Genomic DNA, 72,089 nt, shown 5'->3' on the forward strand with positions numbered 1-72,089 from the left:
ACCTTACTCCTATGGAGAAAAGCCCGCATGGTGCTTATTGTGTTCAATGCCGATGCAATTTTTGTGATTCATCAACACTCTGAAGGTCCACAGCATACAGAATGCATCCACATGTGCTTAAGAAACTACTACTAGTCTTCCACTGAACGATCAAAACGTCGATTGTTTAAGACATTACTCCCATGGAGAAAAGTAGGCATTGTGCTTATTGTGTTCAATGCCGATGCAATTTCTGTGTTTCATCAACACTCTGAAGGTCCACAGATTAGAGAATGCCTCCAGATGTGTTTCGGAAACTACTACTGGTCTTCCAGTGAACGATCAAAGCGTAGACAGTTTAAGACATTTCTCCCATTGAAAAAAGTCCGCATGGTGCTTATTGTGTTCAATAACGATGCAAAATTCTGTGTTTCATCAACACTCTGAAGGTCCACAGATTACAGAATGCCTCCAGATATGCTTCGGAAACTACTACTAGTCTTCCAGTGTACGATCAAAGCGTAGACAGTTTAAGACATTACTCCCATGGAGAAAAGTCCGCATGGCGCTTATTGTGTTCAATGCCGATGCAATTTTTGTGTTTCATCAAACCTCTAAAGGTCCACAGATTACAGAATGCCTCCAGATGTGCTTCGGAAACTACTACTAGTCTTCCAGGGAACGATCAAAGCATAGACAGTTTAAGACATTACTACCATGGAGAAAAGTCCGCATGGTGCTTATTGTGTTCAATGCCGATGCAAATTTTTGTGTTTCATCAACACTCTGAAAGTCAACAGATTACAGAATGAAACCAGAAGTGCTTCGGAAATACTACTAGTCTTACAGTGTACGATCAAATCGTAGACAGTTCAAGACATTACTCCCACGTAGAAAAGTCCGCATGGTGCTTATTGTGTTAAATGCCGATGCAATTTTTGTGTTTCATCAACACTCTGAAGGTCCACAGATTACAGAATGCATCCAGATGTGCTTCGGAAACAACTATTAGTCTTCCAGTGTACGATCAAAGCGTAGACAGTTTAAGACATACCTCCCATGGAGAAAAGTCCGCATGGTGCTTATTGTGTTCAATGCCGATGCAATTTTTGTGTTTCATGAACACTACGAAGTTCCACAGATTACAGAATGCCTCAAGATGTGCTTCGGAAACTACTACTAGTCTTCCAGTGTACGATCAAAGCGTAGACAGTTTAAGACACTATTCACATGATGAAAAGTCCGCATGGTGCTTATTGTGTTCAATGCCGATGCAATTTTTGTGTTTCATCAACACTCTGAAGGTCCACAGATTACAGAATGCATCCAGATGTGTTTCGGAAACTACTACTAGTCTTCCAGTGTACGATCAAAGCGTAGACAGTTTAAGACATTACTCCCATGGAGAAAAGTCCACATGGTGCTTATTGGGTTCAATGCCGATGTAATTTTTGTGTTTTATCAACATTTTGAAGCTCCACAGATTACAGAATACCTCCAGATGTGCTTCGGAATCTACTACTTGTCTTCCAGTGTACGATCAAAGCATAGACAGTTGAAGACATTACTCCCATGGAGAAAAGTCCGCATGGTGCTTATTGTGTTCAATGCCGATGCATATTTTGTGTTTCATCAACACTTTGAAGGTCCACAGATTACAGAGTGCATCCAGATATGCTTCGGAAGCTACTAATAGTCTTTCAGTGAACGATCAAAGCGTAGACAGTTCAATACATTACTCCCATGGAGAAAAGTCCACATGGTGCTTATTGTGTTCAATGCCGAGTCAATTTCTGTGTTTCATCAACACTCTGAAGGTCCACAGGTTATAGAATGCCTCCAGATGTGCTTCGGAAACTACTACTAGTCTTCCAGTGTACGATCAAAGCGTAGACAGTATAAGACATTTCTCTTATGGAGAAATGTCCGCATGGTGCTTATTGTGTTCAATGCCGATGCAATTTCTGTGTTTCATCAACACTCCGAAGGTCCATAGATTACAGAATGCCTCCAGATGTACTTCGGAAACTACTACTAGTCTTCCAGTGAACGATCAAAGCGTAGACAGTTTAAGATATTACTCCCATGGAGAAAAGTCCACATGGTGCTTATTGTGTTCAATGTCGATGCAATTTCTATGTTTCATCAACACTCTGAAGGTGCACAGATTACAGAATGCATTCAGATGTGCTTTGGAATGTACTAGTAGTCTTCCAGGGAACGATCAAAGTGTAGACAGTTTAAGACATTACTCCCATGGAGAAGAGTCCGCATGGTGCTTATTGTTTTCAATGCCGATGCAATTTTTGTGATTCATCAACACTCTGAAGGTCCACAGCATACAGAATGCATCCACATGTGCTTCGGAAACTACTACTATTCTTCCACTGAACGATCAAAGCGTCGACTGATTAAGACATTACTCCCATGGGGAAAAGTACGCATGGTGCTTATTGTATTCAATGCCGATGCAATTTCTGTGTTTCATCAACACTCTGAAGGTCCACAGATTAGAGAATGCCTCCAGATGTGCTTCGGAAACTACTACTAGTCTTCCAGTGAACGAACAAAGCGTAGACAGTTTAAGACATTACTCCCATGGAGAAAAGTACGTATGGTGCTTATTGTGTTCATGCCGATGCAATTTCTGTGTTTCATCAACACTCTGAAGGTCCACAGATTAGAGAATGCCTCCAGATGTGCTTCGGAAACTACTACTTGTCTTCCAGTGAACGATCAAAGCGTAGACAGTTTAAGACATTTCTCCCATGGAGAAAAGTCCGCATGGTGCTTATTGTGTTCAATGCCGATGCAAAATTCTGTGTTTCATCAACACTCTGAAGGTCCACAGATTACAGAATGCCTCCAGATGTGCTTCGGAAACTACTACTAGTCTTCCAGTGTACGATCAAAGCGTAGACAGTTTAAGACATTACTCCCATGGAGAAAAGTCCGCATGGTGCTTATTGTGTTCAATGCCGATGCAATTTTTGTGTTTCATCAACCCTCTGAATGTCCACAGATTACAGAATGCCTCCAGATGTGCTTCGGAAACTACTACTAGTCTTCCAGGGAACGATCACAGCATAGACAGTTTAAGACATTACTCCCATGGAGAAAAGTCCGCATGGTGCTTATTGTGTTCAATGCCGATGCAATTTTTGTGTTTCATCAACACTCTGAAGGTCCACAGATTACAGAATGCATCCAGATGTGCTTCGGAAACAACTACTAGTCTTCCAGGGAGCGATCAAATCGAAGACAGTTTAAGACATTACTCCCATGGAGAAAAGTACGCATGGTGCTTATTGTGTTCAATGCCGATGCAATTTCTGTGTTTCATCAACACTCTGAAGGTCCACAGAATACAGAATGCATCCAGATGTGCTTCGGAAACTACTACTAGTCTTCCAGGGAACGATCAAAGCGTAGACCGTTTAAGACATTACTCCCATGGAGAAAAGTCCGCATGGTGCTTATTGTGTTCAATGCCGATGCAATTTTTGTGTTTCATCAACACTCTGAAGGTCCACAGATTAGAGAATGCCTCCAGATGTGCTTCGGAAACTACTACTAGTCTTCCAGTGTACGATCAAAGCGTAGACAGTATAAGACATTACTCTTATGGAGAAATGTCCGCGTGGTGCTTATTGTGTTCAATGCCGATGCCAATTCTGTGTTTCATCAACACTCTGAAGGTCCACAGATTACAGAATGCCTCCAGATGTACTTCGGAAACTACTACTAGTCTTCCAGTGAACGATCAAAGCGTAGACAGTTAAAGATATTACTCCCATGGAGAAAAGTCCACATGGTGCTTATTGTGTTTAATGTCGATGCAATTTCTGTGTTTCATCAACACTCTGAAGTTCCACAGATTACATAATTCCTCCAGATGTGCTTCGGAAACTACTACTAGTCTTCCAGGGAACGATCAAACATAGACAGTTTAAGACATTACTCCCATGGAGAAAAGTCCGCGTGGTGCTTATTGCGTTCAATGCCGATGCAATTTCTTTGTTTCATCAACACTCTGAAGTTCCACAGATAACATAATGCCTCCAGATGTGCTTCGGAAACTACTACTAGTCTTCCAGGGAACGATCAAACATAGACAGTTTAAGACATTACTCCCATGGAGAAAAGTCTGCGTGGTGTTTATTGCGTTCAATGCCGATGCAATTTCTTTGTTTCATCAACACTCTGAAGTTCCACAGATTACATAATGCCTCCAGATGTGCTTCGGAAACTACTACTAGTCTTCCAGGAAACGATCAAACATAGACAGTTTAAGACATTACTCCCATGGAGAAAAGTCTGCGTGGTGCTTATTGCGTTCAATGCCGATGCAATTTCTTTGTTTCATCAACACTCTGAAGTTCCACAGATTACATAATGCCTCCAGATGTGCTTCGGAAACTACTACTAGTCTTCCAGAGAACGATCAAAGCGTATCTCAGTTTAAGACCTTACTCCCATGGAGAAAAGTCCGCAAGGTGCTTATTGTGTTCAATGCCGATGCAATTTTTGTGATTCATCAACACTCTGAAGGTCCACAGCATACAGAATGCATCCACATGTGCTTAAGAAACTACTACTAGTCTTATACTGAACGATCAAAGCGTCGATTGTTAATACATTACTCCCATGCAGAAAAGTACGCATGGTGCTTATTGTGTTCAATGCCGATGCAATTTCTGTGTTTCATCAACACTCTGAAGGTCCACAGATTAGAGAATGCCTCCAGATGTGCTTCGGAAACTACTACTAGTCTTCCAGTGTACGATCAAAGCGTAGACAGTATAAGACATTTCTCTTATGGAGAAATGTCCGCATGGTGCTTATTGTGTTCAATGCCGAAGCAATTTCTGTGTTTCATCAACACTCCGAAGGTCCACAGATTACAGAATGCCTCCAGATGTACTTCGGAAACTACTACTAGTCTTCCAGTGAACGATCAAAGCGTAGACAGTTTAAGATATTACTCCCATGGAGAAAAGTCCACATGGTGCTTATTGTGTTCAATGTCGATGCAATTTCTGTGTTTCATCAACACTCTGAAGGTGCACAGATTACAGAATGCATCCAGATGTGCTTTGGAATGTACTACTAGTCTTCCAGGGAACGATCAAAGTGTAGACAGTTTAAGACATTACTCCCATGGAGAAAAGTCCGCATGGTGCTTATTGTTTTCAATGCCGATGCAATTTTTGTGATTCATCAACACTCTGAAGGTCCACAGCATACAGAATGCATCCACATGTGCTTCGGAAACTGCTACTAGTCTTCCACTGAACGATCAAAGCGTCGACTGATTAAGACATTACTCCCATGGGGAAAAGTACGCATGGTGTTTATTGTATTCAATGCCGATGCAATTTCTGTGTTCCATCAACACTCTGAAGGTCCACAGATTAGAGAATGCCTCCAGATGTGCTTCGGAAACTACTACTAGTCTTCCAGTGAACGATCAAAGCGTAGACAGTTTAAGACATTACTCCCATGGAGAAAAGTACGCATGGTGCTTATTGTGTTCATGCCGATGCAATTTCTGTGTTTCATCAACACTCTGAAGGTCCACAGATTAGAGAAACTACTTCGGAAACTACTACTTGTCTTCCAGTGAACGATCAAAGCGTAGACAGTTTAAGACATTTCTCCCATGGAGAAAAGTCCGCATGGTGCTTATTGTGTTCAATGCCGATGCAAAATTCTGTGTTTCATCAACACTCTGAAGGTCCACAGATTACAGAATGCCTCCAGATGTGCTTCGGAAACTACTACTAGTCTTCCAGTGTACGATCAAAGCGTAGACAGTTTAAGACATTACTCCCATGGAGAAAAGTCCGCATGGTGCTTATTGTGTTCAATGCCGATGCAATTTTTGTGTTTCATCAACCCTCTGAATGTCCACAGATTACAGAATGCCTCCAGATGTGCTTCGGAAACTACTACTAGTCTTCCAGGGAACGATCACAGCATAGACAGTTTAAGACATTACTCCCATGGAGAAAAGTCCACATGGTGCTTATTGTGTTCAATGCCGATGCAATTTCTGTGTTTCATCAACACTCTGAAGGTCCACAGAGTACAGAATGCATCCAGATGTGCTTCGGAAACTACTACTAGTCTTCCAGGGAACGATCAAAGCGTAGACCGTTTAAGACATTACTCCCATGGAGAAAAGTCCGCATTGTGCATATTGTGTTCAATGCCGATGCAATTTCTTTGTTTCATCAACACTCTGATGGTCTACTGATGCAGAATGCATCCAGATGTGCTTCGGAAACTAATACTAGTCTTCCAGTGAACGATCAAAGCGTAGACAGTTTAAGACATTACTCTCATAGAGAAAAGTCCGCATTTTGCTTATTGTGTTCAATGCCGATTCAATTTGTGTGTTTCATCAACACTCTGAAGGTCCACAGATTACAGAATGCCTCCAGATGTGCTTCGGAAACTACTACAAGTCTTCCAGTGAACGATCAAAACGTAGACAGTTTAAGACATTACTCCCATGGAGAAAAGTCCGCATGGTGCTTATTGTGTTCAATACCGATGCAATTTTTGTGTTTCATCAACCCTCTGAAGGTCCACAGATTACAGAATGCCTTCAGATGTGCTTCAGAAACTACTACTAGTCTTCGGGGAACGATCAACTCGTAGACAGTTTAAGACATTACTCCCATGGAGAAAAGTCCACACGGTGCTTATTGTGTTCAATGTCGATTCAATTTCTGTGTTTCATCAACACTCTGAAGTTCCACAGATTACATAATGCCTCCAGATGTGCTTCGGAAACTGCTACTAGTCTTCCAGGGAACGATCAACGCATAGACAGCTTAAGACATTACTCCCATGGAGAAAAGTCCGCATGGTGCATATTGTGTTCAATGCCGATGCAATTTTTGTGTTTCATCAACACTCTGAAGGTCCACTTACTACAGAATGCATCCAGATGTGCTTCGGAAACAACTACTAGTCTTCCAGGGAGCGATCAAATCGTAGACAGTTTAAGACATTACTCCCATGGAGAAAAGTACGCATGGTGCTTATTGTGTTCAATGCCGATGCAATTTCTGAGTTTCATCAACACTCTGAAGGTCCACAGAGTACAGAATGCATCCAGATGTGCTTCGGAAACTACTACTAGTCTTCCAGGGAACGATCAAAGCGTAGACCGTTTAAGACATTACTCCCATGGAGAAAAGTCCGCATGGTGCATATTGTGTTCAATGCCGATGCAATTTCTTTGTTTCATCAACACTCTGATGGTCTACTGATGCAGAATGCATCCAGATGTGCTTCGGAAACTAATACTAGTCTTCCAGTGAACGATCAAAGCGTAGACAGTTTAAGACATTACTCTCATAGAGAAAAGTCCGCATTTTGCTTATTGTGTTCAATGCCGATTCAATTTCTGTGTTTCATCAACACTCTGAAGGTCCACAGATTACAGAATGCCTCCTGATGTGCTTCGGAAACTACTACTAGTCTTCCAGTGAACGATCAAAACGTAGACAGTTTAAGACATTACTCCCATGGAGAAAAGTCCGCATGGTGCTTATTGTGTTCAATACCGATGCAATTTTTGTATTTCATCAACCCTCTGAAGGTCCACAGATTACAGAATGCCTTCAGATGTGCTTCGGAAACTACTACTAGTCTTCGGGGAACGATCAACTCGTAGACAGTTTAAGACATTACTCCCATGGAGAAAAGTCCACATGGTGCTTATTGTGTTCAATGTCGATTCAATTTCTGTGTTTCATCAACACCCTGAAGTTCCACAGATTACATAATGCCTCCAGATGTGCTTCGGAAACTGCTACTAGTCTTCCAGGGAACGATCAAAGCGTAGACAGTTTAAGACATTACTCCCATTTAAAAAAGTCCGCATGGTGCTTATTGTGTTCAATGCCGATGCAATCTCTGTGTTTCATCAACACTCTGAAGGTCCACAGAGTACAGAATGCCTCCAGATGTGCTTCGGAAACTACTACTAGTCTTCCAGGGAACGATCAAAGCATACACAGTTTAAGACATTACTCCCATGGAGAAAAGTCCGCATGGTGCTTATTGTGTTCAATGCCGATGCAATTTTTGTGTTTCATCAACACTCTGAAGGTCCACAGATTACAGAAAGCATCCAGATGTGCTTCGGAACAACTACTAGTCTTCCAGGGAGCGATCAAATCGTAGACAGTTTAAGACATTCCTCCCATGGAGAAAAGTCAGCAGGGTGCTTATTGTCTTCAGTACTGATGCAATTTTAGTGTTTCATCAACACTCTGAAGGTCCACAGATTACAGAATGCATCCAGATGTGCTTCGGAAACTACTACTAGTCTTCGGGGATCGATCAAAGCGTAGACAGTTTGAGACATTCCTCCCATGGAGAAAAGTCCGCATGATGCTTATTGTGTTCAATGCCGATGCAATTTTTGTGTTTCATTAACACTATGAAGGTCCACAGATTACAGAATGCATCCAGATGTGCTTCGGAAACTACTACTAGTCATCCACGGAGCGAACAAATCGTAGACAGTTTAAGACATTACTCCCATGGAGAAAAGTACGCATGTTGCTTATTGTGTTCAATTCCGATGCAATTTCTGTGTTTCATCAACACTCTGAAGGTCCACAGATTACAGAATGCCTCCAGATGTGCTTCGGAAACTACTACTAGTCTTCCAGTGTACGATCAAAGCGTAGACAGTTTAAGACATTACTCCCATGGAGAAAAGTACGCATGGCGCTTATTCTGTTCAATGCCGATGAAATTTTTGTGTTTCATCAACACTCTGAAGGTCCACAGATTACAGAATGCCTCCAGATGTGCTTCGGAAACTATTACTAGTCTTCCAGTGTACGATCAAAGCGTTGACAGTTTAAGACATTACTCCCATTTAAAAAAGTCCGCATGGTGCTTATTGTGTTCAATGCCGATGCAATCTCTGTGTTTCATCAACACTCTGAAGGACCACAGAATACAGAATGCCTCAAGATGTGCTTCGGAAACTACTACTAGTCTTCCAGGGAACGATCAAAGCATAGACAGTTTCAGACATTACTCCCATGGAGAAAAGTCCGCATGGTGCTTATTGTGTTCAATGCCGATGCAATTTTTGTGTTTCATCATCACTCTGAAGGTCCACAGAATACAGAAAGCATCCAGATATGCTTAGCGTAGACAGTTTAAGACTTTTCTCCCATGGAGAAAAGTACGCATGGCGCTTATTCTGTTCAATGCCGATGCAATTTTTGTGTTTCATCAACACTCTGAAGGTCCACAGATTACAGAATGCCTCCAGATGTGCTTCGGAAACTATTACTAGTCTTCCAGTGTACGATCAAAGCGTTGACAGTTTAAGACATTACTCCCATTTAAAAAAGTCCGCATGGTGCTTATTGTGTTCAATGCCGATGCAATCTCTGTGTTTCATCAACACTCTGAAGGTCCACAGAGTACAGAATGCCTCCAGATGTGCTTCGGAAACTACTACTAGTCTTCCAGGGAACGATCAAAGCATAGACAGTTTCAGACATTACTCCCATGGAGAAAAGTCCGCATGGTGCTTATTGTGTTCAATGCCGATGCAATTTTTGTGTTTCATCATCACTCTGAAGGTCCACTGAATACAGAAAGCATCCAGATTTGCTTCGGAAACAACTACTAGTCTTCCAGGGAGCGATCAAATCGTAGACAGTTTAAGACATTACTCCCATGGAGAAAAGTTCGCATGGTGCTTATTGGGTTCAATGCCGATGCAATTTCTGTGCTTCATCAACACTCTGAAGGTCCACAGATTACAGAATTCCTCCAGATGTGCTTCGGAAACTACTACTAGTCTTCCAGGGAACGATCAAAGCGTAGACACTTTAAGACACTACTCCCATGGAGAAAGGTCCGCATGGTGCTTATTGTATTCAATGCAGATTCAATTTCTGTGTTTCATCAACACTCTGAAGTTCCACAGATTACATAATGCCTCCAGATGTGCTTCGGAAACTACTACTAGTCTTCCAAGGAACGATCAAACATAGACAGTTTAAGACATTACTCCCATGGAGAAAAGTCGGCATGGTGCTTATTGTATTCAATGCCGATTCAATTTCTGTGTTTTATCAACACTCTGAAGGTCCACAGATAACAGAATGCCTCCAGATGTGCTTCGGAAACTATTACTAGTCTTCCAGTGTACGATCAAAGCGTTGACAGTTTAAGACATTACTCCCATAGAGAAAAGTCCGCATGGTGCTTATTGTGTTCAATGCCGATGCAATCTCTGTGTTTCATCAACACTCTGAAGGTCCACAGAGTACAGAATGCCTCCAGATGTGCTTCGGAAACTACTACTAGTCTTCCAGGGAACGATCAAAGCATAGACAGTTTGAGACATTCCTCCCATGGAGAAAAGTCCGCATGATGCTTTTTGTGTTCAATGCCGATGCAATTTTTGTGTTTCATTAACACTCTGAAGGTCCACAGATTACAGAATGCATCCAGATGTGCTTCGGAAACAACTACTAGTCTTCCAGGGAGCGATCAAATCGTAGACAGTTTAAGACATTACTCCCATGGAGAAAAGTACGCATGGTGCTTATTGTGTTCAATGCCGATGCAATTTCTGTGTTTCATCAACACTCTGAAGGTCCACATATTACAGAATGCCTCCGGATGTGCTTCGGAAACTACTACTTGTCTTCCAGTGAACGATCAAAGCGTCGACAGTTTAAGACATTACTCTCATGGAGAAAAGTCCGCATTTTACTTATTGTATTCAATGCCGATACAATTTCTGTGTTTCATCAGCACTCTGAAGGTCCACAGATTACAGATGCCTCCAGATGTGCTTCGGAAACTACTACTAGTCTTCCAGTGTACGATCAAAGCGTAGACAGTTTAAGACATTACTCCCATGGAGAAAAGTACGCATGGCGCTTATTCTGTTCAATGCCGATGCAATTTTTGTGTTTCATCAACACTCTGAAGGTCCACAGATTACAGAATGCCTCCAGATGTGCTTCGGAAGCTATTACTAGTCTTCCAGTGTACGATCAAAGCGTAGACAGTTTAAGACATTACTCCCATTTAAAAAAGTCCGCATGGTGCTTATTGTATTCAATGCCGATTCAATTTCTGTGTTTCATCATCACTCTGAAGGTCCACAGTTTACGGATTACTTCCTGATGTGTTTCGGAAACTACTACTAGTCTTCCAGTGTACGATCAAAGCGTAGACACTTTAAGACATTCCTACCATGGAGAGAAGTCCGCAGGGTGCTTATTGTCTTCAATACTGATGCAATTTTTGTGTTTCATCAACACTCTGAAGGTCCACAGATTACAGAATGCATCCAGATGTGCTTCGGAAACTACTACTAGTCTTCGGGGAACGATCAAAGCGTAGACAGATTGAGACATTCCTCCCATGGAGAAAAGTCCGCATGATGCTTATTGTGTTCAATGCCGATGCAATTTTAGTGTTTCATTAACACTCTGGAGGTCCACAGATTACAGAATGCATCCAGATGTGCTTCGGAAACAACTACTAGTCTTCCAGGGAGCGATCAAATCGTAGACAGTTTAAGACATTACTCCCATGGAGAAAAGTTCGCATGGTGCTTATTGGGTTAAATGCCGATGCAATTTCTGTGTTTCATCAACACTCTGAAGGTCCACAGATTACAGAATGCCTCCAGATGTGCTTCGGAAACTACTACTAGTCTTCCAGTGAACGATCAAAGCGTACACAGTTTAAGACATTACTCTCATTTAGAGAAGTCCGCATGGTGCTTATTGGGTTATATGCCGATTCAATTTCTGTGTTTCATCAACACTCTGAAGGTCCACAGATTACAGAATGCCTCCAGATGTGCTTCGGAAACTACTACTAGTCTTCCAGTGAACGATCAAAGCGTCGACAGTTGGAGACATTACTCTCATGGAGAAAAGTCCGTATGGTGCTTATTGTATTCAATGCCGATTCAATTTCTGTGTTACATCAACACTCTGAAGGTCGACAGATTACAGAATGCCTCCAGATGTGCTTCGGAAACTACTACTAGTCTTCCAGTGTACGATCAAATCGTAGACAGTTTAAGACATTACTCCCATGGAGAAAAGTCCACATGGTGCTTATTGTGTTCAATGTCGATGCAATTTCTGTGTTTCATCAACACTCTGAAGTTCCACAGATTACATAATGCCTCCAGATGTGCTTCGGAAACTACTACTAGTCTTCCAGGGAACGATCAAACATAGACAGTTTAAGACATTACTCCCATGGAGAAAAGTCCGCGTGGTGTTTATTGCGTTCAATGCCGATGCAATTTCTTTGTTTCATCAACACTCTGAAGTTCCACAGATTACATATTGCCTCCAGATGTGTTTCGGAAACTACTACTAGTCTTCCAGGGAATGATCAAACATAGACAGTTTAAGACATTACTCCCATGGAGAAAAGTCCGCATGGTGCTTATTGTATTCAATGACGATTCAATTTCTGTGTTTCATCAACACTCTGAAGGTCCACAGATTACAGAATGCATCCAGATGTGCTTTAGAAACTACTACTAGTCTTCCTGTTATCGATCAAAGCGTAGACAGTTGGAGACATTACTCTCATGGAGAAAAGTCCGCATGGTGCTTATTGTGTTCAATGCCGATTCAATTTCTGTGTTTCATCAACACTCTGAAGGTCCACAGATTACAGAATGCATCCAGATGTGCTTCGAAAACTACTACTAGTCTTCCAGTGATCGATCAAAGCGTAGACAGTTTAAGACACTACTCCCATGTAGAAAAGTCCGCATGGTGCTTATTGTGTTCAAAGCCGATGCAATTTTTGTGTTTCATCAACCCTCTGAAGGTCCACAGATTACAGAATGCCTTCAGATGTGCTTCGGAAACTACTACTAGTCTTCCAGTGATCGATCAAAGCGTAGACAGTTTAAGACATTACTCCAATGGAGAAAAGTCCGCATGGAGCTTAATGTGTTCAATGCCGATTCAATTTCTGTATTTCATCAACACCCTGAGGGTCCACAGATTACAAAATGAATCCTGATGTGCTTCGAAAACCACTACTAGTCTTCCAGGGAACGATCAAAGCGTAGTCAGTTTAAGACCTTACTCCCATGGAGAAAAGTACGCATGGTGCTTATTGTGAACAATGCCGATGCAATTTCTGTGTTTCATCAACACTCTGAAGGTCCACAGATTAGAGAATGCCTTCAGATGTGCTTCGGAAACTACTACTAGTCTTCCAGTGAACGATCAAGACGTAGACAGTTTAAGACATTACTCCCATGTAGAAATGTCCGCATTGTGCTTATTGTGTTCAAAGCCGATGCAATTTTTGTGTTTCATCAACCCTCTGAAGGTCCACAGATTACAGAATGCCTTCAGATGTGCTTCGGAAACTACTACTAGTCTTCGGGGAACGATCAACTCGTAGTCAGTTTAAGACATTACTCCCATTGAGAAAAGTCCACAAGGTGCTTATTGTGTTCAATGTCGATTCAATTTCTATGTGTTACATCAACACTCTGAAGGTCCACAGTTTACAGATTGCTTCCTGATGTGTTTCGGAAACTACTACTAGTCTTCCAGTGTACGATCAAAGCGTAGACACTTTAAGTCATTCCTACCATGGAGAAAAGTCCGCAGGGTGCTTATTGTCTACAATACCGATGCAATTTTTGTGTTTCATCAACACTCTGAAGGTCCACAGATTACAGAATGCATCCAGATGTGCTTCGGAAACTACTACTAGTCTTCGAGGACGATCAAAGCGTAGACAGTTTGAGACATTCCTCCCATGGAGAAAAGTCCGCACGATGCTTATTGTGTTCAATGCCGATGCAGTTTTTGTGTTTCATTAACACTCTGAAGGTCCACAGATTACAGAATGCATCCAGATGTGCTTCGGAAACAACTACTAGTCTTCCAGAGAGCGATCAAATCGTAGACAGTTTAAGACATTACTCCCATGGAGAAAAGTACGCATGGTGCTTATTGTGTTCAATGCCGATGCAATTTCTGTGTTTCATCAACACTCTGAAGGTCCACAGATTACATAATGCCTCCAGATGTGCTTCGGAAACTACTACTAGTCTTCCAGGGAACGATCAAACATGGACAGTTTAAGACACTACTCCCATGGAGAAAAGTCCGCATGGTGCTTATTGTATTCAATGCAGATTCAATTTCTGTATTTCATCAACACTCTGAAGTTCCACAGATTACATAATGCCACCAGATGTGTTTCGGAAACTACTACTAGTCTTCCAGGGTGCGATCAAAGCGTAGACACTTTAAGGCATTCCTACCATGGAGAAAAGTCCGCAGGGTGCTTATTGTCTTCAATGCCGATTCAATTTCTGTGTTTCATCAACACTCTGAAGGTCCACAGAGTAAAGAATGCCTCCAGATGGGCTTCGGAAACTACTACTAGTCTTCCAGGGAACGATCAAAGCATAGACAGTTTAAGACATTACTCCCATGGAGAAAAGTTCGCATGGTGCTTATTGGGTTCAATGCCGATGCAATTTCTGTGTTTCATCAACACTCTGAAGGTCCACAGATTGCAGAATGCCTCCAGATGTGCTTCAGAAACTACTACTAGTCTTCCAGTGAACGATCAAATCGTACACAGTTTAAGACATTACTCTCATGGAGAAAAGTCCGCATGGTGCTTATTGTGTTATATGCCGATTCAATTTCTGTGTTTCATCAACACTCTGAAGGTCTACAGATTACAGAATGCCTCCAGATGTGCTTCGGAAACTACTACTAGTCTTCCAGTGTACGATCAAAGCGTAGACAGTATAAGACATTACTCTTATGGAGAAATGTCCGCATGGTGCTTATTGTGTTCAATGCCGATGCAATTTCTGTGTTTCATCAACACTCTGAAGGTCCACAGATTACAGAATGCCTCCAGATGTACTTCGGAAACTACTACTAGTCTTCCAGTGAACGATCAAAGCGTAGACAGTTTAAGATATTACTCCAATGGAGAGAAGTCCGCATGGAGCTTAATGTGTTCAATGCCGATTCAATTTCTGTATTTCATCAACACCCTGAGGGTCCACAGATTACAGAATGAATCCTGATGTGCTTCGAAAACCACTACTAGTCTTCCAGGGAACGATCAAAGCGTAGTCAATTTAAGACCTTACTCCCATGGAGAAAAGTACGCATGGTGCTTATTGTGAACAATGCCGATGCAATTTCTGTGTTTCATCAACACTCTGAAGGTCCACAGATTAGAGAATGCCTTCAGATGTGCTTCGGAAACTACTACTAGTCTTCCAGTGAACGATCAAGACGTAGACAGTTTAAGACATTACTCCCATGTAGAAAAGTCCGCATGGTGCTTATTGTGTTCAAAGCCGATGCAATTTTTGTGTTTCATCAACCCTCTGAAGGTCCACAGATTACAGATTGCCATCAGATGTGCTTCGGAAACTACTACTAGTCTTCGGGGAACGATCAACTCGTAGTCAGTTTAAGACATTACTCCCATTGAGAAAACTCCGCAAGGTGCTTATTGTGTTCAATGTTGATTCAATTTCTGTGTTTCATCAACACTCTAAAGTTCCACAGATTACATAATGAATCCAGATGTGCTTCGGAAACTACTACTAGTCTTCCAGGGAACGATCAAACATAGACAGTTTAAGACATTACTCCCATGGAGAAAAGTCGGCATGGTGCTTATTGTATTCAATGCCGATTCAATTTCTGTGTTTCATCAACACTCTGAAGGTCCACAGTTTACAGATTGCCTCCTGATGTGTTTCGGAAACTACTACTAGTCTTCCAGTGTACGATCAAAGCGTAGACACTTTAAGTCATTCCTACCATGGAGAAAAGTCCGCAGGGTGCTTATTGTCTTCAATACCGATGCAATTTTTGTGTTTCATCAACACTCTGAAGGTCCACAGATTACAGAATGCATCCAGATGTACTTCGGAAACTACTACTTGTCTTCGAGGACGATCAAAGCGTAGACAGTTTGAGACATTCCTCCCATGGAGAAAAGTCCGCACGATGCTTATTGTGTTCAATGCCGATGCAGTTTTTGTGTTTCATTAACACTCTGAAGGTCCACAGATTACAGAATGCATCCAGATGTGCTTCGGAAACAACTACTAGTCTTCCAGGGAGCGATCAAATCGTAGACAGTTTAAGACATTACTCCCATGGAGAAAAGTTCGCATGGTGCTTATTGGGTTAAATGCCGATGCAATTTCTGTGTTTCATCAACACTCTGAAGGTCCACAGATTACAGAATGCCTCCAGATGTGCTTCGGAAACTACTACTAGTCTTCCAGTGAACGATCAAAGCGTACACAGTTTAAGACATTACTCTCATTTAGAGAAGTCCGCATGGTGCTTATTGGGTTATATGCCGATTCAATTTCTGTGTTTCATCAACACTCTGAAGGTCCACAGATTACAGAATGCCTCCAGATGTGCTTCGGAAACTACTACTAGTCTTCCAGTGAACGATCAAAGCGTCGACAGTTGGAGACATTACTCTCATGGAGAAACGTCCGTATGGTGCTTATTGTATTCAATGCCGATTCAATTTCTGTGTTACATCAACACTCTGAAGGTCCACAGATTACAGAATGCCTCCAGATTTGCTTCGGAAACTACTACTAGTCTTCCAGTGTACGATCAAATCGTAGACAGTTTAAGACAATACTCCCATGAAGAAAAGTCCACATGGTGATTATTGTGTTCAATGTCGATGCAATTTCTGTGTTTCATCAACAATCTGAAGTTCCACAGATTACATAATGCCTCCAGATGTGCTTCGGAAACTACTACTAGTCTTCCAGGGAACGATCAAACATAGACAGTTTAAGACATTACTCCCATGGAGAAAAGTCCGCGTGGTGTTTATTGCGTTCAATGCCGATGCAATTTCTTTGTTTCATCAACACTCTGAAGTTCCACAGATTACATATTGCCTCCAGATGTGTTTCGGAAACTACTACTAGTCTTCCAGGGAACGATCAAACATAGACAGTTTAAGACATTACTCCCATGGAGAAAAGTCCGCATGGTGCTTATTGTATTCAATGACGATTCAATTTCTGTGTTTCATCAACACTCTGAAGGTCCACAGATTACAGAATGCATCCAGATGTGCTTTAGAAACTACTACTAGTCTTCCTGTTATCGATCAAAGCGTAGACAGTTGGAGACATTACTCTCATGGAGAAAAGTCCGCATGGTGCTTATTGTGTTCAATGCCGATTCAATTTCTGTGTTTCATCAACACTCTGAAGGTCCACAGATTACAGAATGCATCCAGATGTGCTTCGAAAACTACTACTAGTCTTCCAGTGATCGATCAAAGCGTAGACAGTTTAAGACACTACTCCCATGTAGAAAAGTCCGCATGGTGCTTATTGTGTTCAAAGCCGATGCAATTTTTGTGTTTCATCAACCCTCTGAAGGTCCACAGATTACAGAATGAATCCTGATGTGCTTCGAAAACCACTACTAGTCTTCCAGGGAACGATCAAAGCGTAGTCAATTTAAGACCTTACTCCCATGGAGAAAAGTACGCATGGTGCTTATTGTGAACAATGCCGATGCAATTTCTGTGTTTCATCAACACTCTGAAGGTCCACAGATTAGAGAATGCCTTCAGATGTGCTTCGGAAACTACTACTAGTCTTCCAGTGAACGATCAAGACGTAGACAGTTTAAGACATTACTCCCATGTAGAAAAGTCCGCATGGTGCTTATTGTGTTCAAAGCCGATGCAATTTTTGTGTTTCATCAACCCTCTGAAGGTCCACAGATTACAGATTGCCATCAGATGTGCTTCGGAAACTACTACTAGTCTTCGGGGAACGATCAACTCGTAGTCAGTTTAAGACATTACTCCCATTGAGAAAACTCCGCAAGGTGCTTATTGTGTTCAATGTTGATTCAATTTCTGTGTTTCATCAACACTCTAAAGTTCCACAGATTACATAATGAATCCAGATGTGCTTCGGAAACTACTACTAGTCTTCCAGGGAACGATCAAACATAGACAGTTTAAGACATTACTCCCATGGAGAAAAGTCGGCATGGTGCTTATTGTATTCAATGCCGATTCAATTTCTGTGTTTCATCAACACTCTGAAGGTCCACAGTTTACAGATTGCCTCCTGATGTGTTTCGGAAACTACTACTAGTCTTCCAGTGTACGATCAAAGCGTAGACACTTTAAGTCATTCCTACCATGGAGAAAAGTCCGCAGGGTGCTTATTGTCTTCAATACCGATGCAATTTTTGTGTTTCATCAACACTCTGAAGGTCCACAGATTACAGAATGCATCCAGATGTACTTCGGAAACTACTACTTGTCTTCGAGGACGATCAAAGCGTAGACAGTTTGAGACATTCCTCCCATGGAGAAAAGTCCGCACGATGCTTATTGTGTTCAATGCCGATGCAGTTTTTGTGTTTCATTAACACTCTGAAGGTCCACAGATTACAGAATGCATCCAGATGTGCTTCGGAAACAACTACTAGTCTTCCAGGGAGCGATCAAATCGTAGACAGTTTAAGACATTACTCCCATGGAGAAAAGTTCGCATGGTGCTTATTGGGTTAAATGCCGATGCAATTTCTGTGTTTCATCAACACTCTGAAGGTCCACAGATTACAGAATGCCTCCAGATGTGCTTCGGAAACTACTACTAGTCTTCCAGTGAACGATCAAAGCGTACACAGTTTAAGACATTACTCTCATTTAGAGAAGTCCGCATGGTGCTTATTGGGTTATATGCCGATTCAATTTCTGTGTTTCATCAACACTCTGAAGGTCCACAGATTACAGAATGCCTCCAGATGTGCTTCGGAAACTACTACTAGTCTTCCAGTGAACGATCAAAACGTCGACAGTTGGAGACATTACTCTCATGGAGAAAAGTCCGTATGGTGCTTATTGTATTCAATGCCGATTCAATTTCTGTGTTACATCAACACTCTGAAGGTCCACAGATTACAGAATGCCTCCAGATTTGCTTCGGAAACTACTACTAGTCTTCCAGTGTACGATCAAATCGTAGACAGTTTAAGACAATACTCCCATGGAGAAAAGTCCACATGGTGCTTATTGTGTTCAATGTCGATGCAATTTCTGTGTTTCATCAACAATCTGAAGTTCCACAGATTACATAATGCCTCCAGATGTGCTTCGGAAACTACTACTAGTCTTCCAGGGAACGATCAAACATAGACAGTTTAAGACATTACTCCCATGGAGAAAAGTCCGCGTGGTGTTTATTGCGTTCAATGCCGATGCAATTTCTTTGTTTCATCAACACTCTGAAGTTCCACAGATTACATATTGCCTCCAGATGTGTTTCGGAAACTACTACTAGTCTTCCAGGGAACGATCAAACATAGACAGTTTAAGACATTACTCCCATGGAGAAAAGTCCGCATGGTGCTTATTGTATTCAATGACGATTCAATTTCTGTGTTTCATCAACACTCTGAAGGTCCACAGATTACAGAATGCATCCAGATGTGCTTTAGAAACTACTACTAGTCTTCCTGTTATCGATCAAAGCGTAGACAGTTGGAGACATTACTCTCATGGAGAAAAGTCCGCATGGTGCTTATTGTGTTCAATGCCGATTCAATTTCTGTGTTTCATCAACACTCTGAAGGTCCACAGATTACAGAATGCATCCAGATGTGCTTCGAAAACTACTACTAGTCTTCCAGTGATCGATCAAAGCGTAGACAGTTTAAGACACTACTCCCATGTAGAAAAGTCCGCATGGTGCTTATTGTGTTCAAAGCCGATGCAATTTTTGTGTTTCATCAACCCTCTGAAGGTCCACAGATTACAGAATGCCTTCAGATGTGCTTCGGAAACTACTACTAGTCTTCCAGTGATCGATCAAAGCGTAGACAGTTTAAGACATTACTCCAATGGAGAAAAGTCCGCATGGAGCTTAATGTGTTCAATGCCGATTCAATTTCTGTATTTCATCAACACCCTGAGGGTCCACAGATTACAAAATGAATCCTGATGTGCTTCGAAAACCACTACTAGTCTTCCAGGGAACGATCAAAGCGTAGTCAGTTTAAGACCTTACTCCCATGGAGAAAAGTACGCATGGTGCTTATTGTGAACAATGCCGATGCAATTTCTGTGTTTCATCAACACTCTGAAGGTCCACAGATTAGAGAATGCCTTCAGATGTGCTTCGGAAACTACTATTTGTCTTCCAGTGAACGATCAAGACGTAGACAGTTTAAGACATTACTCCCATGTAGAAAAGTCCGCATGGTGCTTATTGTGTTCAAAGCCGATGCAATTTTTGTGTTTCATCAACCCTCTGAAGGTCCACAGATTACAGAATGCCTTCAGATGTGCTTCGGAAACTACTACTAGTCTTCGGGGAAAGATCAACTCGTAGTCAGTTTAAGACATTACTCCCATTGAGAAAAGTCCACAAGGTGCTTATTGTGTTCAATGTCGATTCAATTTCTATGTGTTACATCAACACTCTGAAGTTCCACAGATTACATAATGAATCCAGATGTGCTTCGGAAATTACTACTAGTCTTCCAGGGAACGATCAAACATAGACAGTTTAAGACATTACTCCCATGGAGAAAAGTCCGCATGGTGCTTATTGTATTCAATGCCGATTCAATTTCTGTGTTTCATCAACACTCTGAAGGTCCACAGTTTACAGATTGCTTCCTGATGTGTTTCGGAAACTACTACTAGTCTTCCAGTGTACGATCAAAGCGTAGACACTTTAAGTCATTCCTACCATGGAGAAAAGTCCGCAGGGTGCTTATTGTCTACAATACCGATGCAATTTTTGTGTTTCATCAACACTCTGAAGGTCCACAGATTACAGAATGCATCCAGATGTGCTTCGGAAACTACTACTAGTCTTCGAGGACGATCAAAGCGTAGACAGTTTGAGACATTCCTCCCATGGAGAAAAGTCCGCACGATGCTTATTGTGTTCAATGCCGATGCAGTTTTTGTGTTTCATTAACACTCTGAAGGTCCACAGATTACAGAATGCATCCAGATGTGCTTCGGAAACAACTACTAGTCTTCCAGAGAGCGATCAAATCGTAGACAGTTTAAGACATTACTCCCATGGAGAAAAGTACGCATGGTGCTTATTGTGTTCAATGCCGATGCAATTTCTGTGTTTCATCAACACTCTGAAGGTCCACAGATTACATAATGCCTCCAGATGTGCTTCGGAAACTACTACTAGCCTTCCAGGGAACGATCAAACATGGACAGTTTAAGACACTACTCCCATGGAGAAAAGTCCGCATGGTGCTTATTGTATTCAATGCAGATTCAATTTCTGTATTTCATCAACACTCTGAAGTTCCACAGATTACATAATGCCACCAGATGTGCATCGGAAACTACTAATAGTCTTCCAGGGAACGATCAAACATAGACAGTTTAAGACATTACTCCCATGGAGAAAAATCCGCATGGTGCTTATTGTAATCAATGCAGATTCAATTTCTGTATTTCATCAACACTCTGAAGTTCCACAGATTACATAATGCCACCAGATGTGCATCGGAAACTACTAATAGTCTTCCAGGGAACGATCAAACATAGACAGTTTAAGACATTACTCCCATGGAGAAAAATCCGCATGGTGCTTATTGTAATCAATGCCTATTCAATTTCTGTGTTTCATCAACACTCTGAAGGTCCACAGTTTACAGATTGCCTCCTGATGTGTTTCGGAAACTACTACTAGTCTTCCAGGGTGCGATCAAAGCGTAGACACTTTAAGGCATTCCTACCATGGAGAAAAGTCCGCAGGGTGCTTATTGTCTTCAATGCTGATTCAATTTCTGTGTTTCATCAACACTCTGAAGGTCCACAGAGTAAAGAATGCCTCCAGATGGGCTTCGGAAACTACTACTAGTCTTCCAGGGAACGATCAAAGCATAGACAGTTTAAGACATTACTCCCATGGAGAAAAGTTCGCATGGTGCTTATTGGGTTCAATGCCGATGCAATTTCTGTGTTTCATCAACACTCTGAAGGTCCACAGATTGCAGAATGCCTCCAGATGTGCTTCAGAAACTACTACTAGTCTTCCAGTGAACGATCAAATCGTACACAGTTTAAGACATTACTCTCATGGAGAAAAGTCCGCATGGTGCTTATTGTGTTATATGCCGATTCAATTTCTGTGTTTCATCAACACTCTGAAGGTCCACAGATTACAGAATGCCTCCAGATGTGCTTCGGAAACTACTACTAGTCTTCCAGTGTACGATCAAAGCGTAGACAGTATAAGACATTACTCTTATGGAGAAATGTCCGCATGGTGCTTATTGTGTTCAATGCCGATGCCATTTCTGTGTTTCATCAACACTCTGAAGGTCCACAGATTACAGAATGCCTCCAGATGTACTTCGGAAACTACTACTAGTCTTCCAGTGAACGATCAAAGCGTAGACAGTTTAAGATATTACTCCAATGGAGAGAAGTCCGCATGGAGCTTAATGTGTTCAATGCCGATTCAATTTCTGTATTTCATCAACACCCTGAGGGTCCACAGATTACAGAATGAATCCTGATGTGCTTCGAAAACCACTACTAGTCTTCCAGGGAACGATCAAATCGTAGTCAATTTAAGACCTTACTCCCATGGAGAAAAGTACGCATGGTGCTTATTGTGAACAATGCCGATGCAATTTCTGTGTTTCATCAACACTCTGAAGGTCCACAGATTAGAGAATGCCTTCAGATGTGCTTCGGAAACTACTACTAGTCTTCCAGTGAACGATCAAGACGTAGACAGTTTAAGACATTAATCCCATGTAGAAAAGTCCGCATGGTGCTTATTGTGTTCAAAGCCGATGCAATTTTTGTGTTTCATCAACCCTCTGAAGGTCCACAGATTACAGATTGCCATCAGATGTGCTTCGGAAACTACTACTAGTCTTCGGGGAACGATCAACTCGTAGTCAGTTTAAGACATTACTCCCATTGAGAAAAGTCCGCAAGGTGCTTATTGTGTTCAATGTTGATTCAATTTCTGTGTTTCATCAACACTCTAAAGTTCCACAGATTACATAATGAATCCAGATGTGCTTCGGAAACTACTACTAGTCTTCCAGGGAACGATCAAACATAGACAGTTTAAGACATTACTCCCATGGAGAAAAGTCGGCATGGTGCTTATTGTATTCAATGCCGATTCAATTTCTGTGTTTCATCAACACTCTGAAGGTCCACAGTTCACAGATTGCCTCCTGATGTGTTTCGGAAACTACTACTAGTCTTCCAGTGTACGATCAAAGCGTAGACACTTTAAGTCATTCCTACCATGGAGAAAAATCCGCAGGGTGCTTATTGTCTTCAATACCGATGCAATTTTTGTGTTTCATCAACACTCTGAAGGTCCACAGATTACAGAATGCATCCAGATGTACTTCGGAAACTACTACTTGTCTTCGAGGACGATCAAAGCGTAGACAGTTTGAGACATTCCTCCTATGGAGAAAAGTCCGCACGATGCTTATTGTGTTCAATGCCGATGCAGTTTTTGTGTTTCATTAACACTCTGAAGGTCCACAGATTACAGAATGCATCCAGATGTGCTTCGGAAACAACTACTAGTCTTCTAGGGAGCGATCAAATCGTAGACAGTTTAAGACATTACTCCCATGGAGAAAAGTACGCATGGTGCTTATTGTGTTCAATGCCGATGCAATTTCTGTGTTTCATCAACACTCTGAAGGTCCACAGATTACATAATGCCTCCAGATGTGCTTCGGAAACTACTACTAGTCTTCCAGGGAACGATCAAACATAGACAGTTTAAGACATTACTCCCATGGAGAAAAGTCCGCATGGTGCTTATTGTAATCAATGCCTATTCAATTTCTGTGTTTCATCAACACTCTGAAGGTCCACAGTTTACAGATTGCCTCCTGATGTGTTTCGGAAACTACTACTAGTCTTCCAGGGTACGATCAAAGCGTAGACACTTTAAGGCATTCCTACCATGGAGAAAAGTCCGCAGGGTGCTTATTGTCTTAAATGCCGATTCAATTTCTGTGTTTCATCAACACTCTGAAGGTCCACAGAGTAAAGAATGCCTCCAGATGTGCTTCGGAAACTACTACTAGTCTTCCAGGGAACGATCAAAGCATAGACAGTTTAAGACATTACTCCCATGGAGAAAAGTTCGCATGGTGCTTATTGGGTTCAATGCCGATGCAATTTCTGTGTTTCATCAACACTCTGAAGGTCCACAGATTGCAGAATGCCTCCAGATGTGCTTCGGAAACTACTACTAGTCTTCCAGTGAACGATCAAATCGTACACAGTTTAAGACATTACTCTCATGGAGAAAAGTCCGCATGGTGCTTATTGTGTTATATGCCGATTCAATTTCTGTGTTTCTTCAACACTCTGAAGGTCCACACATTACAGAATGCCTCCAGATGTGCTTCGGAAACTACTACTAGTCTTCCAGAGTACGATCAAATCGTAGACAGTATAAGACATTACTCTTATGGAGAAATGTCCGCATGGTGCTTATTGTGTTCAATGCCGATGCAATTTCTGTGTTTCATCAACACTCTGAAGGTCCACAGATTACAGAATGCCTCCAGATGTACTTCGGAAACTACTACTAGTCTTCCAGTGAACGATCAAAGCGTAGACAGTTTAAGACATTACTCCCATGGAGAAAAGTCCGCATGGTGCTTATTGCGTTCAATGCCGATGCAATTTCTGTGTTTCATGAACACTCTGAAGGTCCACAGATTACAGAATGCCTCCAGATGTACTTCAGAAACTACTACTAGTCTTCCTGTTATCGATCAAAGCGTAGACAGTTGGAGACATTACTCTCATGGAGAAAAGTCCGCATGGTGCTTATTGTGTTCAATGCCGATTCAATTTCTGTGTTTCATCAACACTCTTAAGGTCCACAGATTAGAAAATGCCTCCAGATGTGCTTCGGAAACTACTACTAGTCTGCCAGTGAACGATCAAAACGTAGACAGTTTAAGATATTACTCCCATGTAGAAAAGTCCGCATGGTGCTTATTGTGTTCAAAGCCGATGCAATTTTTGTGTTTCATCAACCCTCTGAAGGTCCACAGATTGCAGAATGCCTTCAGATCTGCTTCGTAAACTACTACTAGTCTTCGGGGAACGATAAACTCGTAGACAGTTTAAGACATTACTCCCATTGAGAAAAGTCCACAAGGTGCTTATTGTGTTCAATGTCGATTCAATGTCTGTGTTTCATCAACACTCTGAAGGTCCACAGTTTACAGATTGCCTCCTGATGTGTTTCGGAAACTACTACTAGTCTTCCAGGGTACGATCAAAGCATAGACACTTTAAGACATTACTCCCATGGAGAAAAGTCCGCATGGTGCTTATTGTATTCAATGTCTATTCAATTTCTGTGTTTCATCAACACTCTGAAGGTCCACAGTTTACAGATTGCCTCCTGATGTAGTTCGGAAACTACTACTAGTCTTCCAGGGTACGATCAAAGCGTAGACACTTTAAGACATTCCTACCATGGAGAAAGGTCCGCAGGGTGCTTATTGTGTTCAATGCCGATGCAATTTCTGTGTTTCATCAACACTCTGAAGGTCCACTGATTACAGAATGCATCCAGATGTGCTTCGGAAACTACTACTAGACTTCGGGGAACGATCAAAGCGTAGACAGTTTGAGACATTCCTCCCATGGAGAAAAGTCCGCATGATGCTTATTGTGTTCAATGCCGATGCAACTTTGGGTTTCATTAACACTCTGAAGGTCCACAGATTACAGAATGCATCCAGATGTGCTTCGGAAACAACTACTAGTCTTCCAGGGAGCGATCAAATCGTAGACAGTTTAAGACATTACTCCCATGGAGAAAAGTACGCATGGTGCTTATTGTGTTCAATGCCGATGCAATTTCTGTGTTTCATCAACACTCTGAAGGTCCACAGATTACAGAATGCCTCCAGATGTGCTTCGGAAACTACTACTAGTATTCCAGTGAACGATCAATGCGTCGACAGTTTAAGACATTACTCTCATGGAGAAAAGTCCGCATTTTGCTTATTGTGTTCAATGTCGATGCAATTTCTGTGTTTCATCAACACTCTGAAGGTCCACAGATTACCGAATGCCTCCAGATTTGCTTCGAAAACTACTACTAGTCTTCCTGTGATCGATCAAAGCGTAAACAGTTTAAGACATTACTCCAATGGAGAGAAGTCTGCATGGAGCTTAATGTGTTCAATGCCGATTCAATTTCTGTATTTCATCAACACTCTGATTGTCCACAGATTACAGAATGAATCCTGATGTGCTTCGAAATGCACTACTAGTCTTCCAGGGAACGATCAAAGCGTAGTCAGTTTAAGACCTTACTCCCATGGAGAAAAGTACGCATCGTGCTTATTGTGAACAATGCCGATGCAATTTCTGTGTTTCATCAACACTCTGAAGGTCCACAGATTAGAGAATGCCTCCAGATGTGCTTCGGAAACTACTACTAGTCTTCCAGTGAACGATCAAAACGTAGACAGTTTAAGACATTACTCCCATGTAGAAAAGTCCGCATGGTGCTTATTGTGTTCAAAGCCGATGCAATTTTTGTGTTTCATCAAACCTCTGAAGGTGCACAGATTACAGAATGCCTTCAGATGTCCTTCGGAAACTACTACTAGTCTTCGGGGAACGATCAACTCGTAGACAGTTTAAGACATTACTCCCATTGAGAAAAGTCCACATGGTGCTTATTGTGTTCAATGTCGATTCAATTTCTGTGTTTCATCAACACTCTGAAGTTCCACAGATTACATAATGCCTCCAGATGTGCTTCGGAAAGTGCTACTAGTCTTCCTGGGAACGATCAAAGCGTCGACAGTTTAAGACATTACTCCCATGGAGAAAAGTACGCATGGTGCTTATTGTGTTCAATGTCGATGCAATTTCTGTGTTTCATCAACACTCTGAAGTTCCACAGATTACATAATGCCTACAGATGTGCTTCGGAAACTACTACTAGTCTTCAAGGGAACGATCAAACATAGACAGTTTAAGACACTACTCCCATGGAGAAAATTCCACATGGTGCTTATTGTGTTCAATGTCGATTCAATTTCTGTGTTTCATCAACACTCTGAAGTTCCACAGATTACATAATGCATCCAGATGTGCTTCGGAAACAGCTACTAGTCTTCCAGGAAGCGATCAAATCGTAGACAGTTTAAGACATTACTCCCATGGAGAAAAGTATGCATGGTGCTTATTGTGTTCAATGCCGATGCAATTTCTGTGTTTCATCAACACTCTGAAGGTCCACAGATTACAGAATGCCTCCAGATGTGCTTCGGAAACTACCACTAGTCTTCCAGTGAACGATCAAAGCGTACACAGTTTAAGACATTACTCTCATGGAGAAAATTCCGCATTTTGTTTATTGTGTTCAATGCCGATTCAATTTCTGTGTTTCATCAACACTCTGAAGGTCCATAGATTGCAGAAAGCCAACAGATGTGCTTCGGAAACTACTACTAGTCTTCCAGTGTACGATCAAAGCGTAGACAGTTTAAGACATTACTCCCATGGAGAAAGGTCCGCATGGTGCTTATTCTGTTCAATGCCTATGTGATTTTTGTGTTTCATCAACACTCTGAAGGTCCACAGATTACAGATTGCCTCCAGATGTGCTTCGGAAACTACTACTAGTCTTCCAGTGTACGATCAAAGCGAAGACAGTTTAAGACACTACTCCCACGGAGAAAAGTCCGCATGGTGCATATTGTGTTCAATGCCGATGCAATTTCTTTGGTTCATCAACACTCTGAAGGTCCACTGATGCAGAATGCCTACAGATGTGCTTCGGAAACTGCTACTAGTCTTCCAGTGAACGATCAAAGCGTAGGCAGTTGGAGACATTACTCTCATAGGGAAAAGTCCGCATGGTGCTTATTGTGTTCAATGCCGATGCAATTTATGTGTTTCATCAACACTCTGAAGGTCTACAGATTACAGAATACATCCAGATGTGCTTCGGAAACAGCTACTAGTCTTCCAGGAAGCGATCAAATCGTAGACAGTTTAAGACATTACTCCCATGGAGAAAAGTACGCATGGTGCTTATTGTGTTCAATGCCAATGCAATTTCTGTGTTTCATCAACACTCTGAAGGTCCACAGATTACAGAATGCCTCCAGATGTGCTTCGGAAACTACTACTAGTCTTCCAGTGAACGATCAAAGCGTAGACAGTTTAAGACATTACTCTCATGGAGAAAATTCCGCATTTTGCTTATTGTGTTCAATGCCGATTGAATTTCTCTGTTTCATCAACACTCTGAAGGTCCACAGATTACAGAATGCCTCCAGATGTGCTTCGAAAACTACTACTAGTCTTCAAGTGTACGATCGAAGCGTAGACAGTTTAAGACATTACTCCCATGGAGAAAAGTCCGCATGGTGTTTATTCTGTTCAATGCCGATGCAATTTTTGTGTTTCATCAACACTCTGAAGGTCCACAGATTACAGAATGCCTCCAGATTTGCTTCGGAAACTACTACTAGTCTTCCAGTGAACGATCAAAGCGTACACAGTTTAAGACATTACTCTCATTTAGAGAAGTCCGTATGGTGCTTATTGGGTTATATGCCGATTCAATTTCTGTGTTTCATCAACACTCTGCAGGTCCACAGATTACAGAATGCCTCCAGATGTGCTTCGGAAACTACTACTAGTCTTCCAGTGTACGATCAAAGCGTAGACTGTATAAGACATTACTCTTATGGAGAAATGTCCGCATGGTGCTTATTGTGTTCAATGCCGATGCAATTTCTGTGTTTCATCAACACTCTGAAGGTCCACAGATTACAGAATGCCTCCAGATGTACTTCGGAAACTACTACTAGTCTTCCAGTGAACGATCAAAGCGTAGACAGTTTAAGATATTAGTCCCATGGAGAAAAGTCCACATGGTGCTTATTGTGTTCAATGTCGATGCAATTTCTGTGTTTCATCAACACTCTGAAGTTCCACAGATTACATAATGCCTCCAGATGTGCTTCGGAAACTACTACTAGTCTTCCAGGGAACGATCAAACATAGACAGTTTAAGACATTACTCCCATGGAGAAAAGTCCGAGTGGTGTTTATTGCGTTCAATGCCGATGCAATTTCTTTGTTTCATCAACACTCTGAAGTTCCACAGATTACATATTGCCTCCAGATGTGTTTCGGAAACTACTACTAGTCTTCCAGGGAACGATCAAACATAGACAGTTTAAGACGTTACTCCCATGGAGAAAAGTCCGCATGGTGCTTATTGTATTCAATGACGATTCAATTTCTGTGTTTCATCAACACTCTGAAGGTCCACAGATTACAGAATGCATCCAGATGTGCTTTAGAAACTACTACTAGTCTTCCTGTTATCGATCAAAGCGTAGACAGTTGGAGACATTACTCTCATGGAGAAAAGTCCGCATGGTGCTTATTGTGTTCAATGCCGATTCAATTTCTGTGTTTCATCAACACTCTGAAGTTCCACTGATTACAGAATGCATCCAGATGTGCTTCGAAAACTACTACTAGTCTTCCAGTGATCGATCAAAGCGTAGACAGTTTAAGACATTACTCCAATGGAGAGAAGTCCGCATGGAGCTTAATGTGTTCAATGCCGATTCAATTTCTGTATTTCATCAACACTCTGAGGGTCCACAGATTACAGAATGAATCCTGATGTGCTTCGAAAACCACTACTAGTCTTCCAGGGAACGATCAAAGCGTAGTCAGTTTAAGTCCTTACTCCCATGGAGAAAAGTACGCATGGTGCTTATTGTGAACAATGCCGATGCAATTTCTGTGTTTCATCAACACTCTGAAGGTCCGCAGATTAGAGAATGCCTTCAGATGTGCTTCGGAAACTAATACTAGTCTTCCAGTGAACGATCAAGACGTAGACAGTTTAAGACATTACTCCCATGTAGAAAAGTCCGCATGGTGCTTATTGTGTTCAAAGCCGATGCAATTTTTGTGTTTCATCAACCCTCTGAAGGTCCACAGATTACAGAATGCCTTCAGATGTGCTTCGGAAACTACTACTAGTCTTCGGGGAACGATCAACTCGTAGACAGTTTAAGACATTACTACCATTGAGAAAAGTCCACAAGGTGCTTATTGTGTTCAATGTCGATTCTATTTCTGTGTTTCATCAACACTCTGAAGTTCCACAGATTACATAATGCCTCCAGATGTGCTTCGGAAACTACTACTAGTATTCCAGTGAACGATCAAAGCGTCGACAGTGTAAGACATTACTCTCATGGAGAAAATTCCGCATTTTGCTTATTGTATTCAATGCCGATTCAATTTCTGTGTTTCATCAACACTCTGAAGGTCCACAGATTACAGAATGCCTCCAGATGTGCTTCGGAAACTAATACTAGTCTTCCAGTGTACGATAAAGCGTAGACAGTTTAAGACATTACTCCCATTTAAAAAAGTCCGCATGGTGCTTATTGTGTTCAATGCCGATGCAATCTCTGTGTTTTATCAACACTCTGAAGGTCCACGGAGTAACGAATGCCTCCAGATGTGCTTCGGAAACTACTACTAGTCTTCCAGGGAACGATCAAAGCATAGACAGTTTAAGACATTACTCCCATGGAGAAAAGACCGCATGGTGCTTATTGTGTTCAATGCCGATGCAGTTTTTGTGTTTCATTAACACTCTGAATGTCCACAGATTACAGAATGCATCCAGATGTGCTTCGGAAACAACTACTAGTCTTTTTAGGGAGCGATCAAAACGTAGACAGTTTAAGACATTACTCCCATGGAGAAAAGTACGCATGGTGCTTATTGTGTTCAATGCCGATGCAATTTCTGTGTTTCATCAACACTCTGAAGGTCCACAGATTACATAATGCCTCCAGATGTCCTTCGGAAACTACTACTAGTCTTCCAGGGAACGATCAAACATAGACAGTTTAAGACACTACTCCCATGGAGAAAAGTCCGCATGGTGCTTATTGTATTCAATGCAGATTCAATTTCTGTGTTTCATCAACACTCTGAAGTTCCACAGATAACATAATGCCACCAGATGTGCTTCGGAAACTACTACTAGTCTTCCAGGGAACGATCAAACATAGACAGTTTAAGACATTACTCCCATGGAGAAAAGTCCGCATGGTGCTTATTGTAATCAATGCCTATTCAATTTCTGGCTTTCATCAACACTCTGAAGGTCCACAGTTTACAGATTGCCTCCTGATGTGTTTCGGAAACTACTACTAGTCTTCCAGGGTACGATCAATGCGTAGACACTTTAAGACATTCCTACCATGGAGAAAAGACCGCAGGGTGCTTATTGTCTTCAATACTGATGCTTTTTTTGTGTTTCATGAACACTCTGAAGGTCCACAGATTACAGAATGCATCCAGATGTGCTTCGGAAACTACTACTAGTCTTCGGGGAACGATCAAAGCGTAGACAGTTTGAGACATTCCTACCATGGAGAAAAGTCCGCATGATGCTTATTGTGTTCAATGCCGATGCAATTTTTGTGTTTCATTAACACTCTGAAGGTCCACAGATTACAGAATGCATCCAGATGTGCTTCGGAAACAACTACTAGTCTTCCAGGGAGCGATCAAATCGTAGACAGCTTAAGACATTACTCCCATGGAGAAAAGTACGCATGGTGCTTATTGTGTTCAATGCCGATGCAATTTCTGTGTTTCATCAACACTCTGAAGTTCCACAGATTACATAATGCCACCAGATGTGCTTCGGAAACTACTACTAGTCTTCCAGGGAACGATCAAACATAGACAGTTTAAGACACTACTCCCATGGAGAAAAGTCCGCATGGTGCTTATTGTATTCAATGCAGATTCAATTTCTGTGTTTCATCAACACTCTGAAGTTCCACAGATAACATAATGCCACCAGATGTGCTTCGGAAACTACTACTAGTCTTCCAGGGAACGATCAAACATAGACAGTTTAAGACATTACTCCCATGGAGAAAAGTCCGCATGGTGCTTATTGTAATCAATGCCTATTCAATTTCTGTCTTTCATCAACACTCTGAAGGTCCACAGTTTACAGATTGCCTCCTCATGTGTTTCGGACACTACTACTAGTCTTCCAGGGTACGATCAAAGCGTAGACACTTTAAGACATTCCTACCATGGAGAAAAGTCCGCAGGGTGCTTATTGTCTTCAATACCGATGCAATTTTTGTGTTTCATCAACACTCTGAAGGTCCACAGATTACAGAATGCATCCAGATGTGCTTCGGAAACTACTATTAGTCTTCGAGGACGATCAAAGCGTAGACAGTTTGAGACATTCCTCCCATGGAGAAAAGTCCGCACGATGCTTACTGTGTTCAATGCCGATGCAGTTTTTGTGTTTCATTAACACTCTGAATGTCCACAGATTACAGAATGCATCCAGATGTGCTTCGGAAACAACTACTAGTCTTCCAGGGAGCGATCAAAACGTAGACAGTTTAAGACATTACTCCCATGGAGAAAAGTACGCATGGTGCTTATTGTGTTCAATGCCGATGCAATTTCTGTGTTTCATCAACACTCTGAAGGTCCACAGATTACATAATGCCTCCAGATGTGCTTCGGAAACTACTACTAGTCTTCCAGGGAACGATCAAACATAGACAGTTTAAGACACTACACCCATGGAGAAAAGTCCGCATGGTGCTTATTGTATTCAATGCAGATTCAATTTCTGTGTTTCATCAACACTCTGAAGTTCCACAGATTACATAATGCCACCAGATGTGCTTCGGAAACTACTACTAGTCTTCCAGGGAACGATCAAACATAGACAGTTTAAGACATTACTCCCATGGAGAAAAGTCCGCATGGTGCTTATTGTAATCAATGCCTATTCAATTTCTGTCTTTCATCAACACTCTGAAGGTCCACAGTTTACAGATTGCCTCCTGATGTGTTTCGGAAACTACTTCTAGTCTTCCAGGGTACGATCAAAGCGTAGACACTTTAAGACATTCCTACCATGGAGAAAAGTCCGCAGGGTGCTTATTGTCTTCAATACCGATGCTTTTTTTGTGTTTCATGAACACTCTGAAGGTCCACAGATTACAGAATGCATCCAGATGTGCTTCGGAAACTACTACTAGTCTTCGGGGAACGATCAAAGCGTAGACAGTTTGAGACATTCCTACCATGGAGAAAAGTCCGCATGATGCTTATTGTGTTCAATGCCGATGCAATTTTTGTGTTTCATTAACACTCTGAAGGTCCACAGATTACAGAATGCATCCAGATGTGCTTCGGAAACAACTACTAGTCTTCCAGGGAGCGATCAAATCGTAGACAGCTTAAGACATTACTCCCATGGAGAAAAGTACGCATGGTGCTTATTGTGTTCAATGCCGATGCAATTTCTGTGTTTCATCAACACTCTGAATGTCCACAGATTACAGAATGCCTCCAGATGTGCTTCGGAAACTACTACTAGTATTCCAGTGAACGATCAAAGCGTCGACAGTGTAAGACATTACTCTCATGGAGAAAATTCCGCATTTTGCTTATTGTATTCAATGCCGATTCAATTTCTGTGTTTCATCAACACTCTGAAGGTCCACAGATTACAGAATGCCTCCAGATGTGCTTCGGAAACTACTACTAGTCTTCCAGTGTACGATCAAAGCGTAGACAGTTTAAGACATTACTCCCATTTAAAAAAGTCCGCATGGTGCTTATTGTGTTCAATGCCGATGCAATCTCTGTGTTTTATCAACACTCTGAAGGTCCACGGAGTAACGAATGCCTCCAGATGTGCTTCGGAAACTACTACTAGTCTTCCAGGGAACGATCAAAGCATAGACAGTTTAAGACATTACTCCCATGGAGAAAAGACCGCATGGTGCTTATTGTGTTCAATGCCGATGCAGTTTTTGTGTTTCATTAACACTCTGAATGTCCACAGATTACAGAATGTATCCAGATGTGCTTCGGAAACAACTACTAGTCTTCCAGGGAGCGATCAAAACGTAGACAGTTTAAGACATTACTCCCATGGAGAAAAGTACGCATGGTGCTTATTGTGTTCAATGCCGATGCAATTTCTGTGTTTCATCAACACTCTGAAGGTCCACAGATTACAGAATGCCTCCAGATGTGCTTCGGAAACTACTACTAGTCTTCCAGGGAACGATCAAACATAGACAGTTTAAGACACTACTCCCATGGAGAAAAGTCCGCATGGTGCTTATTGTATTCAATGCAGATTCAATTTCTGTGTTTCATCAACACTCTGAAGTTCCACAGATTACATAATGCCACCAGATGTGCTTCGGAAACTACTACTAGTCTTCCAGGGAACGATCAAACATAGACAGTTTAAGACATTACTGCCATGGAGAAAAGTCCGCATGGTGCTTATTGTAATCAATGCCTATTCAATTTCTGGCTTTCATCAACACTCTGAAGGTCCACAGTTTACAGATTGCCTCCTGATGTGTTTCGGAAACTACTACTAGTCTTCCAGGGTACGATCAAAGCGTAGACACTTTAAGACATTCCTACCATGGAGAAAAGTCCGCAGGGTGCTTATTGTCTTCAATACCGATGCTTTTTTTGTGTTTCATGAACACTCTGAAGGTCCACAGATTACAGAATGCATCCAGATGTGCTTCGGAAACTACTACTAGTCTTCGGGGAACGATCAAAGCGTAGACAGTTTGAGACATTCCTACCATGGAGAAAAGTCCGCATGATGCTTATTGTGTTCAATGCCGATGCAATTTTTGTGTTTCATTAACACTCTGAAGGTCCACAGATTACAGAATGCATCCAGATGTGCTTCGGAAACAACTACTAGTCTTCCAGGGAGCGATCAAATCGTAGACAGCTTAAGACATTACTCCCATGGAGAAAAGTACGCATGGTGCTTATTGTGTTCAATGCCGATGCAATTTCTGTGTTTCATCAACACTCTGAATGTCCACAGATTACAGAATGCCTCCAGATGTGCTTCGGAAACTACTACTAGTATTCCAGTGAACGATCAAAGCGTCGACAGTGTAAGACATTACTCTCATGGAGAAAATTCCGCATTTTGCTTATTGTATTCAATGCCGATTCAATTTCTGTGTTTCATCAATACTCTGAAGGTCCACAGATTACAGAATGCCTCCAGATGTGCTTCGGAAACTACTACTAGTCTTCCAGTGTACGATCAAAGCGTAGACAGTTTAAGACATTACTCCCATTTAAAAAAGTCCGCATGGTGCTTATTGTGTTCAATGCCGATGCAATCTCTGTGTTTCATCAACACTCTGAAGGTCCACGGAGTAACGAATGCCTCCAGATGTGCTTCGGAAACTACTACTAGTCTTCCAGGGAACGATCAAAGCATAGACAGTTTAAGACATTACTCCTATGGAGAAAAGACCGCATGGTGCTTATTGTGTTCAATGCCGATGCAATTTTTGTGTTTCATCAACACTCTGAAGGTCCACATATTACAGAATGCATCCAGATGTGCTTCGGAAACAACTACTAGTCTTCCAGGGAGCGATCAAATCGTAGACAGTTTAAGACATTACTCCCATGGAGAAAAGTTCGCATGGTGCTTATTGGGTTCAATGCCGATGCAATTTCTGTGTTTCATCAACACTCTGAAGGTCCACAGATTACAGAATGCCTCCAGATGTGCTTCGGAAACTACTACTAGTCTTCCAGTGAACGATCAAAGCGTACACAGTTTAAGACATTACTCTCATGGAGAAAAGTCCGCATGGTGCTTATTGTGTTATATGCCGATTCAATTTCTGTGTTTCATCAACACTCTGAAGGTCCACAGATTACAGAATGCCTCCAGATGTGCTTCGGAAACTACTACTAGTCTTCCAGTGTACGATCAAAGCGTAGACAGTATAAGACATTACTCTTATGGAGAAATGTCCGCATGGTGCTTATTGTGTTAAATGCCGATGCAATTTCTGTGTTTCATCAACACTCTGAAGGTCCACAGATTACAGAATGCATCCAGATGTGCTTTAGAAACTACTACTAGTCTTCCTGTTATCGATCAAAGCGTAGACAGTTGGAGACATTACTCTCATGGAGAAAAGTCCGCATGGTGCTTATTGTGTTCAATGCCGATTCAATTTCTGTGTTTCATCAACACTCTGAAGGTCCACAGATTACAGAATGCTTCCAGATGTGCTTCGAAAACTACTACTAGTCTTCCAGTGATCGATCAAAGCGTAGACAGTTTAAGACATTACTCCAATGGAGAGAAATCCGCATGGAGCTTAATGTGTTCAATGCCGATTCAATTTCTGTATTTCATCAACACTCTGAGGGTCCACAGATTACAGAATGAATCCTGATGTGCTTCGAAAACCACTACTAGTCTTCCAGGGAACGATCAAAGCGTAGTCAGTTTAAGACCTTACTCCCATGGAGAAAAGTACGCATGGTGCTTATTGTGAACAATGCCGATGCAATTTCTGTGTTTCATCAACACTCTGAAGGTCCGCAGATTAGAGAATGCCTTCAGATGTGCTTCGGAAACTACTACTAGTCTTCCAGTGAACGATCAAAACGTAGACAGTTTAAGATATTACTCCCATGTAGAAAAGTCCACATGGTGCTTATTGTGTTCAAAGCCGATGCAATTTTTGTGTTTCATCAACCCTCTGAAGGTCCACAGATTACACAATGCCTTCAGATGTGCTTCGGAAACTACTACTAGTCTTCGGGGAACGATCAACTCGTAGACAGTTTAAGACATTACTCCCATTGAGAAAAGTCCACAAGGTGCGTATTGTGTTCAATGTCGATTCAATTGCTGTGTTTCATCAACACTCTGAAGGTCCACAGTTTACAGATTGCCTCCTGATGTGTTTCGGAAACTACTACTAGTCTTCCAGGGTACGATCAAAGCGTATACACTTTAAGACATTACTCCCATTGAGAAAAGTCCGCATGGTGCTTATTGTATTCAATGTCTATTCAGTTTCTGTGTTTCATCAACACTCTGAAGGTCCACAGTTTACAGATTGCCTCCTGATGTGTTTCGGAAACTACTATTAGTCTTCCAGGGTACGATCAAAGCGTAGACACTTTAAGACATTCCTACCATGGAGAAAAGTCCGCAGGGTGCTTATTGTCTTCAATACCGATGCAATTTTTGTGTTTCATCAACACTCTGAAGGTCCACAGATTACAGAATGCATCCAGATGTGCTTCGGAAACTACTACTAGACTTCGGGAAACGATCAAAGCGTAGACAGTTTGAGACATTATTCCCATGGAGAAAAGTCCGCATGATGCTTATTGTGTTTAATGCCGATGCAATTTTTGTGTTTCATTAACACTCTGAAGGTCCACAGATTACAGAATGCATCCAGATGTGCTTCAGAAGCGACTACTAATCTTCCGGTTATCGATCAAAGCGTAGACATTTGGAGACATTACTCTCATGGAGAAAATTCCGCATGGTGCTTATTGTGTTCAATGTCGATGCAATTTCTGTGTTTCATCAACACTCAGAAGGTCCACAGATTACAGAATGCCTCCAGATTTGCTTCGAAAACTACTACTAGTCTTCCAGTGATCGATCAAAGCGTAAACAGTTTAAGACATTACTCTAATGGAGAGAAGTCCGCATGGAGCTTAATGTGTTCAATGCCGATTCAATTTCTGTATTTCATCAACACTCTGATTGTCCACAGATTACAGAATGAATCCTGATGTGCTTCGAAATGCACTACTAGTCTTCCAGGGAACGATCAAAGCGTAGTCAGTTTAAGACCTTACTCCCATGGAGGAAAGTACGCATGGTGCTTATTGTGAACAATGCCGATGCAATTTCTGTGTTTCATCAACACTCTGAAGGTCCACAGATTAGAGAATGCCTCCAGATGTGCTTCGGAAACTACTACTAGTCTTCCAGTGAACAATCAAAACGTAGACAGTTTAAGACATTAATCCCATGTAGAAAAGTCCGCATGGTGCTTATTGTGTTCAAAGCCGATGCAAATTTTGAGTTTCATCAACCCTCTGAAGGTCCACAGATTACAGAATGCCTTCAGATGTGCTTCGGAATCTACTACTAGTCTTCGGGGAACGATCAACTCGTAGACAAATTAAGACATTACTCCCATTGAGAAAAGTCCACATGGTGCTTATTGTGTTCAATGTCGATTCAATTTCTGTGTTTCATCAACACACTGAAGGTCCACAGACTACAGAATGGATCCAGATATGCTTCGGAAACTTCTACTAGGCTTCCAGTGTACGATCAAAGCGAAGACAGATTAAGACATTACTCCCATGGAGAAAACTCCGAATGGTGCTTATTGTGTTCAATGCCAATTCAATTTCTGTGTTTCATCAACACTCTGCAGGTCCACAGATTACAGAATGCCTCCCGATGTGCTTCGGAAACTACTACTAGTCATCCAGGGAACGATCAAAGCGTAGACAGTTTAAAACATTACTCAGATGGAGAAAAGTCCGCATGGTGCTTATTCTGTTAAATGCCGATGCAATTTCTGTGTTTCATCAACACCCTGAAGGTCCACAGACTACAGAATGGATCCAGATATGCTTAAAAAACTTCTACTAGGCTTCCAGTGTACGATCAAAGCGAAGACAGATTAAGACATTACTCCCATGGAGAAAACTCCGAATGGTGCTTATTGTGTTCAATGCCAATTCAATTTCTATGTTTCATCAACACTCTGAAGGTCCACAGATTACAGAATGCATCCAGATGTGCTTCGGAAACTACTACTAGTCTTCCAGGGAACGATCAAAGCGTAGACAGTTTAAGACATTACTCCCATGGAGAAAAGTCCGCATGGTGCTTATTGCGTTCAATTCAGATGCAATTTTTATGTTTCATCATCACTCTGAAGGTCCACAGATTACAGAATGCATCCAGATGTGCTTCGGAAACCACTACGAGTCTTCCAGGGAACGATCAAAGCGTAGACAGTTTAAAACATTACTCCGATGGAGAAAAGTCCGCATGGTGCTTATTCTATTCAATGCCGATGCAATTTCTGTGTTTCATCAACACTCTGAAGGTCCGCAGATTACAGAATGCATCCAGATGTGGTTCAGAAACTACTACTAGTCTTCCAGAGGACGATCAAAGAGTATACAGTTTAAGACGTTACTCCCATAGAGAAAAGTCCGCATGGTGCTTATTGTGTTCAATGCGGATGCAATTTCTGTGTTTCATCAACACTCTGAAGGTCCACAGAATACAGAATGCATCCAGATGTGCTTCGGAAACTACTACTAGTCTTAAAGGGAACTATCAAACCGTCGACAGTTTAAGACATTACTCCCATGGAGAAATGTCCGCATTTTGCTTATTGTGTTCAATTACGATGCAAATTTTGTGTTTCATCAACACCCTGAAGGTCCACAGACTACAGAATGGATGCAGATATGTTTCGGAAACTACTACTAGTCTTCCAGTGTACGATCGAAGCGTAGACAGATTAAGACATTACTCCCATGGAGAAAACTCCGAATGGTGCTTATTGTGTTCAATGCCAATTCATTTTCTGTGTTTCATCAACACTCTGCAGGTCCACAGATTACAGAATGCCTCCAGATGTGCTTCGGAAACTACTACTAGTCTTCCAGGGAACGATCAAAGCGTAGACAGTTTTAGACATTGCTCCCATGTAGAAAAGTCTGCATGGTGCTTATTGTATTAAATGCCGATGCAATGTTTGTGTTTCATCAACACTCTGAAAGTCCACAGATTACAGAATGCCTCCAGATGTGCTTCGAAATCTACTACTAGTCTTCCAGGGAACTATCAAAGCGTCGACAGTTTAAGACATTACTCCCATGGAGAAAGGTCCGCATGGTGCTTAGTGTGTACAATGACGATGCAAATTTTGTGTTTCATCAATACCCTGAAGGTCCACAGACTACAGAATGGATCCAGATATGCTTCGAAAACTACTACTAGTCTTCCAGTGTACGATCAAAGCGTAGACAGATTAAGACATTACTCCCTTGGAGAAAACTCCGTATGGTGCTTATTGTGTTCAATCCCGATTCAATTTCTGTGTTTCATCAACATTCTGAAGGTCATCAGATTACAGAATGCATCTAGATGTGCTTCGGAAACTACTACTAGTCTTCCAGGGAACGATCAAAGCGTAGACAGTTTAAAACATTACTCCGATGGAGAAAAGTCGGCATGGTGCTTATTCTGTTCAATGCCGATGCAATTTCTGTGTTTCATCAACACTCCGAAGGTCCACAGATTACGGAATGCATCCAGATGTGGTTCAGAAACTACTACTAGTCTTCCAGGGGACGATCAAAGCGTAGACAGTTTAAGACATTACTCCCATAGAGAAAAGTCCGCATGGTGCTTATTGTGTTCAATGCGGATGCAATTTCTGTGTTTCATCAACACTCTGAAGGTCCACAGAATACAGAATGCATCCAGATGTGCTTCGGAAACTACTACTAGTCTTAAAGGGAACGATCAAAGCGTAGACAGTTTAAGACATTACTCCCATGGGGAAAAGTCCACATGGTGCTTATTGTAATCAATGCCGATGCAATTTTTGTGTTTCATCAACACTCTGAAGGTCCACAGATTACAGAATGCATCCAGATGTGCATCGGAAACTACTACTAGTCTTCCAGGGAACGATCAAAGCGTAGACAGTTTAAGACATTACTCCCATGGAGAAAAGTCCGCATGGTGGTTATTGTGTTCATTGCCGATGCAACTACTGTGTTTCATCAACACTCTGAAGGTCCACAGATTACAGAATGGCTCCACATGTGCTTCGGAAACTACTACAAGTCTTCCAGGGAACGATCAAAGCGTAGACAGTTTAAGACATTACTCCCATGGAGAAAAGTCCGCATGGTGGTTATTGTGTTCAATGCCGATGCTACTACTGTGTTTCATCAACACTCTGAAGGTCCACAGATTACAGAATGCATCCAGATGTGCTTCGGAAACTACTACTAGTCTTCCAGGGTACGATCAAAGCGTAGACAGTTTAAGACATTACTCCCATGGAGAAAAGTCCGCATGGTGCTTATTGCGTTCAATGCAGATGCAATTTTTGTGTTTCATCAACACTCTGAAGGTCCACAGATTACAGAATGCATCCAGATGTGCTTCGGAAACCACTACTAGTCTTCCAGGGAACGATCAAAGCGTAAACAGTTTAAAACATTACTCCGATGGAGAAAAGTCCGCATGGTGCTTATTCTATTCAATGCCGATGCAATTTCTGTGTTTCATCAACACTCTGAAGGTCCACAGGTTACAGAATGCCTCCAGATGTGCTTCGGAAACTACTACTAGTCTTCCAGGGAACGATCAAAGCGTTGACAGTTTTAGACATTGCTCCCATGGAGAAAACTCCGAATGGTGCTTATTGTGTTCAATGCCAATTCAATTTCTATGTTTCACCAACACTCTGAAGGTACACAGATTACAGAATGCCTCCAGATGTGCTTCGGAAACTACTACTAGTCATCCAGGGAACGATCAAAGCGTAGACAGTTTTAGACATTGCTCCGATGTAGAAAAGTCTGCATGGTGCTTATTGTATTAAATGCCGATGCAATTTTTGTGTTTCATCAACACTCTGAAAGTCCACAGATTACAGAATGCCCCTAGATGTGCTTCGGAAACTACTACTAGTCTTTCAGGGACGATCAAAGCGTAGACAGTTTAAGACATTACTCCCATAGAGAAAAGTAGGCATGGTGCATATTGTACTCAATGCCGATGCAATTTTTGTGTTTCATCAACACTCAGAAGGTCCACATATTACAGTATGCATCCAGATGTGCTTCGGAAACTACTACGAGTCTTCCAGGGAACGATCAAAGCGTACACAGTTTAAGACATTACTCCCATGGGGAAAAGTCCACATGGTGCTTATTGTAATCAATGCCGATGCAATTTTTGTGTTTCATCAACACTCTGAAGGTCCACAGATTACAGAATGCATCCAGATGTGCTTCGGAAACTACTACTAGTCGTCCAGGGAACGATCAAAGCGTAGACAGTTTAAGACATTACTCCCATGGAGAAAAGTCCGCATGGTGGTTATTGTGTTTAATGCCGATGCAACTACTGTGTTTCATCAACACTCTGAAGGTCCACAGATTACAGAATGCCTCCACATGTGCTTCGGAAACTACTACAAGTCTTCACGGGAACGATCAAAGCGTAGACAGTTTAAGACATTACTCCCATGGAGAAAAGTCCTCAAGGTGCTTATTGTGTTCAATGCCGATGGAATTTATGTGTTTCATCAACACTCTGAAGGTCCACAGATTACAGAATGCATCCAGATGTGCTTCGGAAACTACTACTAGTCTTCCAGGGTACGATCAAAACGTAGACAGTTTAAGACATTACTCCCATGGAGAAAAGTCCGCATGGTGCTTATTGAGTTCAATGCAGATGCAATTTTTGTGTTTCATCAACACTCTGAAGGTCCACAGATTACAGAATGCATCCAGATGTGCTTCGGAAACCACTACTAGTCTTCCAGGGAAAGATCAAAGCGTAGACAGTTTAAAACATTACTCCGATGGAGAAAAGTCCGCATGGAGCTTATTCTGTTCAATGCCGATGCAATTTCTGTGTTTCATCAACACTCTGAAGGTCCACAGATTACAGAACGCATCCAGATGTGGTTCAGAAACTACTACTAGTCTTCCAGAGAACGATCAAAAAGTAGACAGTTTAAGACATTACTCCCATAGAGAAAAGTTCGCATGGTGCTTATTGTGTTCAATGCCGATGCAATTTTTGTGTTTCATCAACACTCTGAAGGTCCACAGATTACAGAATGCCTCCAGATGTGCTTCGGAAAGTACTACTAGTCTTCCAGGGAACGATCAAAGCGTAGACAGTTTAAAACATTACTCCGATGGAGAAAAGTCCGCATGGTGCTTATTCTGTTCAATGCCGATGCAATTTCTGTGTTTCATCAACACTCTGAAGGTCCATAGTTTACAGAATGCATCCAGATGTGGTTCAGAAACTACTACTAGTCTTCCAGGGAACGATCAAAGCGTAGACAGTTTAAGACATTACTCCCATAGGGAAAAGTCCGCATGGTGCTTATTGTGTTCAATGCGGATGCAATTTCTGTGTTTCATCAACACTCTGAAGGTCCACAGAATACAGAATGCATCCAGATGTGGTTCAGAAACTACTACTAGTCTTCCAGCGAACGATCAAAGCGTAGACAGTTTAAGACATTACTCCCATAGAGAAAAGTCCGCATGGTGCTTATTGTGTTCAATGCGGATGCAATTTCTGTGTTTCATCAACACTCTGAAGGTCCACAGAATACAGAATGCATCCAGATGTGCTTCGGAAACTACTACTAGTCTTAAAGGGAACTATCAAAGCGTCGACAGTTTAAGACATTTCTCCCATGGAGAAAAGTCCGCATTTTGCGTATTGTGTTCAATGACGATGCAAATTTGGTGTTTCATCAACACCCTGAAGGTCCACAGACTACAGAATGGATCCAGATATGCTTCGGAAACTACTACTAGTCTTCCAGTGTACGATCGAAGCGTAGACAGATTAAGACATTACTCCCTTGGAGAAAACTCCGAATGGTGCTTATTGTGTTCAATGCCAATTCAATTTCTGTGTTTCATCAACACTCTGAAGGTCCACAGATTACAGAATGCCTCCAGATGTGCTTCGGAAACTACTACTAGTCTTCCAGGGAACGATCAAAGCGTAGACAGTTTTAGACATTGCTCCCATGTAGAAAAGTCTGCATGGTGCTTATTGTATTAAATGCCGATGCAATTTTTGTGTTTCATCAACACTCTGAAAGTCCACAGATTACAGAATGCCCCTAGATGTGCTTCGGATACTACTACTAGTCTTTCAGGGGACGATCAAAGCGTAGACAGTTTAAGACATTACTCCCATAGAGAAAAGTAGGCATGGTGCATATTGTATTCAATGCCGATGCAATTTTTGTGTTTCATCAACACTCAGAATGTCCACATATTACAGTATGCATCCAGATGTGCTTCGGAAACTACTACTAGTCTTCCAGGGAACACTCAAAGCGTAGACAGTTTAAGACATTACTCCCATGGGGAAAAGTCCACATGGTGCTTATTGTAATCAATGCCGATGCAATTTTTGTGTTTCATCAACACCCTGAAGGTCCACAGATTACAGAATGCATCCAGATGTGCTTCGGAAACTACTACTAGTCTTCCAGGGAACGATCAAAGCGTATACAGTTTAAGACATTACTCCCGTGGAGAAAAGTCCGCATGGTGGTAATTGTGTTCAATGCCGATGCAACTACTGTGTTTCATCAACACTGTGAAGGTCCACAGATTACAGAATGCCTCCATATGTGCTTCGGAAACTACTACTAGTCTTCCAGGGAACGATCAAAGCGTATACAGTTTAAGACATTACTCCCATGGAGAAAACTCCGAATGGTGCCTATTGTGTTCAATGCCAATTCAATTTCTGTGTTTCATCAACACTCTGAAGGTCCACAGATTACAGAATGCCTCCAGATGTGCTTCGGAAACTACTACTAGTCTTCCAGGGAACGATCAAAGCGTAGACAGTTTAAGACATTACTCCCATGGAGAAAAGTCCGCATGGCGTATATTGTAATCAATGCCGATGCAATTTTTGTGTTTCATCATCACTCTGATAGTCCACAGATTACAGAATGCATCCAGATATGCTTCCGAAACTACTACTAGTCTTTCAGGGAAATATCAAGGCGTAGACAGTTTAAGACATTACTCCCACAGAGAAAAGTAGGCATGGTGCATATTGTATTCAATGCCGATGCAATTTTTGTGTTTCATCAACACTCTGAAGGTCCACAGATTACAGAATGCATCCAGATGTGCTTTGTAAAGTACTACTAGTCTTCGAGGGAACGATCAAAGCGTAGACAGTTTAAGACATTACTCCCATAGAGAAAAGACCGCATGGTGCATATTGTGTTCAATGCCAATGCAACGTCTCTGTTTCATCAACACTCTGAAGGTCCACAGATTACAGAATAATTCCAGATGAGCTTCGCATGGTGCTCGTTGTATTGAATCCCGATGCTATTTCTGTGTTTCATTAACACTCTGAAGGTCCACAGATTACAGAATGCTACCAGATGTGCTACGGAAACTACAACTGGTCTTCCAGGGGACGATCAAAGCGTAGACAGTTTGAGACATTACTCCCATGGAGAAAAGTCCGCATTGTGGTTATTGTGTTCAATGCCGATGCAACTTCTGTGTTTCATCAACACTCTGAAGGTCCACAGATTACAGAATGCCTCCAGATGTGCTTCGAAATCTACTACTAGTCTTCCAGGGAACTATCAAAGCGTCGACAGTTTAAGACATTACTCCCATGGAGAAAGGTCCGCATGGTGCTTAGTGTGTTCAATGACGATGCAAATTTTGTGTTTCATCAATACCCTGAAGGTCCACAGACTACAGAATGGATCCAGATATGCTTCGAAAACTACTACTAGTCTTCCAGTGTACGATCAAGCGTAGACATATTAAGACATTACTCCCGTGGAGAAAACTCCGAATGGTGCTTATTGTGTTCAATCCCGATTCAATTTCTGTGTTTCAACAACACTCTGAAGGTCATCAGATTACAGAATGCATCTAGATGTGCTTCGGAAACTACTACTAGTCTTCCAGGGAACGATCAAAGCGTAGACAGTTTAAGACATTACTCCCATGGAGAAAAGTCCGCATGGTGGTTATTGTGTTTAATGACGATGCAACTACTGTGTTTCATCAACACTCTGAAGGTCCACAGATTACAGAATGCCTCCACATGTGCTTCGGAAACTACTACAAGTCTTCCAGGGAACGATCAAAGCGTAGACAGTTTAAGACATTACTCCCATGGAGAAAAGTCTTCAAGGTGCTTATTGTGTTCAATGCCGATGGAATTTATGTGTTTATCAACACTCTGTAGGTCCACAGATTACAGAATGCTTCCAGATGTGCTTCGGAAACTACTACTAGTCTTCCAGGGTACGATCAAAACGTAGACAGTTTAAGACATTACTCCCATGGAGAAAAGTCCGCATGGTGCTTATTGCGTTCAATGCAGATGCAATTTCTGTGTTTCATCAACACTCTGAAGGTCCACAGATTACAGAATGCATCCAGATGTGGTTCAGAAACTACTACTAGTCTTCCAGGGAACGATCAAAGCGTAGACAGTTTAAGACATTACTCCCATAGAGAAAAGTCCGCATGGTGCTTATTGTGTTCAATGCGGATGCAATTTCTGTGTTTCATCAACACTCTGAAGGTCCACAGAATACAGAATGCATCCAGATGTGGTTCAGAATTTACTACTAGTCTTCCAGCGAACGATCAAAGCGTAGACAGTTTAAGACATTACTCCCATAGAGAAAAGACCGCATGGTGCTTATTGTGTTCAATGCGGATGCAATTTCTGTGTTTCATCAACACTCTGAAGGTCCACAGAATACAGAATGCATCCAGATGTGCTTCGGAAACTACTACTAGTCTTAAAGGGAACTATCAAAGCGTCGACAGTTTAAGACATTTCTCCCATGGAGAAAAGTCCGCATTTTGCGTATTGTGTTCAATGACGATGCAAATTTGGTGTTTCATCAACACCCTGAAGGTCCACAGACTACAGAATGGATCCAGATATGCTTCGGAAACTACTACTAGTCTTCCAGTGTACGATCGAAGCGTAGACAGATTAAGACATTACTCCCATGGAGAAAACTCCGAATGGTGCTTATTGTGTTCAATGCCAATTCAATTTCTGTGTTTCATCAACACTCTGAAGGTCCACAGATTACAGAATGCCTCCAGATGTGCTTCGGAAACTACTACTAGTCTTCCAGGGAACGATCAAAGCGTAGACAGTTTTAGACATTGCTCCCATGTAGAAAAGTCTGCATGGTGCTTATTGTATTAAATGCCGATGCAATTTTTGTGTTTCATCAACACTCTGAAAGTCCACAGATTACAGAATGCCCCTAGATGTGCTTCGGATACTACTACTAGTCTTTCAGGGGACGATCAAAGCGTAGACAGTTTAAGACTTTACTCCCATAGAGAAAAGTAGGCATGGTGCATATTGTATTCAATGCCGATGCAATTTTTGTGTTTCATCAACACTCAGAAGGTCCACATATTACAGTATGCATCCAGATGTGCTTCGGAAACTACTACTAGTCTTCCAGGGAACACTCAAAGCGTAGACAGTTTAAGACATTACTCCCATGGGGAAAAGTCCACATGGTGCTTATTGTAATCAATGCCGATGCAATTTTTGTGTTTCATCAACACTCTGAAGGTCCACAGATTACAGAATGCATCCAGATGTGCTTCGGAAACTACTACTAGTCTTCCAGGGAACGATCAAAGCGTAGACAGTTTAAGACATTACTCCCGTGGAGAAAAGTCCGCATGGTGGTTATTGTGTTCAATGCCGATGCAACTACTGTGTTTCATCAACACTGTGAAGGTCCACAGATTACAGAATGCCTCCACATGTGCTTCGGAAACTACTACAAGTCTTCCAGGGAACGATCAAAGCGTAGACAGTTTAAGACATTACTCGCATGGAGAAAAGTCCGCATGGTGGTTATTGTGTTCAATGCCGATGCAACTACTGTGTTTCATCAACACTCTGAAGGTCCACAGATTACAGAATGCCTCCACATGTGCTTCGAAATCTACTACTAGTCTTCCAGGGAACTATCAAAGCGTCGACAGCTTAAGACATTTCTGCCATGGAGAAAAGTCCGCATTTTGCTTATTGTGTTCAATGACGATGCAAATTTTGTGTTTCATCAACACCCTGAAGGTCCACAGACTACAGAATGGATCCAGATATGCTTCGGAAACTACTACTAGTCTTCCAGTGTACGATCAAAGCGTAGACAAATTAAGACATTACTCCCATGGAGAAAACTCCGAATGGTGTATATTGTATTAAATGCCGATGCAATTTTTGTGTTTCTTCAACACTCTGAAAGTCCACAGATTACAGAATGCCCCTAGATGTGCTTCGGAAACTACTACTAGTCTTTCAGGGAACGATCAAAGCGTAGACAGTTTAAGACATTACTCCCATAGAGAAAAGTAGGCATGGTGCATATTGTATTCAATGCCGATGCAATTTTTGTGTTTCATCAACACTCTGAAGGTCCACAGATTTCAGAATGCATCCAGATGTGCTTCGGAAACTAGTACTAGTCTTCCGGGGAACGATCAAAGCGTAGACAGTTTAAGACATTACTCCCATGGAGAAAAGTCCGCATGGTGTATATTGTAATCAATGCCGATGCAATTTTTGTGTTTCATCATCACTCTGATAGTCCACAGATTACAGAATGCATCCAGATATGCTTCCGAAACTACTACTAGTCTTTCAGGGAACGATCAAGGCGTAGACAGTTTAAGACATTACTCCCACAGAGAAAAGTAGGCATGGTGCATATTGTATTCAATGCCGATGCAATTTTTGTGTTTCATCAACACTCTGAAGGTCCACAGATTACAGAATGCATCCAGATGTGCTTTGTAAAGTACTACTAGTCTTCGAGGGAACGATCAAAGCGTAGACAGTTTAAGACATTACTCCCATAGAGAAAAGACGCATGGTGCATATTGTGTTCAATGCCGATGCAACGTCTCTGTTTCATCAACACTCTGAAGGTCCACAGATTACAGAATAATTCCAGATGTGCTTCGCATGGTGCTCGTTGTATTCAATCCCGATGCTATTTCTGTGTTTCATTAACACTCTGAAGGTCCACAGATTACAGAATGCCACCAGATGTGCTACGGAAACTACAACTGGTCTTCCAGGGGACGATCAAAGCGTAGACAGTTTGAGACATTACTCCCATGGAGAAAAGTCCGCATTGTGGTTATTGTGTTCAATGCCGATGCAACTTCTGTGTTTCATCAACACTCTGAAGGTCCACAGATTACAGAATGCCTTCAGATGTGCTTCGAAATCCACTACTAGTCTTCCAGGGAACTATCAAAGCGTCGACAGTTTAAGACATTACTCCCATGGAGAAAGGTCCGCATGGTGCTTAGTGTGTTCAATGACGATGCAAATTTTGTGTTTCATCAATACCCTGAAGGTCCACAGACTACAGAATGGATCCAGATATGCTTCGAAAACTACTACTAGTCTTCCAGTGTACGATCAAAGCGTAGACATATTAAGACATTACTCCCGTGGAGAAAACTCCGAATGGTGCTTATTGTGTTCAATCCCGATTCAATTTCTGTGTTTCATCAACACTCTGAAGGTCATCAGATTACAGAATGCATCTAGATGTGCTTCGGAAACTACTACTAGTCTTCCAGGGAACGATCAAAGCGTAGACAGTTTAAAACATTACTCCGATGGAGAAAAGTCCGCATGGTGCTTATTCTGTTCAATGCCGATGCAATTTCTGTGTCTCATCAACACTCTGAAGGTCATCAGATTACAGTATGCATCTAGATGTGCTTTGGAAACTACTACTAGTCATCCAGGGAACGATCAAAGCGTAGACGGTTTAAAACATTACTCCGATGGAGAAAAGTCCGCATGGTGCTTATTCTGTTCAATGCCGATGCAATTTCTGTGTTTCATCAACACCCTGAAGGTCCACAGACTACAGAATGGATACAGATATGCTTCGGAAACTACTACTAGTCTTCCAGTGTACGATCAAAGCGAAGACAGATTAAGACATTACTCCCATGGAGAAAACTCCGAATGGTGCTTATTGTGTTCAATGCCAATTCAATTTCTATGCTTCATCAACACTCTGAAGGTACACAGATTACAGAATGCCTCCGGATGTGCTTCGGAAACAACAACTAGTCCTCCAGTGAACGATCAAAGCGTAGGCAGTTTAAGACATTACTTCCATAGAGAAAAGTCCTCAAGGTGCTTATAGTGTTCAATGCCGATGGAATTTATGTGTTTCATCAACACCCTGAAGGTCCACAGATTACAGAATGCATCCAGATGTGCTTCGGAAACTACTACTAGTCTTCCAGGGAACGATCAAAGCGTAGACAATTTAAAACATTACTCCGATGGAGAAAAGTCCGCATGGTGCTTATTCTGTTCAATGCCGATGCAATTTCTCTGTTTCATCAACACTCTGAAGGTCCACAGATTACAGAATGCCTCCAGATGTGCTTCGGAAACTACTACTAGTCTTCCAGAGAACGATCAAAGAGTAGACAGTTTAAGACATTACTCCCATAGAGAAAAGTTCTCATGGTGCTTATTGTGTTCAATGCCGATGCAATTTTTGTGTTTCATCAACACTCTGAAGGTCCACAGATTACAGAATGCCTCCAGATGTGCTTCGGAAAGTACTACTAGTCTTCCAGGGAACGATCAAAGCGTAGACAGTTTAAAACATTACTCCGATGGAGAAAAGTCCGCATGGTGCTTCTTAGGTTCAATGCCGATGCAATTTCTGTGTTTCATCAACACTCTGAAGGTCCACAGATTACAGAATGCATCAAGATGTGGTTCAGAAACTACTACTAGTCTTCCAGGGAACGATCAAAGCGTTGACAGTTTAAGACATTACTCCCATAGAGAAAAGTCCGCATGGTGCTTATTGTGTTCAATGCGGATGCAATTTCTGTGTTTCATCAACACTCTGAAGGTCCACAGAATACAGAATGCATCCAGATGTGCTTTGGAAACTACTACTAGTCTTAAAGGGAACTATCAAAGCGTCGACAGTTTAAGACATTACTCCCATGGAGAAAAGTCCGCATTTTGCTTATTGTGTTCAATGACGATGCAAATTTTGTGATTCATCAACTCCCTGAAGGTCCACAGACTGCAGAATGGATCCAGATATGCTTCGGAAACTACTACTAGTCTTCCAGTGTACGATCGAAGCGTAGACAGATTAAGACATTACTCCCATGGAGAAAACTCCGAATGGTGCTTATTGTGTTCAATGCCAATTAAATTTCTGTGTTTCATCAACACTCTGAAGGTCCACAGATTACACAATGCCTCCAGATGTGCTTCGGAAACTACTACTAGTCTTCCAGTGAACGATCAAAGCGTAGACAGTTTTAGACATTGCTCCCATGTAGAAAAGTCTGCATGGTGCTTATTGTATTAAATGCCGAAGCAATTTTTGTGTTTCATCAACAGTCTGAAAGTCCACAGATTACAGAATGCCCCTAGATGTGATTCGGAAACTACTACTAGTCTTTCAGGGGACGATCAAAGCGCAGACAGTTTAAGACATTACTCCCATAGAGAAAAGTAGGCATGGTGCATATTGTATTCAATGCCGATGCAATTTTTGTGTTTCATCAACACTCAGAAGGTCCACATATTACGGTATGCATCCAGATGTGCTTCGGAAACTACTACTAGTCTTCCAGGGAACGATCAAAGACTAGTCAGTTTAAGACATTACTCCCATGGGAAAAAGTCCACATGGTGCTTATTGTAATCAATGCCGATGCAATTTTTGTGTTTCATCAACACTCTGAAGGTGCACAGTTTACAGAATGCATCCAGATGTGCTTCGGAAACTACTACTAGTCTTCCAGGGAACTATCAAAGCGTCGACAGTTTAAGACATTACTCCCATGGGGAAAAGTCCGCATTTGCTTATTGTGTTCAATGAATATGCAAATTTTGTGTTTCATCAACACCCTGAAGGTCCACAGACTACAGAATGGATCCAGATATGCTTCGGAAACTACTACTAGTCTTCCAGTGTACGATCAAAGCGTAGACAGATTAAGACATTACTCCCATGGAGAAAACTCCGAATGGTGCCTATTGTGTTCAATGCCAATTCAATTTCTGTGTTTCATCAACACTCTGAAGCTCCACAGATTACAGAATGCCTCCAGATGTGCTTCGGAAACTACTACTAGTCTTCCAGGGAACGATCAAAGCGTAGACAGTTTTAGACATTACTCTCATGTAGAAAAGTCTGCATGGTGCTTATTGTATTAAATGCCGATGCAATTTTTGTGTTTCATCAACACTCTGAAAGTCCACAGATTACAGAATGCCCCTAGATGTGCGACGGAAACTACTACTAGTCTTTCAGGGAACGATCAAAGCGTAGACAGTTTAAGACATTACTCCCATAGAGAAAAGTAGGCATGGTGCATATTGTATTCAATGCCGACGCAATTTTTGTGTTTCATCAACACTCTGAAGGTAAACAGATTACAGAATGCATCCAGATGTGCTTCGGAAACTACTACTAGTCTTCCAGGGAACGATCAAAGCGTAGACAGTTTAAGACATTACTCCCATGGAGAAAAGTCCGCATGGTGTATATTGTAATCAATGACGATGCAATTTTTGTGTATCATCATCACTCTGATAGTCCATAGATTACAGAATGCATCCAGATGTGCTTTGTAAAGTACTACTAGTCTTCGAGGGAACGATCAAAGCGTAGACAGTTTAAGACATTACTCCCATAGAGAAAAGTCCGCATGGTGCTTATTTTGTTCAATGCCGATGCAACGTCTGTGTTTCATCAACACTCTGAAGGTCCACAGATTACAGAATGCTTCCAGATGTGCTTCGCATGGTGCTTGTTGTATTCAATCCCGATGCTATTTCTGTGTTTCATTAACACTCTGAAGGTCCACAGATTACAGAATGCCACCAGATGTGCTACGGAAACTACAACTGGTCTTCCAGGGGACCATCAAAGCGTAGAAAGTTTGAGACATTACTCCCACGGAGAAAAGTCCGCATTGTGGTTATTGTGTTCAATGCCGATGCAACTTCTGTGTTTCATCAACACTCTGAAGGTCCACAGATTACAGAATGCCTCCAGATGTGCTTCGAAATCTACTACTAGTCTTCCAGGGAACTATCAAAGCGTCGACAGTTTAAGACATTACTCCCATGGAGAAAGGTCCGCATGGTGCTTAGTGTGTTCATTGACGATGCAAATTTTGTGTTTCATCAATACCCTGAAGGTCCACAGACTACAGAATGGATCCAGATATGCTTCAGAAAGTACTACTAGTCTTCCAGCGTACGATCAAAGCGTAGACAGATTAAGACATTACTCCCGTGGAGAAAACTCCGAATGGTGCTTATTGTGTTCAATGCCAATTCAATTTCTGTGGTTCATCAACACTCTGAAGGTCCACAGATTACAGAATGCCTCCAGATGTGCTTCGGAAACTACTACTAGTCTTCCAGTGAACGATCAATGCGTAGGCAGTTTAAGACATTACTCCCATGGAGAAAAGTCGTCATGGTGCTTATTGTGTTCAATGCCGATGCAATTTTTGTGTTTCATCAACACTCTGAAGGTCCACAGATTACAGAATGCCTCCAGATGTGCTTCGGAAAGTACTACTAGTCTTCCAGGGAACGATCAAAGCGTAGACAGTTTAAAACATTACTCCGATGGAGAAAAGTCCGCATGGTGCTTATTAGGTTCAATGCCGATGCAATTTCTGTGTTTCATCAACACTCTGAAGGTCCACAGATTACTGAATGCCTCCAGATGTGCTTCGAAATCTACTACTAGTCACCCAGGGAACTCTCAAAGCGTCCACAGTTTAAGACATTACTCTCATGGAGAAAAGTCCGCATTTTGCTTTTTGTGTTCAATGACGTTGCAAATTTTGTGTTTCATCAACACCATGAAGGTCCACAGACTACAGAATGGATCCAGATATGCTTCGGAAACTACTACTAGTCTTCCAGTGTACGATCAAAGCGTAGACAGATTAAGACATTACTCCCATGGAGAAAACTCCGAATGGTGCTTATTGTGTTCAATGCCAATTAAATTTCTGTGTTTCATCAACACTCTGAAGGTCCACAGATTACAGAATGCCTCCAGATGTGCTTCGGAAACTACTACTAGTCTTCCAGGGAACGATCAAAACGTAGACAGTCTGCATGGTATTTATTGTATTAAATGCCAAACAATATTTGTGTTTCATCAACACTCTGTAGGTCCACAAATTACAGACTGCCTAGAGATGTGCTTCGGAAACTACTACTGGTCTTCCAGGGAACGATCAAAACGTAGACAGTTTGAGACATTACTCCCATGGAGAGAAGTAAGCATGGTACTTATTGTAGTCAATGCCGATGCAATTTTTGTGTTTCATCAACACTCTGAACGTCCATTGATTACAGAATGCCTCCAGATGTGCTTCGGAAACTACTACTGTTCTTCCAGGGAGCGATCAAATCGTAGACAGTTTGAGACATTACTCCCATGGAGAAAATTCCGCATGGTGATTGTTGTATTAAATCCCGAAGCAATTTCTGTCCTTCATCAACACTCTGAAGGTCCACAAGTTACAGAATGCCTCCAGATATGCTGCGGAAACTACAACTGGTCTTCCAGGGAACGATCAATGCGTAGACAGTTTGATACATTACTCCCTTGGACAAAAGTCCGCATGGTGCTTGTTGTATTCAATCCCGACGCTATTTCTGTGTTTCATTAACACTCTGAAGGTCCACAGATTACAGAATGCCACCAGATGTGGTACGGAAACTACAACTGGTCTTCCAGTGGACGATCAAAGCGTAGACAGATTGAGACATTACTCCCATGGAGAAAAGTCCGCATTGTGGTTATTGTGTTCAATGCCGATGCAACTTCTGTGTTTCATCAACACTCTGAAGGTCCACAGATTACAGAATGCCTCCAGATGTGCTTCGAAATCTACTACTAGTCTTCCAGGGAACTATCAAAGCGTCGACAGTTTAAGACATTAATCCCATTTAGAAAAGTCCGCATTTTGCTTATTGTGTTCAATGACGATGCAAATTTTGTGTTTCATCAACACCCTGAAGGTCCACAGACTACAGAATGGATCCAGATATGCTTCGGAAGCTACTACTAGTCTTCCAGTGTACGATCAAAGCGTAGACAGATTAAGCCATTACTCCCATGGAGGAAACTCCGAATGGTGCTTATTGTGTTCAATGCCAATTAAATTTCTGTGTTTCATCAACACTCTGAAGGTCCACAGATTACAGAATGCCTCCAGATGTGCTTCGGAAACTGCTACTAGTCTTCCAGGGAACGATCAAAACGTAGACAGTTTTAGACATTACTCCCATGTAGAAAAGTCTGAATGGAGCTTATTGTATTAAATGCCGATGCAATTTTTGTGTTTCATCAACACTCTGAAAGTCCACAGATTACAGAATGCCCCTAGATGTGCTACGGAAACTACAACTAGTCTTTCAGGGAACGATCAAAGCGTAGACAGTTTAAGACATTACTCCCATAGAGAAAAGTAGGCATGGTGCATATCGTATTCAATGCCGATGCAATTTTTGTGTTTCATCAACACTCTGAAGGTCCACAGATTACAGAATGCATCCAGATGTGCTTCGGAAACTACTACTAGTCTTCCAGAGAACGATCAAAGCATAGACAGTTTAAGACATTACTCCCATGGAGAAAAGTCCGCATGGTGTATATTGTAATCAATGCCGATGCAATTTTTGTGTTTCATCATCACTCTGATAGCCCGCAGATTACAAAATGCATCCAGATGTGCTTCCGAAACTACTACTAGTCTTTCAGGGAACGATCAACGCGTAGACAGTTTAAGACATTACTCCCACAGAGACAAGTAGGCATGGTGCATATTGTATTCAATGCCGATGCAATTTTTGTGTTTCATCAACACTCTGAAGGTCCACAGATTACAGAATGCATCCAGATGTGCTTCGGAAACTACTTCTAGTCTTCCAGGGAACGATCAAAGCGTAGACGGTTTAAGACATTACTCCCATGGAGAAAAGTCCGCATGGTGCTTATTGTGTTCAATGCGGATGCAATTTCTGTGTTTCATCAACACTCTGAAGGTCCACAGAATACAGAATGCATCCAGATGTGCTTCGGAAACTACTACTAGTCTTAAAGGGAACTATCAAAGCGTCGACAGTTTAAGACATTACTCCCATGGAGAAAAGTCCGCATTTTGCTTATTGTGTTCAATGACGATGCAAATTTTGTGATTCATCAACTCCCTGAAGGTCCACAGACTGCAGAATGGATCCAGATATGCTTCGGAAACTACTACTAGTCTTCCAGTGTACGATCGAAGCGTAGACAGATTAAGACATTACTCCCATGGAGAAAACTCCGAATGGTGCTTATTGTGTTCAATGCCAATTAAATTTCTGTGTTTCATCAACACTCTGAAGGTCCACAGATTACAGAATGCCTCCAGATGTGCTTCGGAAACTACTACTAGTCTTCCAGGGAACGATCAAAACGTAGACAGTCTGCATGGTATTTATTGTATTAAATGCCAAACAATATATGTGTTTCATCAACACTCTGTAGGTCCACAAATTACAGACTGCCTAGAGATGTGCTTCGGAAACTACTACTGGTCTTCCAGGGAACGATCAAAACGTAGACAGTTTGAGACATTACTCCCATGGAGAAAAGTAAGCATGGTACTTATTGTATTCAATGCCGATGCAATTTCTGTGTTTCATCAACACTCTGAACGTCCATTGATTACAGAATGCCTCCAGATGTGCTTCGGAAACTACTACTGTTCTTCCAGGGAGCGATCAAATCGTAGACAGTTTGAGACATTACTCCCATGGAGAAAAGTCCGCATGGTGATTGTTGTATTAAATCCCGAAGCAATTTCTGTCCTTCATCAACACTCTGAAGGTCCACAAGATACAGAATGCCTCCAGATGTGCTACGGAAACTACAACTGGTCTTCCAGGGAACGATCAATGCGTAGACAGTTTGATACATTACTCCCTTGGACAAAAGTCCGCATGGTGCTTGTTGTATTCAATCCCGATGCTATTTCTGTGTTTCATTAACACTCTGAAGGTCCACAGATTACAGAATGCCACCAGATGTGCTACGGAAACTACAACTGGTCTTCCAGTGGACGATCAAAGCGTAGACAGATTGAGACATTACTCCCATGGAGAAAAGTCCGCATTGTGGTTATTGTGTTCAATGCCGATGCAACTTCTGTGTTTCATCAACACTCTGAAGGTCCACAGATTACAGAATGCCTCCAGATGTGCTTCGAAATCTACTACTAGTCTTCCAGGGAACTATCAAAGCGTCGACAGTTTAAGACATTACTCCCATTTAGAAAAGTTCGCATTTTGCTTATTGTGTTCAATGACGATGCAAATTTTGTGTTTCATCAACACCCTGAAGGTCCACAGACTACAGAATGGATCCAGATATGCTTCGGAAACTACTACTAGTCTTCCAGTGTACGATCAAAGCGTAGACAGATTAAGACATTACTCCCATGGAGGAAACTCCGAATGGTGCTTATTGTGTTCAATGCCAATTAAATTTCTGTGTTTCATCAACACTCTGAAGGTCCACAGATTACAGAATGCCTCCAGATGTGCTTCGGAAACTACTACTAGTCTTCCAGGGAACGATCAAAGCGTAGACAGTTTTAGACATTACTCCCATGTAGAAAAGTCTGAATGGAGCTTATTGTATTAAATGCCGATGCAATTTTTGTGTTTCATCAACACTCTGAAAGTCCACAGATTACAGATTGCCCCTAGATGTGCTTCGGAAACTACAACTAGTCTTTCAGGGAACGATCAAAGCGTAGACAGTTTAAGACATTACTCCCATGGAGAAAAGTCCGCGTGGTGCTTATTGTGTTCAATGCCGATTCCAATTCTGTGTTTCATCATCACTCTGATAGCCCACAGATTACAAAATGCATCCAGATGTGCTTCCGAAACTACTACTAGTCTTTCAGGGATCGATCAAGGCGTAGACAGTTTAAGACATTACTCCCACAGAGACAAGTAGGCATGGTGCATATCGTATTCAATTCCGATGCAATTTTTGTGTTTCATCAACACTCTGAAGGTCCACAGATTACAGAATGCATCCAGATGTGCTTCGGAAACTACTACTAGTCTTGCAGAGAACGATCAAAGCGTAGACAGTTTAAGACATTACTCCCATGGAGAAAAGTCCGCATGGTGTATATTGTAATCAATGCCGATGCAATTTTTGTGTTTCATCATCACACTGATAGCCCACAGATTACAAAATGCATCCAGATGTGCTTCCGAAACTACTACTAGTCTTTCAGGGAACGATCAACGCGTAGACAGTTTAAGACATTACTCCCACAGAGACAAGTAGGCATGGTGCATATCGTATTCAATGCCGATGCAATTTTTGTGTTTCATCAACACTCTGAAGGTCCACAGATTACAGAATGCATCCAGATGTGCTTCGGAAACTACTACTAGTCTTCCAGAGAACGATCAAAGCGTAGACAGTTTAAGACATTACTCCCATGGAGAAAAGTCCGCATGGTGTATATTGTAATCAATGCCGATGCAATTTTTGTGTTTCATCAACACTCTGAAGGTCCACAGATTACAGAATGCCTCCAGATGTGCTTCCGAAACTACTACTAGTCTTTCAGGGATCGATCAAGGCGTAGACAGTTTAAGACATTACTCCCACAGAGACAAGTAGGCATGGTGCATATTGTATTCAATGCCGATGCAATTTTTGTGTTTCATCAACACTCTGAAGGTCCACAGATTACAAAATGCATCCAGATGTGCTTCCGAAACTACTACTAGTCTTTCAGGGATCGATCAAGGCGTAGACAGTTTAAGACATTACTCCCACAGAGACAAGTAGGCATGGTGCATATTGTATTCAATGCCGATGCAATTTTTGTGTTTCATCAACACTCTGAAGGTCCACAGATTACAGAATGCCACCAGATGTGCTACGGAAACTACAACTGGTTTTCCAGGGACGATCAAAGCGTAGACAGTTTGAGACATTACTCCCATGGAGAAAAGTCCGCATGGTGGTTATTGTGTTCAATGCCGATGCAACTTCTGTGTTTCGTCAACACTCTGAAGGTCCACAGATTACAGAATGCCTCCAGATGTGCTTCGAAATCTACTTCTAGTCTTCCAGGGAACTATCAAAGCGTCGACACTTTAAGACATTACTCGCATTGAGAAAGGTCCGCATGGTGCTTAGTGTGTTCAATGACGATGCAAATTTTTTGTTTCATCAATACCCTGAAGGTCCACAGACTACAGAATGGATCCAGATATGCTTCGGAAAGTACTACTAGTCTTCCAGTGTACGATCAAAGCGTAGACAGATTAAGACATTACTCCCATGGAGAAAACTCCGAATGGTGCTTATTGTGTTCAATGCCGATGCAACTTCTGTGTTTCATCAACACTCTGAAGGTCCACAGATTACAGAATGCCTCCAGATGTGCTTCGGAAACTACTACTAGTCTTCCAGGGAACGATCAAAACGTAGACAGTCTGCATGGTATTTATTGTATTCAATGCCAAACAATATATGTGTTTCATCAACACTCTGTAGGTCCACAAATTACAGACTGCCTAGAGATGTGCTTCGGAAACTACTACTGGTCTTCCAGGGAACGATCAAAACGTAGACAGTTTGAGACATTACTCCCATGGAGAAAAGTAAGCATGGTACTTATTGTATTCAATGCCGATGCAATTTTTGTGTTTCATCAACACTCTGAACGTCCATAGATTACAGAATGCCTCCAGATGTGCTTCGGAAACTACTACTGTTCTTCCAGGGAGCGATCAAAACGTAGACAGTTTGAGACATTACTCCCATGGAGAAAAGACCGCATGGTGATTGTTGTATTAAATCCCGAAGCAATTTCTGTGCTTCATCAACACTCTGAAGGTCCACAGGTTACAGAATGCCTCCAGATGTGCTACGGAAACTACAACTGGTCTTCCAGGGAACGATCAAAGCGTAGACAGTTTGATACATTACTCCCTTGGAGAAAAGTCCGCATTGTGCTTGTTGTATTCAATCCCGATGCTATTTCTGTGTTTCATTAACACTCTGAAGGTCCACAGATTACAGAATGCCACCAGTTGTGCTACGGAAACTACAACTGGTCTTCCAGGGGACGATCAAAGCGTAGACGGTTTGAGACATTACTCCCATGGAGAAAAGTCCGCATTGAGGTTATTGTGTTCAATGCCGATGCAACTTCTGTGTTTCATCAACACTCTGAAGGTCCACAGATTACAGAATGCCTCCAGATGTGCTTCGAAATCTACTACTAGTCTTCCAGGGAACTATCAAAGCGTCGACAGTTTAAGACATTACTCCCATTTAGAAAAGTCCGAATTTTGCTTATTGTGTTCAATGACGATGCAAATTTTGTGTTTCATCAACACCCTGAAGGTCCACAGACTACAGAATGGATCCAGATATGCTTCGGAAACTACTACTAGTCTTCCAGTGTACGATCAAAGCGTAGACAGATTAAGACATTACTCCCATGGAGAAAACTCCGAATGGTGCTTATTGTGTTCAATGCCAATTCAATTTCTGTGTTTCATCAACACTCTGAAGGTCCATAGATTACAGAATGCCTCCAGATGTGCTTCGAAATCTACTTCTAGTCTTCCAGGGAACTATCAAAGCGTCGACACTTTAAGACATTACTCGCATTGAGAAAGGTCCGCATGGTGCTTAGTGTGTTCAATGACGATGCAAATTTTTTGTTTCATCAATACCCTGAAGGTCCACAGACTACAGAATGGATCCAGATATGCTTCGGAAAGTACTACTAGTCTTCCAGTGTACGATCAAAGCGTAGACAGATTAAGACATTACTCCCATGGAGAAAACTCCGAATGGTGCTTATTGTGTTCAATGCCGATGCAACTTCTGTGTTTCATCAACACTCTGAAGGTCCACAGATTACAGAATGCCTCCAGATGTGCTTCGGAAACTACTACTAGTCTTCCAGGGAACGATCAAAACGTAGACAGTCTGCATGGTATTTATTGTATTCAATGCCAAACAATATATGTGTTTCATCAACACTCTGTAGGTCCACAAATTACAGACTGCCTAGAGATGTGCTTCGGAAACTACTACTGGTCTTCCAGGGAACGATCAAAACGTAGACAGTTTGAGACATTACTCCCATGGAGAAAAGTAAGCATGGTACTTATTGTATTCAATGCCGATGCAATTTTTGTGTTTCATCAACACTCTGAACGTCCATAGATTACAGAATGCCTCCAGATGTGCTTCGGAAACTACTACTGTTCTTCCAGGGAGCGATCAAAACGTAGACAGTTTGAGACATTACTCCCATGGAGAAAAGACCGCATGGTGATTGTTGTATTAAATCCCGAAGCAATTTCTGTGCTTCATCAACACTCTGAAGGTCCACAGGTTACAGAATGCCTCCAGATGTGCTACGGAAACTACAACTGGTCTTCCAGGGAACGATCAAAGCGTAGACAGTTTGATACATTACTCCCTTGGAGAAAAGTCCGCATTGTGCTTGTTGTATTCAATCCCGATGCTATTTCTGTGTTTCATTAACACTCTGAAGGTCCACAGATTACAGAATGCCACCAGTTGTGCTACGGAAACTACAACTGGTCTTCCAGGGGACGATCAAAGCGTAGACGGTTTGAGACATTACTCCCATGGAGAAAAGTCCGCATTGAGGTTATTGTGTTCAATGCCGATGCAACTTCTGTGTTTCATCAACACTCTGAAGGTCCACAGATTACAGAATGCCTCCAGATGTGCTTCGAAATCTACTACTAGTCTTCCAGGGAACTATCAAAGCGTCGACAGTTTAAGACATTACTCCCATTTAGAAAAGTCCGCATTTTGCTTATTGTGTTCAATGACGATGCAAATTTTGTGTTTCATCAACACCCTGAAGGTCCACAGACTACAGAATGGATCCAGATATGCTTCGGAAACTACTACTAGTCTTCCAGTGTACGATCAAAGCGTAGACAGATTAAGACATTACTCCCATGGAGAAAACTCCGAATGGTGCTTATTGTGTTCAATGCCAATTCAATTTCTGTGTTTCATCAACACTCTGAAGGTCCATAGATTACAGAATGCCTCCAGATGTGCTTCGGAAACTACTACTAGTCTTCCAGGGAACGATGAAAGCGTAGACAGTTTTAGACATTACTCCCATGTAGAAAAGTCTGCATGGTGCTTATTGTATTAAATGCCGATGCAATTTTTGTGTTTCATCAACACTCTGAAAGTCCACAGATTACAGAATGCCCCTAAATGTGCTTCGGAAACTACTACTAGTCTTTCAGTGAACGATCAAAGCGTAGACAGTTTAAGACATTACTCCCATAGAGAAAAGTAGGCATGGTGCATATTGTTTCAATGCCGATGCAATTTTTGTGTTTCATCAACACTCTGAAGGTCCATAGATTACAGAATGCATCCAGATGTGCTTCGGAAACTACTACTAGTCTTTCAGGGAACGATCAAAGCGTAGACAGATTAAGACATTACTCCCATGGAGAAAAGTCCGCATGGTGCTTATTGTAATCAATGCCGATGCAATTTTTGTGTTTCATCATCACTCTGAAGGTCCACAGATTACAGAATGCATCCAGATGTGCTTCGGAAACTACTACTAGTCTTCCAAAGAACGATCAAAGCGTAGACAGTTTAAGACATTACTCCCATGGAGAAAAGTCCGCATGGTGCTTATTGTGTTCAATGCCGATTCCATTTCTGTGTTTCATCAACACTCTGAAGGTCCACAGATTAAGGAATGCCTCCAGATGTGCTTCGGAAACTACTACTAGTCTTCCAGGGAACGATCAAAGTGTCGACAGTTTAAGACATTACTCCCATGGAGAAAAGTCCACATGGTGCTCATTGTGTTCAATGCCGATGCAATTTTTGTGTTTCATCAACACTCTGAAGGTTCACAGATTACAGAATGCTTCCAGATGTGCTTCGAAAACTACTACTAGTCTTCCAGGGAATTATCAAAGCGTAGGCAGTTAAAGACATTACTCCAATGGAGAAAATTCCTCATGGTGATTGTTGTATTAAATCCCGAAGCAATTTCTGTGCTTCATCAACACTCTGAAGGTCCACAGGTTACAGAATGCCTCCAGATGTGCTACGGAAACTACAACTGGTCTTCCAGGGAACGATCAAAGCGTAGACAGTTTGATACATTACTCCCTTGGAGGAAAGTCCGCATGGTGCTTGTATTCAATCCCGATGCTATTTCTGTGTTTCATTAACACTCTGAAGGTCCACAGATTACAGAATGCCACCAGATGTGCTACGGAAACTACAACTGGTCTTCCAGTGGAAGATCAAAGCGTAGACTGTTGGAGACATTGCTCCCATGGAGAAAAGTCGGCGTGGTGCCTGTGGTATTCAATACTAATGTACTTTCTGTGTTTCATCAACACTCTGAATGTCCACAGTTTATAGAATGATTCCAGATGTGCTTCGTAAACTACTACTGGTCTGCCAGAAATCTATCAAAGCGTTGACAGATTGACAGATTACTCCCGTGGAGAAAAGTTCGCATGGTGACTGTTGTTTTGAATCCCGATGCAATATTTATGTTTCATCAACACCCTGAAGGTACACAGATTACAGAGTGCTTTCTGATGTGCTTCGGAAGCTAGTAGTGGTCTCACAGGAATTGATCAAACCATAGACAGTTTGAGACATTACTCCCATAGAGAAAAGTCCTGTTGGTACTTATTGTATTCAATGCCGATGCAAATTTTTGTGCTTCATCAACACTCTGTAGGTCCAACAGATTATAGAATGTCTGCAGATGTGCTTCGGAAACTACTACTGGTCTTCCAGGGAACGATCAAAGCGTAGACAGTTTGAGACATTACTCCCATGGAGAAAGTCCGCATGGTACTTATTGTATACAATGCCGATGCTATTTTTGTGTTTCATCACCACTCTGAAGCACCATAGATTACAGAATGCCTCCAAATGTGCTGTGGAAACTACTTCTGGTCTTCCAGGGAACGATCAAAACGTAGACAGTTTGAGACATTACTCCCATGGAGAAAATTCGGCATGGTACTTATTGTATTCAATGCCAAACAATATTTGTGTTTCATCAACACTCGTAGGTCCACAAATTACAGACTGCCTAGAGATGTGCTTCAAACTACTACTGGTCTTCCAGTGAACGATCAAAGCGTAGACAGTTTGAGACATTACTCTCATGGAGAAAAGTCCGCATGGTGCTTATTGTGTTCAATGCCGATTCAATTTCTGTGATTCATCAACACTTTGAAGGTCAACAGAATACAGAATGCCTCCAGATGTGCTTCGGAAACTACTACTGTTCTTCCAGGGAGCGATCAAAGCGTAGACAGTTTCAGACATTACTCCCATGGAGAAACGTCCGCGTGGTGCCTGTAGTATTCAATACTGATGTACTTTCTGTGTTTCATCAACACTCTGAATGTCCACAGTTTATAGAATGATTCCAGATGTGCTTCGGAAACTACTACTGGTCTTCCAGAAATCTATCAAAGCGTTGACAGATTGAGAGATTACTCCCGTGGAGAAAAGTCCGCATGGTGACTGTTGTATTGAATCCCGATGCAATATTTATGTTTCATCAACACCCTGAAGGTACACAGATTACAGAGTGCTTCCAGATGTGCTTCGGAAGGTAGTAGTGGTCTCACAGGAATTGATCAAACCATAGACAGTTTGAGACATTACTCCCATGGTTAAAAGTCCTCATGGTGCATGTTGTATTCCATACCGATGCAATTTCAGAGATTCCTTAACACTCTGAAGGTCCAAAGATTACAGAATGTCTCCAGGTGTGCTTCGGAAACTACTACTGCTCTTCCAGGAATCTATCAAAGCGTAGACAGATAGAGACATTACTCCCATGGAGAAAATTCCGCATGGTACTTATTGTATGCAATGCCGATGCAATTTTTGTGTTTCATCAACACTCTGTAGGTCCACAAATTACAAAATGCCTCCATATGTGCTTCGGAAACTACTACTGGTCTTCCAGGAATCTATCAAAGCGTAGACAGATAGAGACATTACTCCCATGGAGAAAAGTCCGCATGGCACTATTTTTATTTAATGCCGTTGCAATTTTTGTGTTTGATCAACACTCTGTAGGTCCACAGATTACAGCATGCCTCCAGATGTGCTTCGGAAACTACTACAGGTTTTTCTGGAATCGATCGAAGCGTAGTCAGTTTGACACATTACTCCCATGGAGAAAATTCCGCATATAACTTATCGTATTCAATGCCGATGCAATTTTTGTGTTTCATCACCACTCTGAAGCTCCATAGATTAAAGAATGCCTCCAGATGTGCTTCGGAAACTACTACTGGTCTTCCAGGGAACGATCAAAAGGTAGACAGTTTGAGACATTACTCCCATTGAGAAAAGTCCCCATGGTACTTATTGTATTCAAGGCCGATGCAATTTTTGTGTTTCATCAACACTCTGTAGGTCCACAGACTACATCAAGCCTCCAGATCTGCTTCAGAAACTACTACTGGTCTTCCTCGAATCGATCAAAGCGTAGACAGTTTGGACATTACTCCCATGGAGAAAAGTCCTCTTGGTACTTATTGTATTCAATGCCGATGCCAATTTTTGTGCTTCATCAACACTGTGTAGGTCCACAGATTATAGAATGGCTACAGATGTGCTTCGGAAAGTACTACTGGTCTTCCAGGGAACGATCAAAGCGTAGACAGTTTGGACATTACTCCCATGGAGAAAAGTCTGCATGGTACTTATTGTATTCAATGCCAAACAATATTTGTGTTTCATCAACACTCGTAGGTCCACAAATTACAGACTGCCTAGAGATGTGCTTCAAACTACTACTGGTCTTCCAGGGAACGATCAAAGCGTAGACAGTTTGAGACATTACGCCCATGGAGAAAAGTAAGCATGGTACTTATTGTATTCAATGCCGATGCAATTTTTGTGTTTTATCAACACTCTGAACGTCCATAGATTACAGAATGCCTACAGATGTGATTCGGAAACTACTACTGGGCTTCCAGGGAGCGATCAAAACGTAGACAGTTTGAGACATTACTGCCATGGAGAAAAGTCCGCATAGTGATTGTTGTGTTAAATACCGAAGCAATTTCTGTGCTTCATCAACACTCTGAAGTTCCACAGGTTACAGAATGCCTCCAGATGTGCTACGGAAACTACACCTGGTCTTCCAGGGAACGATCAAAGCGTAGACAGTTTGATACATTACTCCCTTGGAGAAAAGTCCGCATGGTGCTTGTTGTATTCAATCCCGATGCTATTTCTGTGTTTCATTAACACTCTGAAGGTCCACAGATTACAGAAGGCCTCCAGAAGTGCTTCGGTAACTACTACTGGTCTTCCAGGGAACGATCAAACCGTAGAGAGTTTGAGACATTATTCACATTGGATGCAATTTCTGTGTCTCATCAACACTCTGAAAGTCCACAGTTTACAGATTGTTTCCAGATGTGCTTCGGAAACTACTACTGGTCTTCCAGAAATCTATCAAAGTGTAGACAGATTGAGACATTACTCCCATGGAGAAACGTCCGCATGGTTACTGTTGTAGTGAATCCCGATGTAATTTCTGTGCTTCATCAACACTCTGAAGGTCCACAGGTTGCAGAATGCCTCCAGATGTGCTACGGAAACTACAACTGGTCTTCCAGGGAACGATCAAAGCGTAGACAGTTTGAGATATTACTCCCATGGAGAAAAGTCCGCATGGTGCCTGTAGTATTAAATACCGATGTACTTTCTGTGTTTCATCAACACTCTGAATGTCCACAGTTTATAGAATGATTCCAGATGTGCTTCGGAAACTACTACTGGTCTTCCAGAAATCTATCAAAGCGTTGACAGATTGAGAGATTACTCCCGTTCAGAAAAGTCCGCATGGTGACTGTTGTATTGAATCCCGATGCAGTATTTATGTTTCATCAACACCCTAAAGGTACATAGATTACAGAATGCCTCCAGATGTGCTTCGGAAGCTACTAGTGGTCTCACAGGAATTGTTCAAACCATAGACAGTTTGAGACCTTACACCCATGGAGAAAAGTATACATGGTGGATGTTGTAATCCATACCGATGCAATTTCTGAGTTTCATTAACACTCTGTAGGTCCACAGATTACAGCATGCCTCCAGATGTGCTTCGGAAACTACTACAGGTTTTTCTGGAATCGATCAAAGCGTAGTCAGTTTGAGACATTACTCCCATGGAGAAAAGTCCGCATGGAAATTATTGTATTCAATGCCGATGCAATTTTTGTGTTTCATCAACACCCTGCTGGTCCACAGATTCCAGAATGCCTCCAGCTGTGCTTTGGAAACTACTACTGGTCTTCCAGGGAACGATCAAAACGTAGAAAGTTTGAGACATTACTCCCATGGAGAAAAGTCTGCATGGTATTTATTGTATTCAATGCCAAACAATATATGTGTTTCATCAACACTCTGTAGGTTCACAAATTACAGACTGCCTCGTGATGTGCTTCGGAAACTACTAATGTTCTTCCAGGGAACGATCAAAACGTACAGAATTTGAGACATTACTCCCATGGAGAAAAGTAAGCATGGTACTCATTGTATTCAATGCCGATGCAATTTTTGTGTTTCATCAACACTCTGAACGTCCATAGATTACAGAATGCCTCCAGATGTGCTTCGGAAACTACTACTGTTTTTCCAGGGAGCGACCAAAACGTAGACAGTTTGAGACATTACTCCCATGGCGAAAAGTCCGCATGGTGCTTGTTGTATTCAATCCCGATGCTATTTCTGTGTTTCATTAACACTCTGAAGGTCCACAGATTACAGAATGCCACCAGATGTGCTACGGAAGCTACAACTGGTCTTCCAGGGGACGATCAAAGCGTAGACAGTTTGAGACATTACTCCCATGGAGAAAAGTCCGCGTGGTGCCTGTAGTATTCAATACTTATGTACTTTCTGCGTTTCATCAACACTCTGAATGTCCACAGTTTATAGAATGATTCCAGATGTGCTTCGGAAACTACTACTGGTCTTCCAGAAATCTATCAAAGCGTTGACAGATTGAGAGATTACTCCCGTGGAGAAAATTCCGCATGGTACTTATTGTATGCAATGCCGATGCAATTTTTGTGTTTCATCAACACTCTGTAGGTCCACAAATTACAAAATGCCTCCAGATGTGCTTCGGAAACTACTACTGGTCTTCCAGGAATCTATCAAAGCGTAGACAGATAGAGACATTACTCCCATGGAGAAAAGTCCGCATGGCACTATTTGTATTTAATGAAGTTGCAATTTTTGTGTTTGATCAACACTCTGTAGGGCCACAGATTACAGCATGCCTCCAGATGTGCTTCGGAAACTACTACAGGTTTTTCTGGAATCGATCGAAGCTTAGGCAGTTTGACACATTACTCCCATGGAGAAAAGTCCGCATATTACTTATTGTATTCAATGCCGATGCAATTTTTGTGTTTCATCAACACTCTGTAGGTCCACAAATTACAAAATGCCTCCAGATGTGCTTCGGAAACTACTACTGGTCTTCCAGTGAACGATCAAAACGTAGACAGTTTGAGACATTACTCGCATGGAGAAAAGTCCACATAGTACTTATCGTATTCAATGCCGATGCAATTTTTGTATTTCATCACCACTCTGAAGCTCCATAGATTACAGAACGCCTCCAGATGTGCTTCGGAAACTACTACTGGTCTTCCAGGGAACGATCAAAACGTAGACAGTTTGAGACATTACTCCCATTGAGAAAAGTCCCCATGGTACTTATTGTATTGAAGGCCGATGCAATTTTTGTGTTTCATCAACACTCTGTAGGTCCACAGATTACAGCAAGCCTCCAGATCTGCTTCAGAAACTACCACTGCTCTTCCTCGAATCGATCAAAGCGTAGACAGTTTGAGACATTACTCCCATGGAGAAAAGTCCTCTTGGTACTTATTGTATTCAATGCCGATGCAAATTTTTGTGCTTCATCAACACTCTGTAGGTCCACAGATTACAGAATGGCTGCAGATGTGCTTCGGAAACTACTACTGGTCTTCCAGGGAACGATCAAAGCGTAGACAGTTTGAGACATTACTCCCATGGAGAAAAGTCCGCATTGTACTTATTGTATACAATGCCGATGCTATTTTTGTGTTTCATCACCACTCTGAAGCACCATAGATTACAGAATGCCTCCAAATGTGCTGTAGAAACTACTTCTGCTCTTCCAGGGAACGATCAAAACGTAGACAGTTTGAGACATTACTCCCATGGAGAAAAGTCTGCATGGTACTTATTGTATTCAATGCCAAACAATATTTGTGTTTCATCAACACTCGTAGGTCCACAAATTACAGACTGCCTAGAGATGTGCTTCAAACTACTACTGGTCTTCCAGTGAACGATCAAAGCGTAGACAGTTTAAGACATTACTCTCATGGAGAAAAGTCCGCATGGTGCTTATTGTGTTCAATGCCGATTCAATTTCTGTGTTTCATCAACACTTTGAAGGTCAACAGAATACAGAATGCCTCCTGATGTGCTTTGGAAACTACTACTTGTCTTCCACGGAACGATCAAAGCGTAGACAGTTTGATACATTACTCCCTTGGGGAAAAGTCCGCATGGTGCTTGTATTCAATCCCGATGCTATTTCTGTGTTTCATTAACGCTCTGAAGGTCCACAGATTACAGAATGCCACCAGATGTGCTACGGAAACTACAACTTATCTTCCAGGGGACGATCAAAGAGTAGACAGTTTGAGACATTACTCCCATGGAGAAAAGTCCGCGTGGTGCCTGTAGTATTCAATACTGATGTACTTTCTGTGTTTCATCAACACTCTGAATGTCCACAGTTTATAGAATGATTCCAGATGTGCTTCGGAAACTACTACTGGTCTTCCAGAAATCTATCAATGCGTTGACAGATTGAGAGATTGCTCCCGTGGAGAAATGTCCGCATGGTGACTGTTGTATTGATTCCCGATGCAATATTTATGTTTCATCAACACCCTGAAGGTACACAGATTACAGAGTGCTTCCAGATGTGCTTCGGAAGCTAGTAGTGGTCTCACAGGTATTGATCAAACCATAGACAGTTTGAGACATTACTCCCATTACTCCCATTACTCCACATGGTGCATGTTGTATTCCATACCGATGCAATTTCAGAGTTTCCTTAACACTCTGAAGGTCCAAAGATTACAGAATGTCTCCAGGTGTGCTTCGGAAATTACTACTGCTCTTCCAGGAATCTATCAAAGCGTAGACAGATAGAGACATTACTCCCATGGAGAAAATTCCGCATGGTACTTATTGTATGCAATGCCGATGCATTTTTGTGTTTCATCAACCCTCTATAGGTCCACAAATTACAAAATGCCACCAGATGTGCTACGGAAACTACAACTGGTCTTCCAGGGGACGATCAAAGCGTAGACAGTTTGAGACATTACTCCCATGGAGAAAAGTCCGCGTGGTGCCTGTAGTATTCAATACTGATGTACTTTCTGCGTTTCATCAACACTCTGAATGTCCACAGTTTATAGAATGATTCCAGATGTGCTTCGGAAACTACTACTGGTCTTCCAGAAATCTATCAAAGCGTTGACAGATTGAGAGATTACTCCCGTGGAGAAAATTCCGCATGGTACTTATTGTATGCAATGCCGATGCAATTTTTGTGTTTCATCAACACTCTGTAGGTCCACAAATTACAAAATGCCTCCAGATGTGCTTCGGAAACTACTACTGGTCTTCCAGGAATCTATCAAAGCGTAGACAGATAGAGACATTACTCCCATGGAGAAAAGTCCGCATGGCACTATTTGTACTTAATGCCGTTGCAATTTTTGTGTTTGATCAACACTCTGTAGGGCCACAGATTACAGCATGCCTCCAGATGTGCTTCGGAAACTACTACAGGTTTTTCTGGAATCGATCGAAGCTTAGGCAGTTTGACACATTACTCCCATGGAGAAAAGTCCGCATATTACTTATTGTATTCAATGCCGATGCAATTTTTGTGTTTCATCAACACTCTGTAGGTCCACAAATTACAAAATGCCTCCAGATGTGCTTCGGAAACTACTACTGGTCTTCCAGTGAACGATCAAAACGTAGACAGTTTGAGACATTACTCGCATGGAGAAAAGTCCGCATGGTACTTATCGTATTCAATGCCGATGCAATTTTTGTATTTCATCACCACTCTGAAGCTCCATAGATTACAGAACGCCTCCAGATGTGCTTCGGAAACTACTACTGGTCTTCCAGGGAACGATCAAAGCGTAGACAGTTTGAGACATTACTCCCATTGAGAAAAGTCCCCATGGTACTTATTGTATTGAAGGCCGATGCAATTTTTGTGTTTCATCAACACTCTGTAGGTCCACAGATTACAGCAAGCCTCCAGATCTGCTTCAGAAACTACCACTGCTCTTCCTCGAATCGATCAAAGCGTAGACAGTTTGAGACATTACTCCCATGGAGAAAAGTCCTCTTGGTACTTATTGTATTCAATGCCGATGCAAATTTTTGTGCTTCATCAACACTCTGTAGGTCCACAGATTACAGAATGGCTGCAGATGTGCTTCGGAAACTACTACTGGTCTTCCAGGGAACGATCAAAGCGTAGACAGTTTGAGACATTACTCCCATGGAGAAAAGTCCGCATTGTACTTATTGTATACAATGCCGATGCTATTTTTGTGTTTCATCACCACTCTGAAGCACCATAGTTTACAGAATGCCTCCAAATGTGCTGTAGAAACTACTTCTGCTCTTCCAGGGAACGATCAAAACGTAGACAGTTTGAGACATTACTCCCATGGAGAAAAGTCTGCATGGTATTTATTGTATTCCATGCCAAACAATATATGTGTTTCATCAACACTCTGTAGGTTCACAAATTACAGACTGCCTAGAGATGTGCTTCAAACTACTACTGGTCTTCCAGTGAACGATCAAAGCGTAGACAGTTTGAGACATTACTCCCATGGAGAAAAGTCCGCGTGGTGCCTGTAGTATTCAATACTGATGTACTTTCTGCGTTTCATCAACACTCTGAATGTCCACAGTTTA

This window comes from Schistocerca gregaria, chromosome 10 (assembly GCF_023897955.1).
Source record: "Schistocerca gregaria isolate iqSchGreg1 chromosome 10, iqSchGreg1.2, whole genome shotgun sequence".
Lineage (NCBI taxonomy): Eukaryota > Metazoa > Arthropoda > Insecta > Orthoptera > Acrididae > Schistocerca > Schistocerca gregaria.